This window comes from Pinus tabuliformis, chromosome 8 (assembly GCF_031772625.1).
Source record: "Pinus tabuliformis cultivar Carrire ecotype Pingquan chromosome 8, CPIR1, whole genome shotgun sequence".
In the NCBI taxonomy this organism is placed as follows: Eukaryota; Viridiplantae; Streptophyta; class Pinopsida; order Pinales; family Pinaceae; genus Pinus; species Pinus tabuliformis.
In genome coordinates this window covers 1,643,898,232-1,643,970,320 of record NC_142294.1, presented here as the reverse complement: position 1 = coordinate 1,643,970,320, position 72,089 = coordinate 1,643,898,232, and the positions used below count along the sequence as shown (strand labels likewise).

Below are 72,089 nucleotides of genomic sequence, written 5' to 3'. Positions count from 1 at the left end.
AATAAATAACTTGCATATGTTTGGTGAAATTTTCGTAATAATTTGACTCCTCAATCGATGATGGCTTGATTTTAACCATGTTTCAAGATGAAGTGTGTACCAGATTACCACCAAGAACAGTAGTGTAAAAAACTTTAATGCATCTGGAAAAACATACATTAACAACTGCTCGCTTGGAATTTGGACTAGAGATAGGTTTCCACTTACTGTCAAAAAAATAATTACAAAACAAGGCACAGTTGCAAAAAACTTTAATACATCTGGAAAAATATACATTAACAAGTGCTCACTTGTAATTTGGAGTAGATACAGGTTTCCACTACAGTCAAAAAATAATAATTACAAAACAAGGCACGGACATATTCCAGAGAGGGAAAAGTGTAAATCTAAGTAAAATACTAAAAATGTTTAAATTCTGAAGTTGGCGAGGTAAAAGGCAAAGGCATGCATACCATGCTTCACCAGACCTTCATGTCGGGCCTTGGTTTAAATGCCATAACAGAGCCAGCCCATATATCGTCGGCATTGTCCTATAAAGGACAGCTGTGAAGTCAACTCCATATCTTTTGAATTACACTGTAAACAGCCACCTCTAGCACCAGCCTACTTCCATAGACTATAAAGCACGCACAATCACCAACTGCGCAGCATATAATCGGGCATTCCGTAGTCTAACGAGGCCACAATTTTGCCCGAAAAGTTGTGGAAATTTCAGTAGGTTTTTGAGAAAATCCGATAAAAAAAAATTGGAAATTACACCAGAATTTTGGTTACCCAGAGGTTTGCACATAAAAACGATTCAAACACTCCCAGGATTGGATTTTTTTTAAATTCTTTCCCCTGGATTCGGGCGAGAATTTCACCGCACCCTCCGGGCAATATTGTGGCCTCGACAGACAACGTCAAAGACAAATCCCTGTTAACACCCACAGACAGACAACGTCAAAGACAAATCCCTGTTAACACCCACAGACAGACAACGTCAAAGACAAATCCCTGTTAACACCCACACACAGGGATGGAGGCATTCTAGCAATCTCCGTCCACACTGATGAAGAAAATGAGGAGTCTGCTTTTGTCTTATCAAACTCCCATATAATGAACTCCTGAAAAAGCTCCTCTTCGTCTTTGACTATCCCACCAGTAACTAGAACCCGCGATCCGCAGACGAGCAGGTAAAGGGAAATGCACTTTGCAACAGCGATCTTTGGTAAGGGTGCGGAAACATAAGTACCTTCTCTAATGTTGAAATCGATAATTCCCCAGAAAACCATATGCATTCCCCTCTTCGACCCTGTCCCTACTATGGTCACGTTTTCTGGCGGGTGCCCGACAATTCTCCATGATTTCTGAGTGCAATTGTAAATTATAACTATATGTCCTAATGGTGGACAAGCGAGGAAGTTGTAAGGACGTTCTTGTGAAAGGATTTCAAAAAGAATTGCATATGGACGAGGACACCTGACCAAGCAGAGGCCTGCCGACGATCATGGCACATAAGTGAATATGTTGGGTTTAAATCTTGCTCTAAGATGGAGGAAAGGGCCATGGAGGAGGGCTTCACCCAGGTCCGTGTGAAAAAACTGTAAGCTAGAGGATTGGGCATTTTGAGTTCGGGTTCATTGAAAATCTGCCAGTGTAGAACCAGGCATGGGTTTCGGTGGCATGTACCCATTGAGTTGTAATGGATTTGGTGGATAAAAGGAGGGCATTCCATTCCTTGCAAACACAGCGAAATCTGCACAGAGATTGAAGTGGCAGCCATGCCAGTATCTCGTGTGTCAGATAAGCAGGCATTTCCTAATGTACCAGGCAGTTGTTTCTGGGCTCCATCTCCCCTATTTTTCATAAACCCTAACGAGAGGGAAGAAAGAAAGAGATACACTAAAGGCTTCAATTCGAAATGTGCACCTGATTGCTGTATATAGAATATTAGATTGGGATTCATAAAAACAAGAAATGCAAGTTCCAGCACATGTTATTTCAGATGAATATGTATGTATTATACCTAACCATGTGTGTATGGTTATACCCAAATTCATTTTAAATTTAGATTTAGTACAACGATTAATAATTTCGATTTTAATTTTTAATTATTGATTTTATTTTATACATTAAAAATTTAATTAAACTTAAATTTACTAACCAATTTAAATTTTGAATTATTTAATTTTATTTTATATATTAAATTTTTTAATATTTGATAAATTTAAATTGATTTATTTTTTAAATTTTTTTTTTAATATATATTATAAATCAGCATTTCCTCGTACTAAATTATAAAATATTTCTTATTTATATTAAATAAAATTTATTTAAAAAAATAATATATATATATATATATAAAATTTAGATTTATATATATATTTTTTATTTAAACAAACTAAAATGGAATATGATAAAAATGAAATTATTGAAATATATCGTATTATTCTATTAAATGATGATATAATAAACTATAAAAATAACATTAAAATTTAATATTATTAGGTGTTTGGTTTTTTTGTTTTTTTTTTAACTTATTTTGTTTATTTTTAAATTAATGAAATAATTTTTTCCTCGGTGAAATTGGGATTTCAATTTCTTATTTTTGAAAATATGTTTTTAAATACATATATAAATTTTGATTTTGAAAAACACCAAAATTATATAAATTAAATAACTTAAATTTATAATTCTTTAAAAAATCTATTAAATTTTTATTTTTATTTTTTTTAAATAGTATAATTGATTAAGTAAACGTATTAAATGGATATTAAGCTTATATATTAAGTTTTTGGTTGTGTTATATTATGTAGATTTTAATTTTATGTTTGAGATTTTTTATTGAATCAAAAGGTATTTTAATTTAATATAGAAAACATTTGTAGTGTTCATACATGAATATCAACATTAATAATCAGTGTTGATTTAATAAGAGAAATGTTCTAGGGTTTTTAAAATGAAATATTAGATCAAAAAATTAATAATAGTAAAACATAATGTTAACTTAATAAAAAAAGTAATAAGGAATACTAAAAGTAATAAAGAATCATAAATCTATTTAATTCAATTTGTTATATTGTAATTTTGTTTTTATTACTAGAATTACAAATAATTTTTTCTAAGGAAAAAAATCATAATATGCATATCACATTCAAATAAATTTAAATAATAATAATTCATATTCGTAATTATGATATTTCACAACATATAATTAAAAAACATATAAAAACTTAATAAATTTAATTAATAAATATATAGTTTTAAAAATATATATAACATAGAAATGTGAAATATATATAATATAAATTATAGCTATGAATTAACATGAATTTGACCATATACTTAAAATAATGATTCATATTCATAACTATTAATTAATAAGCATATAAAAAAAATTGTAATGTTATATATATATCATCAATGTTATGCATATCACACTAAAAAAATAAATTAAAAAAACATGAAACATGTCAAAGAAAAATGCAACATATATGTGTAACTATATGTATTATGAGCTTTGTGAATTAAAAAATGATATTTTTTTATATAGAGATGTGAAATTTGTATAAATATAAATAATATTACGGGATCTACCAAAAATTGAGAGGAATCAAATCTTTTAGGTGCAAATATTTCCTCAAATTTTGCATTTAAAAAAAGGTTTGCATCTTGAGAGATTTGATCCCTCTTAGTGCTTGATAGATGGATATATATTAGTTTACATACCACTTTCCTTTTCATCCAAACACTTATAATGATCTTTAATTTTCTTAAAGGCAATAAATTAAAATAAAATTTGAAGATTTAGTGAAAACTAAATTATGCAATATATTAATCTATATATATTTGTCATTAGCTTTTATCTATATATGTGTGTGTTAAGTGGCCTAGAATCAAAGGACTCATAATTAGGGCCGATAGTTTACTTGATTTATCATTCACAAAATGTGGAGAAATACTCCATGTTTTCGTGATTTTTTTCTCATATATATATATATATATATATATATATATATACACGTACTTTCTTTCTCTCTTTTATATATATATATATATATAAAAGAGAGAAAGAAAGTACGTATGTATATATATATATATATATATACATACGTACTTTCTTTCTCTCTTTTATATATATATATATATAAGAGAGAAAGAAAGTACGTATATATATATATATATAAAAGAGAGAAAGGAAGTACGTGTATATATATATATATATATATATATATATATACATATATATGTAATTCTGAGGAAGAATGTAAGTTGAGAAAGAAAAGTGAAAGATTCTAACTCAAAGATTAATTTAGGGAGAAGTTAGTTTTAAAAAGGAGTTAGATTATTCTAATTTAAAGACTAATTTAGAAAAAAATTAGTTTTAAAAGACATTTATAATATTCAATAATAAAATAATGTTAACTTTAAAAGATATTTATGATATTCAGTATTAGTTTAGCAAAAACAATGATCTCATTAATAAGAACATTAGTGTATCAAAGTAATCTAAAAGCTTTTCAAAGGAAATATGATTGTGTATATTATCTATAACTATCAACATTAATATGATTTACATTAATGTAATTGACGTGATTGTAAAAGATGAATCAAACTATTTCTTACAACTCAAGTTTGATGACGTGATTGTAAAAGATGAATTAAACTATTTCTTACAACTCAGCTTTGACACTCCACCATTTTCCAACGAAGTATTTGATTTCATTATTTTCAAATACACCATCTTAAGTTCTAAGCATAATATTTTTTAATCAAAATCTCAATCTATATTCACTTACCTTAGAAAGAGTAATATTACCATCAAAACTAAATTTGAAAGGGCAAAATAGTAATGCCTCTCCTTAGTCATCCACAATTTACCACATGAGTATAATTAGCCTAGGAAGAGTGTACCTTCTCACATTTATCCTATTTAATTTTCCTTCTTTCTCTAGATCACTTACACAAATTGCTAATAGACTACTAATATCTCAATAAGAAATTACACTCTGATTGAAAGTAAGTCAAACTAAACTGAGAAATTACACTCTAATTGAAAGTGAGTCAAGCTAAAACTATCACAACTAATATTGTAATAAAATGAATCAATTCACTAAATATGTTTATAATTTCATTTCCACCGAATTTTCTTTTTCAAATTTTTTGTTTTATTCAAAACTTCTTTATTAAAAAAATATAAATTAATCCAACTTTAATTTTTTAAATCACCAAATTCTAACCCAATAAGAAAAGTTGCAATTATAATTCCTAAATCTTTAGGAAATGATTACTTTTGGGAGTAAGAACGGGTTGTTGGTCCTCGCTAAAAATAAAGACCCCAACGGAAATTGGCCATTGAGCCTCGTCATTTGCTATACATGTGCAAATGCAACTCTAACCAATGAATACAACTTGCAAGGCTAATAACAACTTTGGAGACCAGGAATTCGTGGTTAGCCTTCGTCGAAAATAAAGGCCGAACAGGATTTCAGCCATTGATCCTCATAGTTAACTATACATGTAAAATGGAACTGACCGTATAATTACTATATTACTACGTGATGACTTCATTCCTAATACTGGGACATAGAAGCTATTCCCACAATCATTCTCACCATTATTAGACAATCAGAATCGACAATCATTCTGGTTATGGTTATGGTTATGAATGGATGGAAAAAAAATTTGATTTGTGTTATTTAAATTAAATTTTTTTATTTTATATAAATTTAGTACTTTGAAAAATTTATATAGTAGAGAGTTTATAATTTAAACTTTTAATTCCACCAGATTCCAATTCAAATTTATCATTCCAACATATTTTTATCAACACATCAAAAAAACTCTCTTAAATTTCCAACCTAAACTAATCCATTTGAAAATACCTTATTGGAGCAAGAAAAAAGGACAAATTCCAATTCAAACTTGTCATTGCAACAAATCTTTATTAGCACATAAAAAAACTCCTCCAAACTTCTAAACTAAACTACTGCATTTGAAGGTACCCTACTGTGGCAGGGACAAGGGACAAGAAGTGTTCGTATAGACCTTCGCCCGCTGCTGGTTTTCACTGAAGAAATAACCCTTCATTCTTATAATATTTTCTAAAATCGCCGGGACAATGATTCTAATTGCCATAATATTTTCTAAAATCGCCGGGACAATGATTCTAATTGCCATAATATTTTCTAAAATCGCCGGGACAATGATTCTAATTGCCATTTTGATGTGGCGAATTTAAATACCGTATCATTCAAGTCACAAACCAAATCTAACGTAACCCAAGTTAAGAAGGGTTAATGAATCTTCTTTCAGTCAGGCATCAACCAGCTTCCAAATTTCATCCATGATAACATGGTTATTTTAGAATGCATAGGCTGTTTTCATTAAAAATCCATCCACGTCATTCATTCGAGGCGCGGTATTTATATATGGAGTCACTAAGTGGGGAGGGATGGTACACTATAACCAAAATCAGAAGAAAAACAGAGGTAAAATAAATTCTGTGATCGATTGAAAAGCATATTATATATGTTAAAAAATTCAGTGCATATTCTTCCAAAAAAAATCTAGCACCGTACCTATCCATCGACTGCTATATAAACATATGTATCTATTGCCTTTTTCAGGTTGGAAAAAGAAAAGCCCAAATCAGAAGTAAAATAAATTTTGTGATTGATTGAAAAACAATGTATGTATTTACAAAAATTCAGTGCATCTTCTCCCAAAAAAATTCTAGCACTGTGACTATCCATCGACTGTTACATAAACATATGCATCTATTGACTTTTTCATGTTCGAAAAAGAAAAACCCAATAAATTGCAAGTAGGATTAGTTGATAGACGTACCTACCTGAATCCGTAGAGGGCAATTCCTTCGAATTTTGATGTTGTCATGGTACCGCCGGAGCCATCGTCATTTCTCTACGCAGGACTTGATTGACTGCTTTGCTTCTGCAAAACGGATCTGAAAAAAATCAGAGAACCAAACAAAGGTAAAACAAAAAATAGCTTAGCATACATATCATTTAAATCTGCTTACAGGTGGTTGTCTACTGCTTCTCAGTTTACTCTCCGCATGGGATTGCTTTGCTTCTCTTGCATAAGCCCTTCCTTCCTGTAAAAATAAATTAATCTTCCAAATCAAAAAGCAATTGAGCATAATTTTTCTCCTTAAGTGACCGATTTGCAATAATCAAAGCAGGGCATGAAAACGAAACAAACTAACCTAAGCTATTATAATTATAATAATATGTCAATATACAACCAATAAAAATACAGATCTCCCTCGTCCCTTAATTGAAATTAAATTTACATTTGACAAAAGACTCCCATTACCACTGAGGCCGGTGGAGATCATCATCACATCTGCAGCTATTGCCACTCCTCTGATTGTGCTCATCCAAAGACTTCTTGGGCGAAAGGTATATCTGTCTTTGCCTCTCAGACTTGACAATGAATGTTCAAACAATAAAACAGAAAGACAAGAGAAACTACACATACATGAACAATCACAACACAGAGCCACAGATACTGATAAAAGAAACAAAACACAACAAACAAGGAGGAGCACTCCACAAAAGATTACCGCCTTGTCTGAGAGACAGAGAGCAGCAGAGCACAGAGAGTACATTGAATTGCAAGAAGAGGAAGAGAATAATGAAACTAAATAGGACATGGATTTGCTTTTGTGAACGGTAATTAGCTTTTGTGAATGATCCAATTCTATCCCACGTTTGATCCACGGATCCAGCAAGATCCTTCCTACCGTTAGAAAAGCTATCGCGCGCAATTCAAACTTAAATATTAGACAACACTACCACTCTCCCCTGTATCCACGTTTACGGATATTCAATGGGGTTCTTGGAAATTTAAAAATCTCTCAACTTCAATTTCCTAGGTCACGAGGTCGAACCGTGAGACGTGATGCTCTGCTCAATAGAGACCTATTATTATAGACAGGGATGGCAGAGCCTCATACGCGGAGCGTTCTCGTTTGAGTGATATTATTACACGCTGATATTCTTCATGCATGTTGTTTTTCAGGCATCAAAGTTCAACATTTTGCCAGTAGGCATTTAAATCGGAATAAGAAGATAATAATCAATTTTTATAAATCCAATTGACTAATAATTGAGATAGATATTCATACTTATTATATATTTTAAATTTAAATAATCAATATGTATTTTTACTTTAAAAACTTATAATTTTAACAAATTTTAATATTTAAAAAATATCGATTATCTCATTCAATTATTTTTAATATTAATATTTTAAAAATATCTAGCATCTCATCCAATTATATTATTTTTAAAGTTATTAAAATAATTGTTATATAAAAAGTAATTTATTTTTAATTTTATATATAAACATAATATTATAAATATTTATTTATTATATAAGAATTATTAAAATTCTTATAATATAAAATAAGTTTAAATGTTAACTTATATGATATGTTTATGTTATATTCGAAGGTCACTCATAGAGTATCCTTGAAGGAGCACAATTTCGAAGAGTTTTTTGGAAGCCTCGGTCTAGTGATTTTTTTGGAAGAATATCTAATTAAGTGTTTGTATTTTAGGGAAAATAGCTTATGTCTAGTTTTCTTGTAGGTGTTTTTTTAGTTCTCTTAGCAGTGGAAGAGAATTATTGTATTAAATGTTTAATTAAAATCTTTATCTATAATTTGTTGGTAAAAGGGAAGTTCTCAGTGTTTACATTAGAATTTAGGATAAGGGCTAGGAATTAGTGGAAAACAAGGTTTCACTAGTGATGCCTTTTGTGGAATTGTTGACATTCGCCATGTTGTTCAATGCCAAGAGCCTTTCATTGCACATAACTAAATATCAATATTTATACAAGGAAAATTCATACCTAGGTGGAAAATCAGAGTAACTTTATAGCAGTGATAATGTAAACTCTCCTATAACAAAAGAAGAAGCTTTGCATAATCGAGTATAGCCAACAACCCTCAATCAACTACCTCTAACTACAAAATATCCATTGGATGAAACACTGAGAAATAAATTGTTTATTAAATGCCCTAAGAAGTAGATATCAATGACATGGGCCAAGGACCCTAACCTTCTTGTTCATCGAACAAGAGAAAGCTAACCTTCTCCATTGTAACAAGAGAAAGCTTATAGCAAGCATGGCTTTACACAATTTTAAGTTTTCTTATATTTTTAAAAGTTGATTTTTTTGGAGTGCCTTTTCTAGGCTTTATACTAGCAGAATTCTTTAAGCCATCTCTACCGAGGATAGTATGATCTTTACTATTGTCTATTTATTTATTTTTTTAAAATTCATCTCTTCATGATAGGAATTGAAAATTACATAGCTTACAACTTTGGACTATTGGTCGGCCAGGCAGAGAACCTTGGAATTGCTAGTGTTTCTTCTCAGCAATTTAATAGACATACAAAAACCTTGAGTATTGACATACATAAACCCAGGAATAGAATTTAAGGAGCTCCTATTAACAGGATAAGTAGAGTTTCGTTGGTACCAGAATGAACCATTCATGTCCTAAACAGTGAAAGAAAGAAATTAAATAAGGACCTGAAAGCTTTGCAAAAAATCCCAATAGAGCGGGGGTCGAATCTACTTGGAGTCGTACACTGATAGAGAACCAATGGGTAATGCTAGAGAGGCCATGCATGAAAGCAGTTGAACCAGGCCATTCAGAGACTACATATTGTGGAGCAGAGGCATAGCATTGCTACCACTTCGCTTCCAACAGTCTGCTTAACCTGTCTCGAAGCGATATTTTCCTAGCCAAGTCCGCCACAGAGAGAGTTCAATTCTAGAGTCGGGAGGTTCCAGAAGAGCTGAGATTGTGCTAGTGACAGACTTCGTTGACCATACCCTGTTGTCCATATCCAAATACCACACACGGAGAGGAAATCTCCATATCTTGGCACCATAAGATGTGCACAGTGCATGGCGGAGTATATAAATTGACTAAAGGCACTGAATCCATTGTAGCAGTTGAGAGCACTGACAATTGTTCTGCTAAAACCCAGTCGTCAAATATGTGACTTTTCTTGATCTGAATTGCAAATACCTTACAACTGCTTGCTTACGACAATGAAGCCGAACACTCATTCTGATATATGCATGGCCACAATGAAGCGAAGGGGCCAGGAGAATGTCCACGACCCCCATGCAGACAGACGAGGGGGTAGAGTACGGAAGAAAATTATGATTTTGATCCACCACCCTCTCGAGGACAATGTAGACTGATGAAGGGAGCTATCAGGTAATGCAAAGAGATGAATAAGAGTGCAGGCATGACGAGGAGGAGACATAAGCTTAACTGCGTTTGAAGATACACATGTTTGAGCAGAGCCCCGGCTTGTTAATATCATAAGAGAAGCAAGCGAGGTAGCAATGACGTCGCGCTCACACAAGCTTGCCTCAAGCCACCATGAATGCTCATAATACTCTCCCGTGATTATATTGCAGATGACGCAGGAGGAATTGTACCAAAGCCAAACTCGAAAGGCGTACACATACTACAAAGTAATAAAGTCACTCATGCCAATAGGCACTTAACATTGAATTATCCAGATGGCTATTAGAGCTATGATGGTTTTGCATAATCATTCTAGAAGGCATGAATTTTCACCTGCGGTGGGGGAGTGATCTTGGTAAGCAATCGAAAGACAAGAAGATTTCAGTTGAGCGGGAATTGCATGGGGCTAGTTGAGATCAAGAGTGTTAGAATCAAAGTCCAGAGCGTAGTTGGCTAACTGATATGCAAGCTTGTTCCCAGTGGGTCGAATATGGGCCAACAAGGAGCAGAAATGCCCTGCAGAAGACCTGCAACTTTGGTTATGTGCGATTCAATCCGCCAACTGTTCAAGACTTTATGGAGGGAAGACCCACACTGAAGCTTCTTCAGGATTGAAATAATTATAAGCGAGTCTCCTTCAATGAGCAACTGTTGATAATTGTAACGCAAAGCGATGGTGAAGCCCTGTTCCAAATCCTAGAGTTTAGCCTCATTGTTGGTAGTAAAGCCTGATTTTCCAGCATAAACATGCATAATTTTCCCGAGCAATCCTTGCAACGTCCTCCATAGTTGGCAGGACCCGAATTACCCCAAGAGGCGCCATCAAAGTTAAGCTTGATGAAGCCTAGGGGAGGAGGAGACCAAGATGAAGGACTAGAAGGATGTAGAGAGGGCATAGGGGTTGGGGAAAGAGGGGGGCTTAGAGGTTGGATTCCAAGGAGGCTTAAAATTCCTTGTTCAGAAGGAGGTTAGTCCTAGTCCTCCGAGGACCAATTTGTAGCAATAATGGTCTCCTAGAGTTGAGAGAGGATGAGATGTTGAGGGAGGAAGAAGAGGATTTGGAAATCCTAGAATTTCTTTCTTTCCATATGTTCCAAGTGGTAATCCAAGAATTAAGAGCCATACACAATTCAAAATAGGACTATGGAAAGGAGTATTGGTCCATTGCTCAAGAGAGGAAGATATATAGTTTTTCCCAAGGTTAGATCTCTCAAAGACATGGGCAACCCATTCCCAAAGTGTAGAGGAGAAGGGACAAGTTAAAAATAGATGGTTATGGTCTTCAGAATGAGATAAGCTTAAGTTGCATATGGAAGGACCCATGAAACCTCTTTTTTGTAATTTGTCCCAAGTGAGATTCTTGTGTGCTAGTAGAAGCCAAAGGAATAAAGTGATTTTTGGCCAATGTTTCAATTTCCACAAGTGCCTCGAAATGCGATTTGGATCCATATGAGGTGTGTGAGAGAGGATACAACATGATTCCTTCATATTGAAGTGTCATGATGGTCCATAACCTCGAAGGATGTCATTGTCATGATACACTAGGATGTTTTTGGTGGCTAAGATTGGAGCAAGGATCTGATGCTCTTCTGCATGAGAGCTGGCATATTTAGGAGAGTGGACCTACCAAAAACGCCAGGGTGAATGTGTAGAGTGAGGACCCCAGTATTGAGAGACTAATGATATTCCTCGTTGATGCAAGCTATCCTTGAGTTGTTAAGAGTTAGTGAATGATGAAAGCTTGGGAAATTGATTCCACAGGTCCTCCCATAATAATGTTGTTAAACCATTTCGAACCTCCCAAAAGCTATGGTCTTGAATTAGAGCTTTATTTTTCCAGGTGGTGTCCCAGATATGTGATCCTTTGTTACTTCGTGTCATGCAAGACTAGTTGAGGGGAGTGATGACCTTGTGCGTACTTTTGGTCCACATTTGGCACCACAAGATTAAAGGATTTTTAAGCCACCACCATCAAATTTTGTCGTTCAAGGCTTGACTGAGAACTTGAGGATGTGCGAGGCCAAGTCCTTCTACATATTTGGGGAGACAGAGTTTATCCTAGGCTACTAAAGCCCACTTCTTTTTCAATAAAGCACCTCCTCATAGAACGTTGAAGGCTACGAAGCTTGTTGAGAACTGCTTTGGGTACTACAAGGGCCGAGAGCAGGTATGTTGGCATAACTTGCAGAAACAATTTTAAAAGGGTAAGTTGCTTAGCTAAGTTAAGGGCTCTAAAATTCGAACTGGATAGTTTGGCCTCAATGTTTAGTAGGAGCTCTTCTTAGACAAATTGGCGAAGACGATTGAAGGTCAGGGGAGCACCCGGTATTTGGACAGAAGGGAGCTCTTTTGAAAGCTTAAAATACGAGAAATGTTAATTTGAACAATAGTAGGGGTAATAAAGATAAGATTTGGGACTTACCTTTATTGATGTAAGTGCCATACGTTGGAACAAAATTGTCTATAATTTGCTTGAATGACATAGCTTCCTAAAGGGAAGGATGACCCATAAGTAAAGTGTCATCTACAAATTGTTGACGAGTTGTACGTTGATGAGTGGAGCCAAGCGGGAGGCCTCTTAGGAAATTATGAGTGAGAGCATGATAGATGGAACATCTTAGTCCTTTAGCTACCAATAAGATTATAGAGGGAGAGATGGGATCACCTTGCCTTATGCCTCGTGAGGGAGTGAGAATGGGGGAAGGAGAGCCATTGATCAAGATAGAGAAAAAAACCTTGGAGAGAAGAGCCATGACCCAAGCAATCCATTTTTCATGAAATCCAAAGGCTTTTAGGATATGATATAAGAATTTCTAGCTGATCTTATCAAAGGTGTAACACCCTCCTCCCACATTTACCCAAGCTATCCATCCATTGAGGTAAACATATGACAAGAGGCTACTATGATGTGATTAAACTCCCCATGTGCAGTTAGGGAAGTGGAACCGATGAAACTGAACCAAACTAACTTTCCACACATGCTTCACAACCTCTAAGGGCCAACCAACCATTCCAGGTGACCAACCCCTGAGGCGACTCAACTTTTCACTGATCTAACTTCGTAGTCACTCCCTTGACAAGGAAACAATGTGACTTAGACCCTCCAGTCACTCCCACAATGTTGTAGCAGCTACAACACCCTCCAAAATTTTGGTCTGCATCTAATTTCGAAGCCTTCCTTAGGTTTTTCCTTGATGTTTGAAGTACTTGGGCTCATCCCATGAGCTCATGTTGAGTCTTCGCAACCTCCTCGCTTGACCATTCACTGGACATCTTTTAGTATGTTGTTCACAATGTCATGCTTGCTATCATGTTCTAGCTATGATTCATGTATGTATTTGTGTGTACAAGTTGTATTCACTATGTAAGCATTTGTCACACTCACACACGAAGTTGTATGCTTGTCACGCAAGTGTCCCGCGGTCGTTCAACGATCTATCACAAGTGTCGCACTTGTCGCCCTTGTTGCCCGCACCCGTTGGTCAGTCACACTGAGCATGTTGTCTTGTTGATTCGAGGTGTTTTGTCATCGAGTCGCATTGAGTGTGTGTTCACAAGGTCGTGCATGCACAAGTTCACTTTCTCACACACTTAGTCATTTTGCTAAAACTCTATCAATCGGACCACCCTCCAACAACCGGACCTCCGTTGAGCTTCACTGCGCAGTCTCAGCCCTCAGTGATCATGTACTGCTGCCCAGAATTGCACAGAGCTTGACGCTGCCTCCCAAGCAATCTGCACTATGCAATCCTGGAGTCAACCCAACTGACTGTCACCCAGAACATCACAGAAGTTGCTCAGCAAGCCATCTCAATATGCGTTGCTTGCAAGCAAATCTATCAAGCCTCCAGCTAGTCAACTGGAGAGATTGACTAGGTAGTGACCCCGGGCTTCACTCCTCCAAAAAATTGCGCAGAAGCTACCAGCATGCTTGACTCTGCTAACTAAAGAAATTATGCAGACATGAAGGACAAGCACTCGGTGCGTATCACTCCACTGTCCTTGAAATTTGCGCAGTTCTGTCAGCCAGTCACCCTGCCAGCCGACCTGCTGCTCCTCCTGAAAATTGTGTTGTTTTCATGGGCTGTCCTCTAGCTACCCGACACCTCACTCAACCAAGAAACTACGCAGAGATGTCCTGCAGACTAGCCTCGTAGTTCTGCGCAGTTTTGGCCAACAAGCTCTTGTAGTGCGTTGCCAACCTCCCCGAGAATCTGTGCATTCTTCACTACTAGTGTCCTCCCTATTGCCTGCACTGCCTCCCTGGAAAATTTGCGCAAATCTTCTCTTCAGCCGAGCCAGATCCCACAGACAGTCATTGCTGATCCGGACTGCCCATCTCAACCTCCCAGTGACCTCTGCACAATTTTCCTTAGCAGTGCACAGATCCCGCATCCCAGCCTGAAATTTGCTCTCTGCAGTTTCAGAGCCTTGTCCTCTTTCCCGATCACCTGCACCCGAAAACGGAAGATGATGCATCATGGTAGACTAGGAGATTTTTGGATCTGTTATCATCTCGTCATGACTGATTATAGAAATAGGTACATGGAAGAGATATGGCACGATGGCGAACAGGATGAACAAGGAGTGCATGCTAGGAGACTTGTTTGCGAATAGATGAACACATGAAGCATGCCAAGTACAAGCGAAGGAGAGACATGCACGTGCAACATAAAGTGAACACCAAGACCATCGAAGACTCTACACACCTTGCCATGCAGAGGTGAAGCTATAATACATCAAGAACGCAATCATCACTCAACATCACTACAGCTCGACATGGACACCACCAGCAGCATGAACGTACCAGCTTTTTCGTGTTGATTCATGTCATGAGTCCTCTCGACCACATCACTATTGTGGGCCATACTGTTGTAATCAATGTAATGTAACGTGGAAGTCCAAGAAACCCACATGTAAAGTTGAAGAGTCATGTAAGTCAAACAATCATGAGGGAAGTCGAACAGTCACAAGGGTTAGTTTCACCCTTGGATATATATACCCCTCATTTGTACAAGCAAAATACTTTTCACCTTGGCTCCTCCCACATAGCCTTGAGAGTCTGGAGTATTTTCTTTGAGGAGCGAGCAGTGGCTCCAACAGCCCGTGATCGAGGTTAGTGATGTAATGGTCTATCGATGTGCCTTGGAATTTTCACTTAATTCAGAATCCAGATAATAGGCCAACACATTTTCACACAAGTATTTTATTCATTTGTAAGACTATTATTTGGACGTTTGTAATGCATGTTGCTTTAAACTGTATTAATAGAGTTGAACTATTTCGGTTGTTCAAATACATATGCTTTCAAAAATGTGTTGTATAAGTTGTTAATATTGTCTCGCCCATGTGGACTATTCCGCTAGACACTCGACAAAACCATTCTTGTAAACTTGTTATAATGACCGCCGCACTCATGTGGACTATTCCGCTGGGTGTTGTACGTGTTATTCGTTCATTATGTGCTTGTGACTGTCGCATCCGTGTGGACTACTCCACCGGAAACTGCGCATGTCCTTTTGTGTTGTGTGTCTCTAACAAAGTTGGGACTATTCCCTTTCGACTTGAGACTCACCTACACCCTCTCCCTATTCGGTGAAAGAACCTTGACACAAGTAACACTAAGCACTCACCAAGCACACGAACCTCACTATTCGAAGACAAAGAAAACCACTCTCTTGTGCTGAAAAGCAAGAGCTAAGGCAAACCTTTAAGATAATGGAAATTGGGCCATCATACCGGATGGGAATCCTACACCAAAGAGTGTAAGGTCTAGTTGGGACTTCATATTGGGGAGATCCCCTGAACGTTGGCGGGTCCAGTATCGTCAACATTTCTGGTGCTAGAAGGAGGGTCGCCAGTTGTTTATGGTTGAATGTCCTCTCACCCCCACTCATTAATCATCTGGATAAGGCAGTAACTTGCACTCCCTCTCACCTACGCGAACTCTGAAGTTGGTTACTCCTCACCTCCCAGGCGTGAACACAAAATTTTGTATCAACACCTTCACTCTATCCGTCTCATCACCCGTCAATTTTCCAAAGCAGTCAGACCGATCCCAGGAATACAAGATCTTCCATACGCATCAAGGAAACCAAAGACCACTCCCATAGGAGTTGTTGTATCATTGGTGGAAGAACTAGTTCTTGCCACACTCAAAGGTCTGGCATAAGCTGTTGAGAACGGAAAGGAACCTCCAGTATTCCAACAGGGAGAACGAGACACCCTCGTGATCTTGGGCTCAGATTCCGGTACAGGAGGTGGAGGGGAAGGCAGTAGAGGAGGCGGAGGCAGAGACGAACCAACAGACTCAGAGCCGGAATCGTAAGATTCTGAAGAAGAGGAGGAGGACGAAGAAGAAGAAGACATGGCTCACCAAAACTTGGAATGGATGACTCAGGGACCATTAGCTCTCTCGGGTGATTTGCACGAGATGCCAAAGCGTTCGAAGAGAATGCTCACAAAGTATGACCCTAACAGGTACGGTACGGTACGACGACGTTGCATGCAGATTGTTTTCGTGTACCTTGGATGGCCACGCAACAGTATGGTATCACAGCCTTCCTGTCAACTCGATCCATAACTGTCAAACGGATGTTCCTTGAAAAATTTGCTGATGAGAAGGCCCCAACCATGTTGCTCAAAGAGTTGGGTGGTCTGAAGATGGAGGCGAAAGAAAAGGTCAAAGATTTCAATCAGAGGTTTTTATGCATATTGAACAAGTTTGCAGTAGACACGAAATATCATGACTCCATCACTGTTGACTACTATATCTCCTCACTGCCAACCAGTATTGCACAGTTCCTCATGCGAGCTGTGAAACCAACGTTATTAGAAAACTACGATGAGGCAATCGTTGTGGAGAAAGACTTGTGTGCAATTGGAGTCATCAAGGATGATGAACTAGCAAAGGACTCCAGAAATGCGAGCAGGAACCCCTAGGTTGTGGCGAGTAAGGGTAAATACAAGGAAGCAAGTGATATTGAAACCCTTACTCGCCTTGTCAAGAACTTGACAATGAAGGTGTTTGAGTTGAAACAATGAACGATTGACACATCTGTGAGCAACCGGCCTCCCAGACAACGAAAAGGAAGCATGTCATCAAGCATCAACCGCTTCCCAGCTAAAACTGCACAAAGCTCCAACTTAGTGTTCTAGACGGAACTATGCATGAACGACGATTTTTTCTCATTCCATAAAGATGATCACCCGGAAGGGACTTGTTCGGAATGGAAACGAGTTGTAGACTCAGTATGTAATCGCACACTAAACGTAGTAAACAATGTGCAGTGCCAACTGAGAGACGTAGACGATGATGAAGATGTTGCACCTGATGAGGCACCAAGCACTGGGTAGGTGATCAACATGTCTTAGTGCTCGCAAGCAGCGCAGAAAACGAACACCGAGAAGCAACCCCAAAAGAAAAATGGTCGATAAAATCTTAGAAGTCAAGGGTCTCCCCCCACATTTAGGGAAATGTGAGAAAATCTTGAACTATTGAGGAGGGTTGATCCACTAGCCGTCCAAAAGTAGAAAGCAAAAAGCAAGCCCGGGAAGACAACAACGAACAAGAGTACGTCCATGAGCAGTAAACTGCAAAACACTCCGCCAGATAGTACAAACACGAGTCTGACCCAAGACATATTGGTGAGTCTATCTGCTCTTGACTACAACATTGTGGAAGACATGAAGAAAACTCGCGCAAACATCTTTTTGTTCGAGTTAGCTAAGATTCAAAGTCAGCAGGATATTCTATTGCGCGCAGTGGGGCAAACATCTATAGACAACGTAGCCTCTACTAGCAAGGGAGCAAGCACAACTCCCGGTCCACTCACAACTATGCTCAACACACTCCGGATGGAAGAAGCAAACTCTTTTTGCCCTCCATTCTTGCTTTCATTTGAAATCTTTAATTGCAATGTTCACAACTGTTTGGTTGATTTTGGCGCATCAACCAACATCATGCAACTCTCCATTGCCAAGAAGATCAATGCGTAATGGAGCAAGACATCTGCGCAGATCATCCAACTCAATCGAACATGCGTACTAGCAATTGGTGAGCTTCAGGATGTGATCATCTGATTATCTCATGACAGCCGAGTTCACCAATGCATCAACATCATCGTTGTGGACATACTGGAAGCATATGGATTACTACTCAATAGATACTGGGCCAGCAAGTTGAATGGATACTTTGCTACATACTAGTCACACTTGTGGCCTCCGTACCAGGGCAAAAGCAATCAGATCTAGGTGTTATCCGAGATATACATGAGACACAATATCACTCCCATCCATGGTGATAATGAACGTTGGCTTTCGAGAGCTCATGTTCGGCAACTGCTTCTTGGAAACAATGTTGGGGTGTTATCTCACACAACCAACTCCAACCCCACTAGACACGCAGTTGGTTCTCCTTCCTTACCCAACTGATGGAAATGAAACTTGTACAGTACATTGTAACACTAGTAGCAGTAGCAATAGTACAAGCACGTCAAACGGTCCGTGTACAAATGAGTTGTGGACCATGTATTTTGATAGATCTAAGACATAGGATGGCTCTAGAGCCGGGTGTGTCTTGATCGACCCAAGCACATAAAACATTTGATCTTGAGCCGCTTGGAGTTTGAGTGCGCAAACAACATTGCTGAATACGAAGCACTCATGTTGGGCTTGCAAAAGGCCATCAACCTCAACGTTGTTGCACTCAAAGTGGTAGGTGATTCAAAAATTGTGGTACGATAGGTATGTAACACCATACACTATTTATCACCTCATCTCAAAAGTTACCAGCAAGAGGTATGGCGACTAATCTCTAACTTCCAAGCATTCAATATCATTGTTGTGCCAAGAACGTGTAATGCAACTGCCAATGCTTTAGCAAACACAACTTCTAGGATGTCACCAGTTAGGGATAAATTTACTATTGAAATTTTGTACAAGCCTTGTATCCCTGGTAACATAACTAATTTACGTGTTTTTGACGATGATCAACAAATATTGCACTTCATGGCCAACGTTGATGTCTTCAAAGATGCAGTGATTGACGAAGACGAGAACAAGCAGTCTTTGTAAGCTGAGACTGATGACAAGAAAGGAAATCTCATCCCCAAGGGTGTGGTGTCTCTAGAAAAACTCTATGACTTGTAGAACCGCCTTCAGGGGCCAAGGAACAACAAAACCCACAGCTCCACCATGATGCACAAACAGATAAACTTGGGAACATAACAATATTCGAAGTTCGTCAATCTCGGTACATTTTGCACATGGCAGGAGCGGCAAGCCTTTTTCTCCTGCCGTGTGCAAAGACAAAGACAATTACCCCTTTGAACCCCTCATACAGAAAGAGCTGACCAAGTTGTTGGATGCACGGATCATATACATAGTAAATCATTCCACATGGGTTTCCAACCTTTCCTTTACGTAAGAAGTTTAGGGAGATCCACTTGTGTGTTGATTTTTGAAACTTGAACCGTGCCTTGGGCAAAGACAATTACCCTTTGCCGTTAATGGAGCATATTTTATAGACAATATCTGGGGCAGAGATGTTTTCCTTACTTGACGGGTTTTCAGGATATAACCAGGTTCTGGTAGCAGAACCTGATAGACTAAAAACTACCTTCCATACCAAGTGGGGTATGTTTGCATACAGACGAATGCCATTTGGGCTCGTGAATGTAGGCGCAACCTTTCAGCGCACCATGGACATCGCCTTCTGTGGACTCATCAGACAGAGCGTAGTGGTGTACCTTGATGACGTGACTGTGTTTTCCAAAAAACAGTCAGACCACATACGCCATCTGAAGAAGATATTTGAGCGATGCTGGAAATACGGGATTTCCTTGAATCCCAAAAAGAGCATATTTGCAATGTCTGAGGGGAACCTCCTTGGGCACATCATTGCCAGAAGTGGGATCAAGGTTGATCCAGAATGAGTCCAGACTATTACACAGATCCCTCACCCAACCAACAAGAAAGCAATGCAATCCTTCTTGGGAAAGATAAACTTCCTCCGGAAGTTCATCTCGGATTATGCGCAGATAGTGAAATCGATGCAAGACATGATCAAGAAGGATGCAATCTACAACTGGGGTAAGAGGGAAAATAATGCATTCACCCATATCAAGCAGGCTATAGCAGATGCGCCTGCACTTTACAACCCATATTTCAACAAATATTTCTTGCTATACACCTTCGCCTCCGACAACTTGCTTGCTGCAATACTCACTCAGAAGGATGAGATGAATAATGAACATCCCATCTCCTTCATGAGCGCAAGTATGTAGGGACCTAAACACAACTACCCCACCGTTGACAAACAAGAATATGCAATATACAAGGCGGTGAAACACTTCAGACCTTGCATGTTGAAGAACCATTGCATAGTCGATTTTCCTCACCCAACAACCCACTCCCTGCTTGTACAACAAGAGCTCGGTGAACGACGTGCGAACTAGATGACAAGCTTGCAAGAGTATGATCTTGACATCAAGCCAGTTCACACTGTCAAGGGTCATGGTCTCTGCAGACTCGCAGTTGAAGCAGTCCACGCACAGGAGGAAGAAGAAGAGCTCGTTGGTTGGGAGCAAGAAATTGAGATGTATGATGTTGATTGATCACCACCCACTGCATATGGAAAATCTTGATACGAAGATGTGTGCCAGTACCTTGAGCAAGGCACCATACCCTCTCACTTCTCCATGAGACAGAAGAGGGCACTACGCCTCAAATCTTTATCCTATCAGTTGGTGCACGGAGTGCTTTACAGAAAGCATAGTAACAGAATCTTTCTCAGGTTCCTGGAGGCACATGATTCAGAGAAGGTCTTACATGATCTACATGATGGACCAGTCGAGGGCCACTTCGAGGGAAATACCACTGCACACAAAGTTATGCGAGTTGGTTTTTACTGGCCCACATTGTTCAAGGATGCACACGCTTATGCCTGCAAGTGCTCAGTCTGTCAACGATGCGCCAACAAAACACAAAGGTCAGCAACCTTGCTACACCCTATTGCAGTGACTAAACCGTTCCAACAATGGGGCCTGGACATCATTGGGGAAATTTTCCCACATTCGTCAAAACAACACCACTTCACGCGATGGACAAAAGAATTTTCACTTAAGTGAATGACGAAGAAGTCATCAGCTTCCTCCAACAGAACATCATCTCACACTTTGGCGTTCCGGTATCACTTGTGTTTGACAATGCAACTTATTTTTCATCTTTGAAGCTTTATGATTTTGCATTGCAGTATGGTATTGTGCTTAAACACTCATCTAACTACTACCCGCAAGGAAATGGTCTCGCAGAATCCACAAATAAAAACCTTATCTGCATAATCAAGAAGACCATTTACTCTAAACAACATATCTAACACTCTGCCTTAATGAATGCCTTATGCGTTGACCACGTAACACCCAAACCCTCTCTGAACACTTCGCCATACTTCATGGTTTATGGGAAAGAGGACATCCTACCGCCAAACATCTACTTGTCTACACTCCAATTGTTCCAAGAACCCCAAGGCAAGCCTTGTCTACTAGTTCAGCGTAGGATGGATACACTTCACAAGTTGCAGGAAGATTGGATAAAAGCAAATTAAAAAATCACACTCCACCATAACTGTATCAAGAGATGGTTCGACAAGAAGTCCACAGGGAACGCTAACTTCGATGTGGGTGACTTAGTCTTGAAATGGGATAAACCCCATGAAGACAAAGACAAACATACGAAGTTCCAGTCCCTATGGATTGGTCTGTATACTGTCTATGAGAAGCTTAGCCCACACACATACCATCTGCAGTCACTTAACGGGAGAATTGACAACCTTCCTGTCAAAGGCCAAGATCTCAAACACTATTTTCAGTAAGTTGGGGTCGTGCCCCGCGCCATGTACATAGCCTGTTTACTGCTGGTTTTTTTCTTCGCTTTGCTTACTATTTTTGTTTTGTTTTGTTTTGTTTGTTTAATATCATTCTATTTTTGGTTTTGTAAATAAGTGTTGCCCTCTACTGAGTTATGGCTTTTGAATGAGCATGTGGCTGAGATCCAAAGAGCCTTGTGACACTGCAGCACTTGGCCAGTCCTATGTCTATCTTCTATGTGCTTGGTTATAAACTTCGACCGATGAAGTCTTGATAGAAAATATGAGCCGTTTGAAAGGGAAGCTTTGGTCCAACCATGAACCCGTGTCCACACTGGGAAACCCCATGCCTCTACTCAATCTTTTGCTCTGTGTATTCAAGCTCATTCAACTAGTAGAAACAGAGAAGGTAAAAATCTAAACAAGCAAACCTATGTCAGAGGTCTTACATGATTCTCTGAAGGAACAACCTCTTCTGCTCTCAATAAGTAGGGATCTCTCTTCTACCCAAAAAATAAATAAGTGCCTATGCACAGTCCTCTTTTAAAATTACAAAGGCGAAAGAAGAGAAAGGCTTCCTGCGTAGAGAGGTGAAGCATGCAACTCCACCGGGATACTAACCATGCTCGTTGGCAGTGGAGCAATGCGTGTGTTCCTGCATGACTCCATCGAGGTACTGTCCAGGCCTGCTAGCAGCGGAGCAACACCAGAGATGAAAACTTATACTCTGTTTTCAACTCACGAGCCAAACTACCCTTCCCGATTTCGAAACACTGTGATCAAGCTGAAACTTGTTGTTGTCTTTGATTGAGTTGACGAAAGATGAACCATGCCTATCCATGGCATAAGTGGAGAAACCGAAGTAACCCGTACAACGATTCAATACTCCCTGATAGACCAAGGCCCTGTGTTGTCAATGGACCAAAACAGAGAAGTTGGTATTCAACCAGTGTGTCGTTAAGTGTTGTAGCGGCTGCAACACCCTCCAAAATTTTGGCCTGCATCTAATTTTGGAGCCTCTATTGGGTTTTTCCTTGATGTTTGCAAGTACTCGGGCTCATCCCATGAGATGGTGTTGAGTCTTCGCAACCTCCTCTCTTGACCGTTCAATAGACATCTTTTAGTATGTTGGTCACAATGTCATGCTTGCAGTCATGTTCTGGTTATGATTCACGTCTGTCTTTGTGTGTATAAGTTGTATTTGCTATGTAAGCATCTGTCACACTCACACACAAAGTTGTATGAATGTTGCGCATGTGTCGTCGTGGTCATTCAACGATCTATCACAAGTGTCGTGCTTGTTGTCCGCCCTGTTGGTTAGTCACACTTAGCATGTTGTCTTGTTGGTTCAAAGTGTTTTGTTTTCAAGTCGTGTTGAGTGTGTGTTCACAAGGTCGTGCATGAACACGTTCACTCGCTCACACACTTAGTCATTTTGCTAAAACTCTATCGACCAGACCACCCCCAACAGTCGGATCTTCGTTGAGCTGCATTATGCAATCTCAGCCCTCAGTGATCATGTACTACTACCGAGAATTGCGCAGAGCTTGAGGCTGCCTCCCAGGTAGTCTGCACTATGCAATCCTTGAGTCGACTCCACTGACTATCACCTAGAACAACGTAGAAGTTTCTCAACAATCCATCTCAATCTGCGCTACCTACAAGCAAATCTATCAAGCCTCCAACTGGTCAACTGGAGAGTTTGATCGGGAAATGACCCCATGCTTCACTCCTCCAAAAAATTGCGCAGAAGTTGCCAGCATGGCCGACTCCGCTGACTAAAGAAATTGCACAGACATGAAGGACAGACACTCGGTGCCTGTCACCACATTGTCCTCGAAATTTGCACAGTTCAGTCACCCTGTCATCCAGCCTGTTGTTCCTCTTGAAAATTGCGCAATTTTCATGGGTTGTCCTCCAGTGACTCGACACCCCGCTCAACCCAGAAATTGCGTAGAGATGTCCTGCAGGCCAGCCTCTCAATTTTACACAGTTTTGGCCAGCAAGCTCCCGCAGCCCGCTGCTAGCCTCCCCAGAGAATCTGCGCAGTTTTCACTACTAGTGTCCTCCCTGTTGCCTACACTGCCTCCCTGGAAAATTTGCGTAGATCTTGCAGACAGTCACTGTTGATCTGAACTGCCCATCTCAGCGTCTCAGTGACCTCTGCACAATTTTCCTTGACAGTGCCCGGAGCTTGCATCCCGGCCTGAAATGTGCTCTATGCAGTTTCAGAGCCTTGTCCTATCTCCCGGTCACCTGCACCCGAAAATGAAAGATGATGCATCATGGTAGACTAGGAGATTTATGGATTTGATGTCATATCGTCATGAGTGATTGCAGATATAGGTACATGGATGAGACATGGTGCGACGACGAACGAGATGAACAAGGAGTGCATGCTAGGAGACTTGTTCACGAACGAATGAACACATGAAGCATGCCAAGTACAAGTGAAGGAGAGACATGCACATGTAACATCAAGCGAACACCAAGACCATCGAAGACTTTGCACACCTTGCCATGCGAAGGCGAAGCTATGATACACCAAGAACACATTCATCACTCAACAACACTGCAGCTCAACATGGACACCAACAACAACATGAACATACCAGCTCTGTCGTGTCAAGTCATGTCACGAGTCATCTCGGCCACATCACTATTGTGGGTCATACTGTTGTAATCAACGTAATGTAATGTGGAAGTCCAAGAGACCCACATGTAAAGTTGAAGAGTCATTTAAGTCAAAGAGTCATGAGGGAAGTCAAATGGTCACAAGGGTCATTTTCACCCTTGGATATATATACCCCTCATTTGTACAAGCAAAATACTTTTCACCTTGGCTCCTCCCAGATAGCCTTGAGAGTCTGTAGTCTTTTCTTTGAGAAGCGAGCAATGGCTCCAACGCCCCGCTATCAGGGTTAGTGATGTAATGTTGTACCAATGTGTCTTGGAACTTTCGCTTAATTCAAAAGCCTGATAACATGCCAACACGTTTTCACACATGTATTGTATTCATTTGTAAGACTATTCTTTGGATGCTTGTAATGCATGTTTCTTTAACCTGTATTAAGACAATTGAACTATTTCGGTTGTTCTAATACATATGCTTTTGAAAATGTGTTGTATAAGTTGTTAACGTTGTCTTACCCGTGTGGACTATTCCGTCGAACACTCCACATAACCATTCTCGTAAACTTGTTATAACGACCATTGCACTAGTGTGGACTATTCCGCTGGGTGTTGTATGTGCTATCCATTCATTATGTGTTTGTGATTGCCGCATCCATGTGGAATACTTTGCCAGAAGCTGCGCATGTCCTGTTGTGTTGTGTGTCTCTAACATAGTTGGGACTATTCCCTTTCAACTTGAGACTCACCTGCACCCTCTCCCTCTAGGGTGAAAGAACCGTGACACAAGTAACACTAAGCACTCACTAGGCACACAAACCTCGTTGTTCGAAGACAAAACAAACCACTCTCATGTGCTGACAAGCAAGAGCTAAGGAAAACCTTTAAGATAATGGCAACCAAGCCATCGTACCGTATGGGACTCCTACACCAAACAGTGTGTGGTCTGGTTGGGACTTCATATCGGGGAGATCCCTTGAATGTTGGCGGGTCCAGCACCATCAACACACAGTAAGGCCATGCCAATGACTATGCTTTTTTCAGGTAGTTTTGTGCCAGCGACGTCGATTCTGTGCCACTTTTTAAGGTCCAGGACTTAGGCCATTGCCCAAAACTCCATGGGACTTTTAAAAAATTTAAATTAAACCAATATTATAATTTTAAAATCACATCGACACCATCCTCTATCGCACGATCGAATGCAGAAAGTATATCTGAATCAAAACAACCAGACTGCCAGCATACCTTGTATGTCGCCAACCGAGCTTTCGGCGCCATCCCTTTCGCAATCCCACTGGCATAACCGAGCATATTGGCTTTGTAAACATGCCTCCCAGTAGCAATCGATGCAGTGTGTGACCCATGGCCATCTGTGTCTCTGGGAGACCTGGATTCCCGAGAAGTGTTCATAGCCCCAACCATGGCTTCATACCCTTTTGGGAAAAACCTTGCACCCACCAATTTCTTATTACATAAATTCTTAGAAAACCCACTCCCCTCCTCGCATTCACCCTTCCAGTTCCTAGGAACCGGTCCTAGCCCATGGTCACTGAAGCTCTTTCTCTCAGGCCATATTCCAGTGTCCAAAAGTCCCACCACCAAATCAGAACCATAGTCTGACTCGGGCCATAATCCTCCACTAGGCCTCAGACCTAAAAACTGGGGGGACCTCGTTGTATGCAACTGCCTGACCCTATCAGGAAGCACTGCCAACACTCCATGTGACGTATCAAGCTTCTCAGCTTGCTCCGGAGTGAGCTTGGCTGAGAATCCATGGAACACTGTCTTATAGACATGAATCAAGATATCACCTTTAACAGCAGCAAGGTTTTTTTCATCCGTAATCAGGCCCTTCACTGCAGCCACCTTGGCCATATACCAATGCTCATGGGAGGGAAATATTGATGGCTTTGAATCGATATCTACTCTGACTATATAGGTCCTCGAACACTCAACTCTCCACAGTAACACAAACACAGCAACAAATCCAAATATGTTTCTACAAAAACCCATGGCTGGATTCAATCAAACCCTCACTAAAACACTGGTTCTCTGTGGCCTTCTATGGTTTCTAGCCCAACCCAGCAAAACCCACTTCACATATGCTAAACTAACCAAAACCCACTTCACATCGACTCAATCCACAAAGACCCATTTCACAACCACAGCTAAGTTTCTACAAAAATGAACTGCAGAATTCAATCAAACCCTCCCAGAATACTGGTTTCTCTGGTTTCTAGCTCAACCCAGCAAAACCCACTTCACATCACCTCAACTCACAAAGACCCGTTTGTAACCCATTTACATGCTACTCATTTATAACTAAAGAATTCATCAATACCACATTTGAAAACTCACTATCTGTACAGCTCTCATCATAAACCATTATAAGTTTTAAAAAATTTAAATTAAACCAATATTATAATTTTATTTTATGTAAACATTGTTGAGAAAAAAGAGCATTTATCAAAATAAATGGCATTCCAATTCAAAAAATACAAAATATTTATCTATATCACGAAGAACGTTTAGAAATAGAAAGTTTACACTAAATTATGATGGTTTGGTTTTAACATGAATTTGAATTTGTAAAACTGAATTGAACTGCACTGTTGGAAGAGGAAATTTATTCTTTCATTAAGGCCTACTCAACTCAGTCACTGTGAACGAAACCAGGAAACTATTTTATCTGACTGCACACCACACAACGACTGAACTCATCTTCCTACTTTCAAAATGTTGGAGCTGTCGTCACCCCAGTCCATTATGGGGCAGGCCTGCAACTCTTTACTTTCAATAACAATGACCCCTGGAGTTGAAATAGAAGCCTTGTTCTCCTGCAGTTTGCTAGCCTGTTTCAGCTCCCCTACCACCTCACTCGCGCTGGGCCTAGAAGACGGCTCAGCACGAACACATCTAATCGCCACTTCTGCAACACGAGTGATGGATTCCATCTGATAATTTCCTTGCAACTTTCTGTAATGATTTCTGCCATCACGCCGCGAAAATTTGCAGCTGAAACGGTGTCCCCTGTCAATATAAATATGCCAGTTATTGTTATGAAGCAGAAGATGCATTACAATACTCTTAAGAATATTTCAGATTGTTCAATTGTTCAGATTTAAGAATATTTCCCAAATCTGTAAGTTCTGCTGCATGCTTAGAATTTTGGATCAGAGGCATTCCCCGGTTAATGAGGTTTACTTCCTGTACATGTAAATCTATGGGTTTTCGAACACATTATTTTCAATAAAACCACACCAAAACTTTACTCATCACTTTTTCTCCATCTACATTTGTGTGTTGAAATACTCACCAAATGAAACTGCTATGTGGTAATTAATTGCATTCCAATGTTGCAAAGAGAGTGCATATACTCTGGATCCAGGTATCCTGCCTTTCCCTTCACAGTAGTTGTGACATGAGAATCCTCCCAATCTATTGTCATTCTTGACAGACAAATATTGGCCAATTTTCCTTTCATATTGCTGTCCAAAACGATGTTGGAGGTCTTGACATCTCTGTGAATTATCCTTGGTCTGCAACCCTGATGCAGGTAGTCCAGTCCTTCAAATAGAAATATGTTTAGCCATAATTTGTCTTTTGTAAGACATAAGTAGATATTTAGTTGTTTTTACGGCAAGAAGTTTATACTATTTTGACTCTTGTTTCTTGCTGAGCCCTGCACTAGAACCTGATAAAGAAAATAAGAACCAAATGGGTGTTGGTTACTTTCTTTATTCCATTAACGATTCCAACAAATGATCTCTGTTAGATATATTTTACCATAGAGGTGTCCATAGATAAGCATAAGTTCTCTGGATTCCTTACAGTATCCCAGTAAAGATACCAAGTTCCTATGGTTGACTCTGGAAAGAAGATCAACCTGTTTATCAAAGTGATTATGTTAGTGTTATATATGAAGAAGTATAACAGTGTCATAATAATGAAATGGGCTTACATTAAATTCAAATTAAATGATTTGAAAACCTTAAAATTACCTCGTTTAAAATCTCTAGAGCTCCTTGCTTGGAGAACAATGAAAGCAATTTAACCGCTATATCCTTTCCTTCAGGTAATTTACCAAAGAACACTGATTCAAATCCCCCTTCTCGAATCTTCTCACTAAAGTTTTCTGTGGCTACCTTCAGCTCATATAGAGTGAACGCACGAGGCTTTGATACTTTCAGCACTATTGTCATCAAGTAGTCTGCAAGCCAATCATTTCACGTAATAAACACATAGTCTCATGAAGAAGATTAAAAAAGAAAATGATAATGACATTATTCACAGGAATAGGCATTATATAACAGACAGTACTTATCTTTTGTCTAAATCAATGGATGAGAATCCTTGGTAATTAGCAATTGATGAGAGTCCTTAGTAATTAATAAAAAATATATGTCAATGTATTTCAAAAATTCACTCTATTGAGTGAGCTTAGTCTACCAGATGTTTTGCTTTGCTTTCATACCACTGCTTCTAGCTACCACACCTGCTTCCCTTCTGAATTTTTTTGTGATAGATACTTAGCGTCATTAGAATTCCATTTAATATTTTTTTGTTTTTACTGTTAAGGGGTGAAACCACTTATAAGAATTTGAACTAATAGCAATGCACCTATTCACCATTAATCTAAAACCTAGTCATCCAATTCCACCCATATTACTCCAAAGACAACACTCATTTTGTTTTTATTTGAATTTGGCAGGATGCATTCCCCTTATGCATACATAGGTAGGGATTCCCATAGCGGCTGCAACACACCAAAGAAAGCGCCCTTCCATTATGATTACTACTAGGCTTCGTATTTTTGTAAATGGAAATCCTAGTATACAGCGCGCAATATAAAAACATATATTTAATTTCAAAATTTCAAAATAAATTGAAGCAATATGAAATAGGATGTGATTACGTGAGTTTTAATGAACGCTTGCAGAGAAGTTGCCCGGCAATTACGCCACTGAAATTATTGTTCTGTGCGTAAGATATTAAAAAACACCGATCTACGCTGGAACACTGCCGCTTAATTTCAGTTCAGATAACCAGTCTGGAACACTGCCAATTAGGCTGTTGTTATGCAGATGTCTGCGCAAGAAAGCAAAGTAAATGGCTGCTAAATTTGGGGCAAAGTGACGATGCATCATGAATCAGCTCAATATTACAAAACATGTAAATTTTTATGTTTGAGGAAAAACTTACACTCTCTCCAACATGGTTAAACTGGAGAAATTTGGTGATTATTCTCAAGAAATTACCTGTCAATTTCAACCGGAATTGGTTAATGCAGCCATAGTGGAATTTTCTAAAACAGATGATTTTCCTTTTATAAACCGCACCATCCATTTCGATAACAAATTAATAATTGTGCTGGAGAGTTATGGTCTTCAACATTTTGAACCATCTTCATATCAAAGTAAACAAAACTATATGAAAAAATTATTTATAGTGAATTTATTGGAGTAATTTGGATAAGCCCTAGATTCTAAAAATAGTGTTATTCTTCTGGCCTGGATCAAAGATCCCAAAGATTTATGACAATATCATAATGGGTTAAATATCCCAGAGATTTATGACAATGGATAAAAAATCCCAAAATTTACCTTTTCTTGAAACTTTATCAGCATTGTTCCTGGCTTAGCCTCTGCATACATAAAGGGATCTCCGAGGGCCTCAACTCGATCACATTGATAAAGGGATCATCAGTCTCCGAGGTTCTGATCAAGCAAATACACAGCAATGCCCCAGAACTAACCAAGATTCCTTCAAAATTATCTCGAGAATATCGATTTGTGGTTGTTAAGTTTTGCGTATGCAACATACCCAGTGTCTCAATAGAGTAAGAAAAGCTTGGCAATTGTTGGAATCCATTGTAATTTCCAGGAAAAGACCAGGCGATAGGAACCTCATAACAAGACTTGTCGAGAGGCTTTGGGAAAAGCCTGAGATTATTCAAGTAAGAACCGAACCTTTGTTCAGCTGCGTTCCCTTTCTCTACTGTCTGCCCGACGTCTATGTAATTAGCATCATTGACCCATGTTATATTGTTGTCGCCTCTGTGTTTTGCTTTCCCTCCGCAATTGATGTTCTAAAATCCACCTACAATTCCAGGAATGAAGAGGTTAATTTATTTAGGAATGAAGAGGTTAATTTATTTAGGAATGAAGGGAAAAATACAAAAATATGCTTCTTTACCTAGTTGAGTGGTAACATCGACCAATAAAATCATCCCGAACAACAACAGGACGACAATCCAAATGGTCCGTTTACCAAAGCCTATTTTGTCCATGGCTGCCTGAAAAGTTCCTCTGAACAATAGATCTGAAGCAGAGATGCCACTTACATATGAAAGTGGATCCCGTCTGAAGCGCTTCTATCCTTTTGGGTCTCTCTATCGCCATTTATACACTTCTACTCAGCACTGGTGCGTTCAGAAAACGGCAAAGGCCCTGTGCTCTAGCGCTGCTGGACGTTCGAAAAGCGGCAAAGACCTGTACTCAAGCGTTTAAAAGACGGCAAAATATTTAATTTAATTTTTTATTACTTTTAAAAAATAAATATGTTTTTATTTTCTATTACTCGTAAAAATTAAGTATGTTGGTGATTTTTACTGCCTATTAAAAAATAAAAATTGATTAAAATGTGCAAAATAAAAATTATCATAATCTTTTTCTTTAAAATATCATTGTGTTTTTGAGTTATACAGTAAATTGCGATGGATTTGGTTGAGCCTAAATTCATATATTTATATAAATTAAAGTCACAAAGAGGAAAGTGAGAACACCCTAAAGGGCTTGGATATGTTCCCTCTTTGTCCTCATCCCCTTGTCAATGCACACTTTGATTATCACACTCTTTGTCAACATTTTCTCCAACATTCACAAATGATTCTAGATCGATTCGAAGGAATGTGGAGGCTTCAAGATCATACTAACATGCAAAATGATGAAATTGATTCTCTCCATAGCCAATTGGTTGACCTTTCTTCCTCGCGACATGCAACAAGTCAGCATAGCTCTAGAAGAAATTCAGGTGAAAATCAGTCTGAAGTAATGTCAATAGACTCCCCTATTGAATGACAATGTTTTGTAAAGTTGTTCTCCTTTGTGGCCTAATTTTGTCAGCGATATAGTTACAAGTTTGTTGGTAGTATGTATGTGACTGGTAGTCAGTATATAGAAGATTATGGTTCTCCTATTTTGTTTACTTTTGAGGAAGAACCAGCTCTCAGAACTGATCGTAAATCTCTCAGGCTTTTGGTTGCGTTATAGGCACAGATTTTATAAAATACTACTCATCACTATCAAGAAATAAAAATATACCTTTAATGGAGATCATTTACTTTAATTTTATATAAAATATTAAAACCTCACCCTTGCCTTTCTTCTATTATTTAATAAATGTATCAACTTTAGTGAAAATAATCTACTTTAATTCTATGTAGAAAAATAAAACCAAACCTCACTTTGCTGGTAGGAATTGTTTCATTATAACATTTATCATATTACAACCTTTCTAACTCTTTTGACACTAAATATGTAAAGTTAGTGTTACATATTTGGGTAGTTGTCAAACCTTTCACACTTGTCACACTTGTTTATTTCACCTTTCTTGAGAGGGTATCTTGGTCATTCCATATTGGTGTCCCAAGTTAATTTACTGTTAGCTTTCTATGTATTTTTTTCCTCGAGGAAAAATCACAATTTTCTATTAATTGAGAAAATTACATGTTGTAGATGCCTAACAGGCATATGCAGAAAGTTAGGTCGTAGCCTTCAAAATATAAATATTTCTGTACAATATTACCCAAAGGGGTTTACAGTAGTTGTTCATAAAATAGATATATACAATGATATATAGAGCATAAAGTTATGATAGTATCTGCAAAAAATATAACTGCAATTAGGGCCTATCAACCCTCTGTATATTATGTTCTATATATGGCCGGTGGTAATACTGGTAATGTTCTGCCTCTCGTTTCTCTTGAATTAGCCAAAGACCCCTGGGCTAGACCGCGACCTCCTTGGATAAATGGTCGGCAATCTGATTACGTTCCCTGTAAATGTGGTGACAAGAAATATAATCAAAATGTGATTTTAATAGCATGGCTTCGTCCAATATATTGTTGAGTGAGTGTACATGACATGTAGATGTATTATTAAACCAGTTTATAATGATTTTGGAATCCCCATATAACTGTAGGTGTCTGCAATCATGTGCCAATGCAAAATGAAGTAAATGTCTAAGGGCGATTCCAGTTATGAAGTCTTTTTTCCACCTTGGACACAAGCCAAATCCAATCCGGAATTTGTAGCTATGAGGTTTGATGTGGAAACCAAGGTATTTAATGCCATCTTCCAGTTGATGTCTCTAAAAAGGGAATTTCTGAAGGGCGATCCGAATTTCCTGTGGGGATCATGCTGAGAAGGAGATTGTGGATTTTAGCCGATTAGATTCCATGTCGGTTGCAGTGGAGAAAAGCAGCAAGATATCATAAAAAAAACAGTGAAAACATGAATACCCCCATTGAGGAAGATGAGGACATCATCAACAAATAGTAGATGCGATATGATGCAGTGATTTGTTATCTTAAGACCGAGTGGTCGCCCATCTCTTCCTTCCTGAAATATTAATCTTCTCAGACCTTCCATAACAAGGAGAAAGAGGAAATCCCTGTTTGAGGCCACACTCAGCATGAAAGAAATTAGAGGTTGAACCATTAATAAGAACGTTGAAGGACACAATAGTAATGTAGAACATAATCCAATGAATGAAAGTGAGGGGAAGCCTAGATGAGTGAGGAGAATTCTTAGGTATAACCAGCTAACACGATCAAATGCCTTGGGGAGGTCGATCTTGAGGATGGCTCATTTTAATTGCCTCATCTTAATGGAGTGGAGTACCTCCTGTGCAGTACCAATGGCCTCATGTATTTGTCGCTTATGCAGAAAAGAAAATTGCTGGGAAAAAATGTGGGCAGATAGGATGGGATTTAATCTGTTGGTAATGATTTTGGCAATAATCTTGTAGAGACAGTAGAAGAGGGAGATAGGCCTGAAATCATTGAAAGAAATTAGGGAGTCCACTTTGGGGATGAGTGCAATAAAGGTGGAGTTTATGCCTCATACACAAGACCATATGTCCTACAATCCTCCACAACTTGAAGAAGGTCCTGACTAATGGTCTCAAAAAATGCCAAATAAAATTCAACAGACCATCCATCTGGGCCAAGGCTTTTATCCCTTTTGAACCATTTAAGTGTACTTTCCAGTTCCCCCATGGATACAGGCTTAAGAAGGTCTGCAGCTGCATCTTGGTCTACAAATCGAGGGAAAAGTTTGACAATTCGAACAATTTCAGCAAGTGTGGCCCTAGGAGGAGCCTTGAATAGCTGTTGGAAGTTAGTCGTACCGAGATGAACTAGTTGGTGGAAGGTATATGCAGGTTGTCCATCCTCATTAGGCATCTGCTAGATAGTGTTACTAGCTCATCTCCCTTTCGCATAATTGTGGAAAAATCTGGTATTGTCATCCCCAGCTTGTAACCAGAAATCCCTACTCCAAAGGTGCCATGTCTCCTCACGTTCTTTAAGAATTTTGGTCCATTGAGCCTCTACGCCAGTGAGAATATTTTTAGCTTCATCAGTGGAAACACCCCTCCCCTGCTAGTCCAAAAGTTCAGCCAGCTTGTCTTCGATGAGTCTAAGAGTCTCTTCGTCCCGGTATCGTTTGTTGTTTACCCATTGAATAGATAAACTCTTAAGTTCAATAAGGTTGTGACAAAAGACTTATGATATGGACCTCCATTGTGTAGGTGGATTTGCTCACCAGTAATCATTAACCAAAGTGTTATACTCAGGATCCATCAGCCAAATGGAATTGAATTTAAATGGAGCTCTTGGTTTCAGAAAGAGCCCCGACAACTCCAGGAATATAAGAGAGTGGTCAGATATACCACCAAATCCCACCCACTGATGGTAATTTGTCAAGGACCTAACCAAATGCTCCTTGATTAAGAATCGATACAGTCGTCTAGCCAGTGATGCAACTCCAGTCCTTTTGTTTCGCCAAGTTGGTTGCATCTTATTCATAGGGATATCTATCATATGGTGTTGCTCCAGAAGTTGCTCCATGGTGTCTGAGAGGGGGTCAATTGAGCATTGTGTCTCCCACATGTCCAATATAGAAATTCAGGTCCCCTCCCAGAATAAGATTGTCGAAGTTAGTGAGGGATAGGCTGAGTAGATGATTCCAGTAATCGACCCTGTTAAGACAGGGGGCATAAACATTGATAATTCTAAAATTCAGACCCAGCTCCAAGGAGTAAATATCCATACCAATAAATCCTGCACCCCCTCAGGATGTGATAAGATTTATATTGTGAGGATTAATGCCAAGTTAAACTCCCCTAGATCATCCATTAACATCCAGAGCATGTAAATTCCATCTCGGCTTCAGGGATTGCAATACAGTGGTGACCTGCTCGGCCATCCCAAGAGTTTCTTGTAAATAGATAATATCGAGCATCTCAGAATCCAGTAGTCTTCTGAGGGCTAATTTTTTTGCAGGTCTAGCGAACCCTCTGCAGTTAAAAGAGATCCACTTCATGGATGAGACCTGGAGAGGGTTTCTGATGCTCTAAGAACCCTATCAAGTGTAGATTTCTTGCCCTGGACCACATCCACCCCAGCTTGGATAATGGCTTTAGAAATATAGGAATGTCGACCCCTTGGAAGCTTGGTGATTTTAGGAGGGGAAATTGGGCCAATCCTAGAAGGCTCAGGTGGGTGTTTCCCCGAGAACGTAGGTTTTAGGAGTGGGAGTGGCCGGAGGAGGTCGATAGACGAGGAGATGGAGGTGAAACGGATAACCCAGGAAAGGAAGGCGGGGTGGTAGAATAGGATGGGGGGGGGGATCTAAAGGGAAAGTGAGAGGGGTGGAGGAAATGCTTGCAATGGATACAAATGAAATATGCAATTGTTGTGCATAAATAGATAAAGATAAAGATGTTGCAGAGAAAAGAGGAGGAGGAATACCCACAGAGAGGGCGGTCGCAGCAGCAGCCCGAGATCTCGTCATGGGAGGAGAAGGAGGTTGAGGAGAGGCTGATGAAGTCATCGATGCAGAGCAGCAACCCAGAGGCTTCAGACGAGTAGGCTGAGAAGACTATCCATCCGCAGGTGCTTGTGCCCCAGAACCGACGTCAACCGAAACATTGGAGGGAGAGAAGGCGGTAGTAATCAGAGAGCATTCCTTGTAGAGATGTCCAACCTTGTGACACCTTCTGCATCTGAATGGTACCCCTTCATAATCCAGTATTTGGATGCGAGTGAGTCTTTTCCACTGTAATGTGATTTGTTCCTCCAATCCTTCTCTAGTATCCAAGTACACCAGAATGTGTGCCATCGATTTGTTTCCTGAGGTAATATATGATTTATCATAATCTAGGAAAGTACCCAATGCATTCCCAATACGAGTGAAGATATCCTCAAACCATTAGTGCAAGGGAAGTCCTGGAAGTCAAAGCCAAAGCAGTCCAACGCCCAATTGTTCTTGCTTGGGATCAAACAGTGGACTCCATCTCTTGAGAAGCACAGGAACCAGCTCAATGTGCCAGTACCAAGAGAGAACCCATGAGGTGTAATCCTCCCTTTGAAAACTGAGGGTGAACCAACCCCGAGCCAGAGTGGTAACAGACGGGAGCTCCCTGAGTATATTCCCCCAAATCTCTATAACCTAGAGATGAAGTCGAGCGGTCGAGTATGTTCTACCTCTAACTCTTCCCACCAAGACCTTGTTCGCAGTGTCCACAACATCACCCATTTTCACTCTTTCACTGAAGCAAAGAGATAGGTCCTTGCGAGAGGCTTTGACACACTTGGGTTTTTTAGCTTTGCCAGAGCGAGAGGCCTTCGAGTGGTCCTGAAGGGGGTCTTGGGTACCCAAGTTGGCCTCCTAAGAATTAGGGTTACAAGACCTAAGGTTTAAAACCAGAACATTGAAAAAAACGAATGGAAGGGATGTCTATCCAGGTTTGGCGAGAGTTGTCGGGAAGGAAGATGATTCCGGGACGTGGGGGAAGGGTTTTGCTCCAAATGCTATACCCGCGGACAAGGGGAGGGTGGATGTGGACGACAGATGGGGAGGATCTAGTGGCGAAAATTTGACTGATGGTGATGGAGAAATACAAGAGGCAAGCAAAGGAAGGGTGGCCGGAGAAAGGGGAGGGAAATCGAGACCCGAAGAGGAAATAGAGAGTGCAGAAAATGACAGATAGGGCACGGAGGGGCTGGGATCAGATCGGACATGTGGCGGTCCTGACCACGAAGGAATAGGTTACCCCAGGGACTCAGAAACCGACACATCTGGCAGGGAGCAAGGGTAAGTCCAGATGGGTTCGTAGGGAAACGACTCCTCTGAATAATCAACAGTGTCAACCTCCATCGCCAACAAGTACTACAGTCAGAATGGGAATGAGAGAAAACAGGTCGTAGAAGCGTTGACTACGAAGACATAGGATAGAACGATAGACCATCACAGTGAGCACTCCACGCAGTTGGGGGAACACGAAAAACTGCAGCAGCATCAGCAGTGATAAGGATGCGCTATACAAAACCCTATCCAAATTCCTTCACAGTCGCTTTCTATGTATTATATATAACCTCATCCCATTTCTTGTACCCCCATTTTATATTTACTACGAAGTTTTCTAATTATGTTTTTGGGGAATTTTATTCCAAAGCTTCTCTAACAAGTTGAGGACGAGAATCACTTTTGGGGGAATTAAAGTGTTCCAAGCTTGACCGAGCTTTGCACATTCCTAGTAATAGCATCCCGCTGGTGGACAGATGGTTCTTCCAACCAACATTGGGGTTGGCCCCAACCTAGGCTAAATAATAAAATAAAAATAAATAATACATAAAAATTAATCTCCATCTTAAACTAATTTTTGGAAAAGACATTCACAGACTTTTCTCCTCTTTCTTTATGCCCCACCCACTATGATGCAGGAGCATCTAGGGGTATCTTCAAAAAAGGAAATTTAAGAAAGTCTTGTAAATATCTAGAACATTGGTAAAGCATGAAAGTCTCTAGAACTTATAAACTCGGAAATCTCTAGGGTTTCTAAATTATGTAAAATCTCAAGAAAAACAATGTAATTGTGAATATAGTTAGTTGAGATAAGATCTATTTTGAAGGGATAAGGATTATCTCTTGGGATCTCTAGAGTTTTCTATTCTAGAGAACAAATAGAGATGTATATGCATGTTTAGAAATATAGAAGTAGAGATAGATGATGAGTATGGCCAAAGGAATGCAAATCTGGCCAAGAGAAGAATGAAAGAGTTTTTGGGTGAAGATAGATGCATATACAAATTTTGAGATTGAAATGAATTTTCATATTTTTTGTTATGAATTGTTTGTGTATATGATTATAGGAAGAATTCCAGCATGTATGAAACATGAAATTAATTGAACTTCAGTCTATGTGAAATGTGGAACTAATTTGAATATTCAGTCATTTAATGGACGTGTATATATGTTGTTGATTGCGAGACAATTTCATTGTATGATTGGTTATATTTGTGTGGTTTAATGCAAGCATATGAGCAATTAGAAAATACAAATGTGTGGGTTCATAAATTATAAGTCAAAATTTAATTTTGGCATGCATCATTAGAAAATGAAAATCTGTGGGTTCATAAATCACAAGGAGAGCGGAGCGAAGCCACCGCCTGCATCGTGTCGTTCTTATGAATCATACTACTTCCATGCGTCCCCGTCAACCAATGTCGAACTGCGACGAGTAAACTCTCCTCAACGCCATCTTTTACCCGTCTTCGCGAGAGCCAGACACGTATAGTTTCATGCGGTAAGTGGGTGAAAAGGCTACACAAGCTTTTAATCTCATTCTCTGCCTGTGTTATGCTTTTGGACTGGTTTTCTCGCTTTTGTTGTTTTGCTCATGGTCTGAGCGGTGAGCCCAGTATTTCTCGCCACCTTTTCCTTGCGACAGCCAGCCGTTTAACTATCTTTCCCCACCTCCTACAATACTGGCTCCTTGGCATGCGCTGTGCTTTTCTTCCCCAATGATTTCCTACAGAACTCCTACTCCACCTAACCAGAAAGTTTGTATTATCCTTTGTTTTTCACTGGTTGGATGATGGAAGTATGGTTTTCATGGAGTGAACGTGCTGGGCGCTCTGGCTTCGTCTCCAGGTTAGTATATTCACAATCTCATCTCAACTCTGTTGTTTTTTAATGCGAAGCACATATCATCTCTTTCGCTACTTATTCTGGTTTCTGGAATTCAAGGATGTATATTCATATTATCAAGTTTTGAAGTTTTAATCTGTTATTAAAATCAATGGAGTCTGAATAGTGTAGAAAGCTCCACAGCTTTAGCATATCCTGTTTACAGGTCCAACTGTAGTGTCCTCAGGATGATTAAATCCTTTTTCCACAAACTCAGGAATATAATTGTCATTTACAAACCTTGCAATGATGTAAGGTTCAAGATAGGCTACTGGTGGTGCATTGTTAAAGTTTACTGCTGCTGTTTGCTATGTGATGAACCTTCTGCACAACCATAGAGTCTCCCTCAGAGGTCCTGTTTTCAAATTCCGGCAAGTTCGGGGTTTCCATTTTCCATTAGCTGGCCTGAGTTACGTCATCAGATTATTCAAATTTCATCAAGCATTAAGGAGGATGTGAAATTGGCCTAAATTTCGGTACGTTGCCTTACATCCAGATCCTGGAACATATCTGTTTTGGGATTTTGGTAGGTATGGGCGCTGCCTTTTAAGCTCATTTGCAGAAGCTTCTGCCATAATTTGTACTTGCTTCGACGTCCTTCGTCCTTTATCCTATCTTCATATGCTTTGACCATTTATATCCTGGCAGATATCCCTGACAATGATTGATCTCATTTTCTACCTCCTATGTCCTTTCTTCTCTCTTCATATGCTTTCCATTTATATCCCATAGGGTGATCAGTAAAGGTGGTAGATCAAGTTTGATATTCTGGTCCGTATCTGTGTCTCGGATCTTTCTGGAATTCTATCTCTTCCCGAGATCTCCTCCTTCGGCGGTGCATGGAAGGGGTCTACGACTCCATTGCATCGGAGGACCTTGTCAACGCTGCCGTGGATGCTGAACATGCTTGGTCAGCTGCCACTCTGGCCACACTGGAGGATTTGGTAATCAAACCATCCACGTCAAGGGACGGCCCCACCAAAATGGAAAAGGACCGTAAATATAACAAACAGCATAAGCCGGCCAAAATATCCCACCCTCCGCAGGCTTTAAGAATTGACATTGCACAGCTTGATGAAAGAATAGATAGTCTTCAGCACAAGGCTCTCATCGGGAAATGGCATTTCCCAGAAATGTCTGATAGCGACATGAGGAAATGGCTAGCTAACTTTTGGAAACCAGTTATTGGTTATGTTCCGGTAATCTCCAGCCTCATGAAAGACTGGTACTGCTTCAATTTCTTAGATGTTGCTGATGCAGAAGCCATCCAGAGTCGACCTTGGGTATTCAAGAGGAGTTTTCTTGCCCTGTATAGATGGTACATAGGCTTCAACCCGCTGAATAACACTCCAGTAAACAATTTAATTTGGGTAAAATGCCCGAATTTGCCCTTGGAACTTTGGTCTAATGAATCTTTGGAGATGATTGGTAATGCTATTGGTCGTTTTGTCTACGTCGACCCCTGGTGTCTGGGTGAAAGAGACAAACATATAGCTTGGATTCTCATTCAAAGGCCTTTCAGGGGGGGCTATCCTGACCATATTGAAATCAGCTGGAAGAATCAGGTCATTAACCAAAGGCTGGATTTTTGGGGTATACCTTTTAGGTGTGCTGCTTGCAGGAGAACTGGTCATCTGGTTAAAAACTGTCCTAGTGCAAAATTATTTGCAAACAGACGGCTAATCAAAAAATCATTCATCAATGGCAGTCAATCCTCTCCAATTTCGTCGCCTTTTCCGCCCCACAGTCCTTGTAATCCAGGGCCACATCAAGATCATCGTATCCACATGGATGACCCTTCTGAGCGCATGCAATCAGTCCCTGGGTGCCCATTATCCGCCAATAGCCCTATCTCCTGCATGAAGTCTGATCTCCATAGGTCCCCCTTTACAGAACCCAGGGAGGATAGCCCTGTTCCTCCCCCACCTCCCATGCAACAAGAGGACTTCAATCCGATCTCTCTTCCTGGGCCGTCGAAGGGGGCAAACTTTTCTGTGGGTTCTATTCCCATATCCATTTCCTCCTCATCTCCGGAACTTGCTGGTCGGCTTGATAACAAGGGGAAAAACAAATGCGGAGGCCCGACTCCTTTAAATTCCCCGACATCGTCTCCTGTAAACCTTTTTGATAGTGACTTGGACCATATGCTTAACAGGGATTCTCTTGAATTAGAACCGCTCACGATCCATAAGCCTGATCCTTGTTCCATGCCCATCATAAGCCCGGACTCATCTAGAAACATTACGGTCCGGAAGAAATGTAAAGGCGGGAGCAGTCATTTTAGAGTTAGACCTTTAGCTTCAAATGAAGGTATCCGAAACTTGTCTCTGATCGAAGTTCCTATCCTTGAAGTTTCTGAATCACAGCCCCTTAGAGCGAGCTTGGCTGCTGAATCATCCAAATGATCCCAATCATTTCTTTCAATATTCGGGGTCTTGGCGTTGACCCCAAATACATAACGCTAAAAGACTTCTTTTTTCATTCCAGGGCTGCTATCATCCTTATTCAGGAAACAATGCACAAGAAGGAGGACACATTATCATACTTCAGAAAAATGCTTCCTAACTGGTTCATGGTTGCCACAGAGGCAAATGGATTGTCTGGCGGTATGGCTACCCTATGGGATCCTACTCGGGTAAAAGCAAAGGCATATAAATGCTATGCTGGGATAATAATTTCGGCTTCAATCAGAGGGTGCGACTTTCCAGTTAATGTTCTTAATCTATATGCTCCATACAAATCTCGCATATCATTCTGGAATAGATTATTTGATTCAGAGCTGCTTGATATCAACAATCTCCTTATCGCTGGTGATATGAACGTGGTCCTGAAATCAAATGAGGTATGGGGACAGGGAAAGATAAACAATGGCCTCGCGGATTTCATAAATTCTGAGATGCTCAATAGGAACATGATCGACATAATTCCAGCTGTTATGAGACCGACATGGTCAAACGGCAGAGTGGGCGACGCTTACATAGCTAAAAGACTTGATCGGGTTTTTGTCCATTTTGGCCTCATCGATAAGATTGGTATGCCTCGGCTATCTGTGGAAAATGTCTTGATCTCGGATCATAATCCTATTCTCCTATCCTGGCCTGCTAAGCTCTTTAGAAGAGGATATTCCTTCAAGTTTGACCGAGGCCTTCTTCAGGATCCCGCCTTCAATGAATATATTCAGAATGCATGGAACAGGATAAAGGACAGAGATAAAGATTTTATTTTCTCCTCCTTCAGAGAAAAATTGGTCGAGATAAGGGGTCTGGTGAAAAAATGGCAATTTCAAAAACATCAGAAGGATAAAAAAGACCTTCAAAGGATCCAACAGGAATTGGACCGGGTTCTGGCATCTACAGACTACTCCACATGCTCTTTTGAGATGAAATGCCGCATTAGGAATCTGGAAAAGGAGAAATACTCTTTGCTGAAATAGGAGGAAGCCAAATGGAGGCTCAAAAGCAGAGCACTATGGATGAAGAATGGGGATAAAAACACGAAATTTTTTCATAAATATGCAAATGCAAGGAGAGCAAGGAACTTCATATGGAGAATAAAGGACGACCAGGGCAATTTAGCTGTCTCACAGGAGGATATTACTAAGCAGGCTATGGGCTTCTTCAAAAAACAATACGGCAGGAATGGTGAGATTGCCTTCAACGACATAAGATGGGGCATAGATTTGATGCCAGAGATGTTTGACCAAGCGAAAAATGAAGCCCTGTTCTGCCCAGTTTCTGAAAAGGAACTCCTTGAGGTTATGAAATCATTCAAGAAGGATAAATCTCCTGGCCCTGATGGATGGTCAATTGACTTCTTCATTCATTTCTTTGACCTATTCAAAAAGGACCTGCTCAGCATGGTGGAAGCATCCAGACTTTTGGGCAGCATTCATTCGCACACCTCATCCACTTACATCGCTCTTATTCCTAAGAAGGAAGAGCCTGAATCTTTTCTGGACTTTAGGCCCATATCTCTTTGCAACATAACTTTCAAGATTATTTCTAAGATTATTGCAGAGAGAATTAAAGGGACTCTGGCATCTTCTCTCTCTCCAAACCAACATGCTTTCTTAAAGGGCCGTAATATTCTTGATGCAGTTGCCAGTACACAAGAATGCATTCACTCTATGTCTGTGCACAAAACAAATGCAGCTATCATGAAAATTGACCTTCAGAGAGCATACGATGTTCTGGATTGGGGATATCTGCAAAGTCTCCTTGCAAAAATCGGCTTAGAGCAGGGCCCGATTCGATGGATTATGGCCTGTTTTGAAAATGTTAACTATGCTGTTTTGGTTAACGGTTTTCCCTCTCCTTTCTTTCAGGCGGAAAGGGGCCTGCGACAGGGATGCCCACTGTCGCCTCTTCTTTTCATCTTGGCTATTAATCCTCTGAGCTTGCATATCAACCGCGCAGTGGAGGCAAATGATTATGTTCCGATCAGAATCTGCAAGCATATACATATATCTCATAACCTCTTCGTAGACGATGTTCTGCTTTTCGCTATGCTCTCTAAAGTCTCCTGGATTTGCATCAAGTCTATTCTTGACCGGTTTCAAAAGGCCTCTGGGCTTGCTATCAACAAGTCAAAATCGGTCCTCTTTCACAATGAAACAGATGAGGCCTTCATAATTTGGATTTGCCAGCTCTTTGGGATTATCTCCAGGCCGTTGTCCGATGGAATCAAGTATCTGGGTTTTCGCCTTAAACCAAAGGCATATTCAAAGGATGATTGGAGGTGGCTTATTGATCGTTTTCATAGCAAGATATCGTTATGGGAATTCAGATCCTTATCTCTGGGTGGAAGGGTCGTTCTTGCCCAATCAGTATTGATGCAGCTGTCGGTCTACTGGGCCCACCTCTTTCTTCTTCCGGCCAGCATTATTCAGGCCATGAACAGAATCTCTGCCAATTTTATCTGGGGGGCAAAAGCGGAAAGAGGCAAATTCCATCTTTCAAAACTGGACTTCTTATCTCTGCCAAAAAAATTGGGTGGTTGGGGTCTGAAGGATATAAGGATTTTTGGAAAAGCCCTTCTCTGCAAATCCTTATGGAGAGGCATTTTTGACACAAATCCATGGAGTGCAATTATCCGCCAAAAATATCAAAAAGGTAGAAGCTTGGAGTTCTGGTTCAGGTTTGGCTCTCTTGGTATCAAACAGGGGTCTGCTATCTGGCTGAGTTTCAGGAGAATTGAGCAGTACTTTCTTGACAACCTTAAATGGAGAATTTTTTCTGGTAGGAAGATCTTCATTGGTCTCGACTCTTTTGCTGGTTTCAATGGAAATCTTCAGGTTCCAGATCCTCTTCTTTTTCACCTCCACAGGTCTGGTATTTTCACTTGGAACAGAATTATTGATAGATGGAGAGGACCCTATCCTATGCTCAAGAATGTTGCTGATCTTGGTATCTCTCAGGCATTGTCTTCCCTCTGGGAAAACCTCAAATTATCCATTGATCAAGCAGGTCTGAAGCAGGCCGGGATTGATGACCATCTGGTATGGTCGTTATCTCTCTCAAACTCTCAAGCTACTGTCAAGGTCATCTACTTGGATCTCATTTCAAAGAAAATTATGCCGGCTAGAAAGATTTTCCCAGTGTTATGGTGGAAGCTCGCCTGCCCCCTCAAAGTGATCATTTTCTCTTGGCTTGTCTTTTACAACAAGAATTTATCTTGGGAAAATTTGAGGAAGCGATCCTGGCAGGGCCCCAGCAGATGCGTGTTTTGCAAAATGGAGGAGGAAACGAATTTCCATATGTTCTTCAATTGCATGGTCTCTCTACAAATCTGGTATGATCTTGCTTCGTTTTTTTCCTTTCAGCTCCCTAACTTCTCTTCTGTTGATGCAGCCTTTGCCTGGTGGGGAGGACAGGATGCTATCAAACGCCCAATCCTCCCCACAACAATCTGGTGCCTCTGGAAATGGAGAAATTTAAAAATTTTTGAGGACTCAAACATTTCCTCCAAATATGTGCTGTCTTCTGTCTCGGCACTCTATCCTCCTTTCTCATGACTGCTGCACGTCTGAAGGGTATAGAGTTTATATTTTTTATCCTGAAGGTTGTAATCAGATGTGCTGTGGGTTTCTTTTCCTATTCCTGATGCACAATGAGTCAATAGTGGTGATGACTTTTTCCTCAAAGTTTTCAATATGTTTCTATGTGATGCTACAACTATGATGCTATGCTGTTTTCTCCTAAAACAATGCTCTCTCTGTCGCGGTCTTGTTTTCTTAAGACCCATCAGAATTATGATGTATATATTACCTTAAAAGAAATATAATGCTTTTCTTTCTTAAAAAAGAAGAAGAAGAAAGTCAAAGATTAATTTTAGCATGGATTGTTGTTACTAACACCTGCATTTGTGAATAGGTCCTCTTGGGATTACTTCGGCCGAGAAAATATATTTAGAAGATGTGCAATAATCATTGTGTGGTAGAAGCACCATATTAGAATTGTGTTGAGGTAACGGATTGTTGTAGTGTTTATTCATTCAAATTTGAGAGTTCTTGCCAACACGTTAGATTCTTTTTAATTTCTTTCATGAAATCAATCCTCCCATGATTAAATAAAATACGTATACGTATACGTATGTCATTAAACATATAAGGCATATATTCCATGTAGTAAATTAATGGAATAAAAAACAGTACATGGTTAAATAGAATACGTATATCATTAAGGATATAAGGCATACACTCCATGTAACAAAGGAGAGAGGATTAATGGAATTAAATACCGTACTAGTGAAGAGCGGAGAGTAGTGTTATTTTATTAAGAATAATTATTCAACGTGTTTAATGGAAAAAGAGATGAGGAGCATTTATAAATTATATGTTTATATTGAGTGTGAATAGGGAATGCTTCCTGAAATGTTGTCAATTAAATATAATTGCATAAATATATAATATATATGAAGTGGACCCATGAAATTGGTGTTTGGATATATTTGGTGACATTTGCATTACAATAGTTGTAGTTTAATGATTATGTTTTTTTGGCTTAAAAATTATGGAAATTCTGGATGTATTTTAAAAAAATTTGGTTAGGATTTTTGTAAATCTAAGTAAAAGCCTATTAAAATTTATAATTTTAGTGGCTTTTGATACTTTTATGGTACTAAATCTATTTTCACTATAGAAAATATGATTCAAACAATGGCTCTATCAGATTTTTGTTTATTTTTGTTTTTTTTAAGCCAAAATTCAAACTACTTTTAACCATCACAACAATTCCTAGGCCTCCCTAACTACAATATAGCAATTTCACTCTCATGAAATTGGTGTCGGGATATATTTGGTGACATCGGCATTACAATATAGCAATTTCACTTTTCTCAATCACCGTGTTTAACAAGACATTTCATAAATTCTACACGAATTTGTATTTAGTGAAGAATTTTCTCAGGTTTCAATTTCAGTTTCTACACCGTCTTTAACGCGGCATTTTATGAGAATTTGTCTCAATGGAAGAATTTGATCGGCTTTCTTCATCTCTACACCGCAGTCATTATGGCCATTTCCCTTTTCCATTTTGGAGATCAGCCTGCATTTCATAAATTCTAAACAGGACTCTGTAAGATAGCTGCTGTGAGAATTTGTCGTAATGAAGAATTGGAGCATTACCAAATAGATGTAGCATTCCCAAAAAAAATCCCCTTTCTTCCTCGCTAGGTTGCATACAACACGGCGACTTCCCTTTCCTTATTCCCTTTCAATTCTGTTAGTTATTTGGCATCTCTTGAATTCTTCACCACACTCCATGTGACCACTGCTGTAAGAATTTGTCTTTATCTGGGAATTTCTCTCAGCTTTCTCCATCTCTATGCTGTTTCTTTTTTTTTCAGAGGGAAAATCAACACATGGCCGAGGCCAGCCAGCAGATTTTTTACAATATATGACCGAAGCCAGCAGAATTTCAGAACATATGGCCGAAGCCAGCAGAATTTCAGAACAAATCGCTCATAAGGCAAGCCAGCACCAAAGCACGGGGTCCAAACAGCGCCCGCAGGATTCGATCCCGGCTGGGAGGTGCAAAAGCCATCCGCCCCAGCCGTCAAGTCATGCACGTCGCGTGCTCTATGCTGTTTCTTTATCGTCTTTCACTTTTTCTGATTACTGAGCATCTCATGAATTCTACCACCATAAGAGTTTTGTCTTTATTGAAGACTTTGCCTCAGCTTTTTCCACCTCTGCCGTTGCGTTATACTCTTCCAATTTTCCAGATCAGTGGGCATCTCATTAATTCTGCCCACTACTCTCTGGACCGGAGGTGTAACAGTATGTCTTTGAACTAGCTTTATGCGGCACTAATTTCAAGATTTCCCTTTCATCAAGTCTTTCAAATTTCCATATTACTCGGCGTTTCATGGATTCCGCAGAGGCGTGTGAAATACAAAAAGTTTGAATCCAGTTGATATGTATCAATCAGTTTTACCATGATTGTCGGAGGCTCTATGTTATAAGGACAGATATTTTTTTATAGGTAACTTTCGCTATCAACTTCGCCTCTTCTCCCATTGCATGAAATTTCAATTAGTTGAAACGAACGAAATACCACATGCAGTTTTTGGTTCATTGGTGGGATTTTAATGTGTCTGGCTTGTGACAATCAAATTTTGTGATAGACTTATGTTGGATTTAGAGACGTCTAATTGCAATAATTAAGTTGGACATATAGTGCATCATGATTATAATGTCAATTATTGTCAATAAGATTACATTCATATGCGAAATAATGTGATTAATTAAGTCATGGCATTAAACGTATTTAAAAATAAGGATTTGGATTCAAATACATGTAGATTAATGTTAATCAATTATGATTGTTAATGGACCGATTATAGTTGATTAAAATAAATAGCAATATTAAATTTGTGCTGAATAAGGAAATCAAAATCTGATTGATTGATTGATTGATTTCAATCAATCTGAAATTTCAGACAGACTTGTTTCAGCTAAATTTTAGGCTGCCCTAGGATTGGGGTTTTGCAGTGCTATAAAAGGGCTGAGTCTCCAAGGCTTGCAATCAACTCATAAAGATTGTCTGCTCCATTGAAGACTGGAAGGATTGCAAGCTCTTGGAAGGATTCAAGAGCCAACAACTCAAGCAAAGACCAGGAGCATTTGAACATGGAAAGTAAGTTCCGCTGTGCATTATTTTTAATTTCTTACAAAGGAGTAGATCTTGGTTAAGAGTTTAAAGTAATTAGGAAAACTCAGAAATTAAAATCTTACAATTGGTATCGGAGCTCCCTTATGTAAGAATCCGTGCTTAATTTTTGGAGATTGACTGACTTTGTTTCGTATGTGAAGTTGTGAACTCTCATAACAATTTTAATCCAAATGATCACGCAAAAGAGGATCGAATATGCAGACATATAACTCCAGAAATTAGATATTAGATGGTTTATGTTTCAGCTCTTATTTCTCCTTTCACTTATGGTTTTCGATTCCTTCTCTACCTTTGTTAATATAAATATATTCACTGTTTCATAAAACCATCTAATCTCACGCCAATTGAAATGTGTAGCATTACACATATCATGTCTGACTTCCCAGATCTGCTCACAACTTTTGAAACTTGAACATATGGCGTGTGAGAACAACCCAAGTAGAACGATTTATATGCCTTTTTTTATGATAACGGTTTATATGCCATTTTCTGCTAATAATACATTGAGAATTTATATATAGATGTCACCTGCACTGATGTTCTCATTATATTATTTTGGTTTGACCATCCTTTCACCGTACACGTATTCTTTTTAGAAAATATGGCGAGGGATATGTACTTTTTATGAGTAATGCTACTTATGTTTGACTTTTGGTTTTCGATTCCTTCTCTACCCTTGTTAATTGCAGGTTAATTTCAAATCCCCCTTCATTTAAAGAGAATTTGGTTCAACAGTTTGTGTTTCGGTTGAGATGTATTGTAAATTTACAGTGGTTGGGATTGACCATTTTTTGGTTTCTCCGAACTATAATTTTTGTTAATAATTTTACCAATACAAATATATTGTTGAAAATCAGTCTCCCAAACAATGAAACTAATTTAAGCAATCTGTTGTATAAAATGTTGCCTTCTGGTTGGTAGTCAGTTGGAAGAAATAGAAAAATAGTCACGGGATTGTTTTAAAGATGAGCTAGGGAATGGCATGAAAAACATGTTATGTCTAATTTTTTGAACAGTTAATAAGCAACTTTATGATTTTGATTCTAAGTTGGTATGGTTCCGCATTCAAAGGAAACCCTCCAGAATTGCTGTAGATGCCTGTTGCTCTAACTTGGCTCGGGGCGTCTTTGCTAGCAGCCAAGGTTCTAATAACGTGTGGAGTCTTTAAATTGCTGTCAATCACATTTATCTAATTTAGTACATGTATGTCTATCAGTGTTTACAAACAATAAAAACCCACCAGCGCCCTGTAAGGTTGGCTCTATCCATATGTGCATCAACTCTGGCCATTTTCATGTCTGAATTTTATTCAAATAGAATGTACATGTATATTTCTGTTTATTGGAATAAATTCTTATCATCAAGAAGAGTAATTGTAAGTAATTGTAAGTGATTGTAATTTAGGTTATAATTACTATAATTACTATATGCTATATTTAGGATGATTATTAGGATTTAGATATTATTTAAAATTGGTATTAACACCAATTAAAGGGTATAATACTGAATTCTAAATTGATCACAATAATGCTAATTATGGCATAAAAATTTGTATTAACGTTAATTACTGATATAATACCAAATTTGGATTTTATCACAATAATGCTAATTATGGCATAAAATTTGTATTAACGTTAATTATTGATATAATACTAAATTCGGATTTGATCACAATGATGCTAATCATGGCAACCATAAAATTATTTAGTATTCTCTAAATAAATTATTGAAGCATTTCTAAAAGGTAATCATTGTAGAAACTGCTAAAGTTTTACTAAAACCTAATAATTATTTTGATGAATATAGTTGACATATTAAATTTAAAAGAGTTATGAGATACTTTATTCTATATAGGATGAGTAGATTCTATAGGTACGTCCTAGATTAGGTTTTAGACATAATTTTGGAATCTAACTAAAGACGGTGTTTGGTATACATGTGTTGTTTTCGCATGAGTCAAGCATTGATGTTCGCAAACGAACCACTCTCTGTAAGACGATTGCAAGGATGACTCATGACAAGTTGAAGTAACGTACTGGCAATGGACGTGGGCGTTAGCTTTCCCAAAGGAGGGTTGGCGCCTGCTAAGTTGTTTGGTGCATAAGGGTTGCCTGAAGGTAATGATTGCACCCAAAGGTGTTTCATTACTGAATGGTGTTTTGGCTAAAGTTTTAATTGAGCAAATAGTTTTACACATGCCTTTAGATAGATTTTAGAATTATGATTAAATCGTGATGCATCGTATCTAAATTATTTTCTTGTTCTTGAATTTTTCAGATCCAAACATAATGTTAAGTCTAAGTCAGATTAAGCCCCTCATGGGGAACAATTTCAAACAGTGGGAGGAAAAGCTGAAATTAGTCTTAGGGATCATGCAATTGGACACAGCACTGAGATTTGATCGCCCCAAGCCTAATAAAGAGAGTGAGGTAACTCCTCAAGAGAAGGCTGATATTGCTAGATGGGAGCATTCAGATCGCATGTGCATAATGGTGATGAAGCAAACGATCCATGAGACTTTTCGAGGCATCATACCTGATACAGAGACAGGCGCTATTGAATACCTTAAGGCCCTTGAAGAAAAATTCACAAAGAGTAAAAAGACTGATGTTAGTACACTCTTTGTGAAGTTGGCAACAATAAAATACAAAGGAAAAGAAGGGGTTAGAGAGCATGTTATTGAGATGACAAGACTGCAACGTGCCTTGAAAGGGCATAATTATGACATCTCTGATGAGGTTCTCATTGAGTTCATTTTTCTGTCTCTCCCGTCTAACTTTAGTCAATTCAAGATGACTTATAATTGTCAAAAAGAGACGTGGACACTACCTGAGTTTGAGGCTCGGTTGGTGCAGGAGGAAGAGAGACAGAAAATGACTAAGGGAGAAAGTGCTCATGTAGTAACATCTAATCCTAAGGGTAAAGGCAAGAAGCGCAAGTTTACTGCCAAGGAAAAGGGACCTACCAAGGTAGCTGCAAACAATGCCGCGCAGAAAAGCAAGAAGGAAGATACTTCTGCGAAAGCAGGAGAAAGGAACTGTTTTTTCTGCAAAGCGCCAGGACATACAAAGAAATTCTGCACCAACTATCATGCATGGTTGGCAAAGAAAGGTATGTCTCTTGCTTTGGTTTGTTCTGAAGTTAATTTAAGTTCTGTATCTAGATATACTTGGTGGATAGATTCAGGTGCAACGACTAACATCAGTATGTCGATGCAGGGTTGCCTAAGCCATCGCAAGCCAAGTGAGGCAGAGCGCTACGTTTACGTAGGAAATGGCAATAAAGTAGAAGTGGAAAGCATAGGAAAATTTAGATTATTATGTAAGACAAGATTTTATTTAAATTTTGATGCTTTAGTGGTTCCATCTTTGAGAAGGAACCTAATTTCTATATCTTATTTGGACAAAAATGGTTATGTGTGTTCATTTGGTAATGGAAATTTCAGTTTGTGTCGAGATTCTAAGCTTCTTGCTTCTGGTATCCTGTCTTCTTATGATAATCTTTATTTTCTAGATATAGACACTTCACATTCAGAGGCACTGCATATAGATAATAGAAAACGTAAATTAACTTGTGAGAAATCTGCAACATTATGGCACAAGCGATTAGGACATATCTCTATGAAAAGGATAGAACGTCTTGTGTCTAATGATATTCTCCAACCTTTAAATTTTACAAACTTAAATGACTGTGTAAATTGTATAAAGGGAAAACAAACTAATAAACGTAAGTATGATGCAAAAAGGTGTAATGATGTCTTAGAATTAATTCATACGGATATCTGTGGTCCTTTTCCAAAGGCTACAAGAAATGGTGACCGTTACTTTATCACATTCATAGATGATTATTCAAGATATGGTCATATTTACTTAATAAAAGAAAAGGCGGAAGCATTAGACGTATTCATAAAGTTCAAAACGGAAGTTGAGTTACAACTTAACAAACGTATAAAGTCCATTCGTTCTGATCGTGGTGGTGAATACTACGGTCGTTATGATGGATCAGGAGAACAGCGTCAAGGTCCCTTTGCAAAATACTTAGAGGAATGCGGAATTGTGCCTCAGTATACGTTGCCAGGTTCGCCTGCAATGAATGGTGTTGCTGAGCGACGAAATCGCACCCTTAAAGACATGGTGAGAAGTATGATTGCTCGTACAACTCTACCTGAGAATTTGTGGGGAGAAGCCTTAAAGACTGCAGCATACATACTTAACAGAGTGCCTACTAAAGCAGCTAACAAGACCCCTTACGAGTTATGGGTTGGGCGCAAGCCTAGCTTGAATCATTTGAGAGTTTGGGGATGTCCATGTGAAGCTAGGCCCTATAAGCCAAGCAAAAAGAAACTGGACGAAAGAACCGTTAGTTGTTACTTTATAGGCTATTCTGAACGATCTAGGGGGTTCAAATTCTACAATCCAACAGAACATACAGTTTTCGAGTCAGGAAGTGCAAAATTTTTTGAGGATAATGAGTTTGTGGGGGGAGATATGACAAAAGATAGTATTTTTGAAGAAGAAGAGACGAATGCGAATGAGACTATGGACCAAAGTCCTAGTTTTGTTCAAATTCCGATTGTGTTTAGAAATACATCTTTTGACAATGTGCAATCTTCATCATCCCAAACAACTCAGTTAGAAACTCAACATGGAATAGAGAACACAAATGGACCTGAACCCAACCCAAACCCGCACATTGACATGACAAATGTTGATGGCCTAGGGCCTGTGGGAGAGTCAGAAGTTGGTAATGATGTTCTTCCTCCTGTTGAAGATCAAGTTGTAAATGAACCTCAAGAAAATCTAGAGCCTGTGCCAATTAGGAGATCTACTAGAGAGAAAAGATCTACACAATCAAAGGATTATGCATATCTTCAAGAACATGAGTTTGACATTGGCATGTTTGAAAATGATCCTGTTAATATCAAACAAGCTGTGGAAAGCTCTAACTCTCAAATGTGGATTAATGCCATGAATGAAGAGATGAAATCTATGTATGACAATGACGTTTGGGATATCGTTCCGTTGCCTAAAGACAAGAAACCCGTTGGTTGCAAATGGATATTTAAGACTAAGCGGGATTCTAAAGGCAATGTTGAAAAATACAAGGCACGTCTTGTTGCGAAAGGTTTCACACAGAAAGAAGGCATTGATTATAAAGAGACTTTCTCTCCAGTTTCATCGAAAGACTCTTTAAGGATTATATTGGCGCTTGTAGCACATTATGATTTAGAACTTCATCAGATGGATGTAAAGACGGCGTTTCTCAATGGTGACATTGATGAAACGATCTATATGAAGCAGCCAGAAAACTTTGTATCAGGTGATGCAGGGTCTATGGTTTGCAGACTTAAGAAATCTATCTATGGGCTAAAACAAGCATCTCGACAATGGTATTATAAATTTCACCAAGTTATTAGCTCATTTGGTTTTGAGTCTAACATAGTAGATGAATGTATATACCTTAAGTTCTGTGGGAGTAAATTTATTTTCTTGGTTTTATATGTAGATGACATATTGCTTGCCAGTAACGATAAAGACATGTTGCATCAAACTAAGAATTTTTTATTTAAGAACTTTGAAATGAAAGATCTTGGTGATGCATCATTTGTTCTAGGGATTGAAATACTTAGAGATAGATCTCAAGGTATTCTGAGGTTATCCCAGAGGAACTATATCGATAAGATTCTAACAAGATTTGGCATGCAAAACAGCAAACCAGGAGATACCCCTATATCAAAAGGAGATAAGTTTAGTCTGAAACAATGTCCCCAAACTGACTTAGATAAAAACCTCATGAAAGATATTCCCTATGCCTCAGCCGTGGGTAGCATCATGTATGCACAAGTATGCACGCATCCGGATATTGCGTTCATTACCGGAATGCTAGGGAGATATTTGAGTAACCCAGGTATGGAACACTGGAAGGCAGCCAAGCGAGTGTTGAGATACCTAAAGAGAACAAGGGACTATATGCTCACGTATCGGAGATCGGAACAGCTCGAGGTCATTGGATACACCGATTCTGATTTTGGAGGATGTGTCGACAGCATGAAATCAACATCAGGATACATCTTCATGATGGCAGGTGGTGCTGTGTCATGGAAGAGCGCTAAACAGTCATTGGTAGCCTCCTCCACTATGGCAGCTGAATTTGTTGCATGTTTTGAAGCATCTAATCATGGCGTATGGCTGAAGAACTTCGTCACAAGTCTGAAAATTGTGGATTCTATTCAGAAACCACTCAAATTATTATGTGACAACAATTCAGCAGTGTTATACGCATCCAACAACCGAAGTTCGTCAAAGTCGAAGTACATTGACATTAAGTTTTTGGTTGTAAAAGAGAGAGTGCAGAATAATGAATTATGTATAAAACACATAGGTACAGACTCCATGATTGCGGATCCTCTTACTAAAGGATTACCACCCAAGAAATTTCACCAACATGTTGCTTGTATGGGTGTAATATCTGTTTAGGATAATTAAAAAAAAAAAAAAAAATGTGGGAGTCTGAATATGTTTTAAGTTCTGTTTTTTTGATGTTCTATGTAATGCAATTGTAAACAATTTTGATGATATATACAAGTTGCATTCAGTTTCAGTTTCATTATTTCTTTCTTTAAAGTTTAAGTTTTTGGCCTCATACAGTAAAGTAAAGGTGACTCAATTAGAAATAGGCACGTCTAATCACACTTGCGTGTAATTTCTAAACTATATGTCCAAATCAGATTCATGTCATTCAGTTATGTTGGCAGCGTGATTTATGTCAGTTTAGTTGCGAATAAATGTGACAAATGCCGCTTAAGTCCTTTGTTAGCATAATTGATGGACGGAATTGTTTAAGAAATACGATAAGTAAAGACAGAAAAGTTGCATGCAATAAAGTTAAGGACATATAATCAAAAGGTTGCACTTGTCCATGTGGGAGATTGTTGGATTTAGAGACGTCTAATTGCAATAATTAAGTTGGACATATAGTGCATCATGATTATAATGTCAATTACTGTCAATAAGATTACATTCATATGCCAAATAATGTGATTAATTAAGTCATGGCATTAAACGTATTTAAAAATAAGGATTTGGATTCAAATACATGTAGATTAATGTTAATCAATTATGATTGTTAATGGACCGATTATAGTTGATTAAAATAAATAGCAATATTAAATTTGAGCTGAATAAGGAAATCAAAATCTGATTGATTGATTGATTGATTTCAATCAATCTGAAATTTCAGACAGACTTGTTTCAGCTAAATTTTAGGCTGCCCTAGGATTGGGGTTTTGCAGTGCTATAAAAGGGCTGAGTCTCCAAGGCTTGCAATCAACTCATAAAGATTGTCTGCTCCATTGAAGACTGGAAGGATTCAAGAGCCAACAACTCAAGCAAAGACCAGGAGCATTTGAACATGGAAAGTAAGTTCCGCTGTGCATTATTTTTAATTTCTTACAAAGGAGTAGATCTTGGTTAAGAGTTTAAAGTAATTAGGAAAACTCAGAAATTAAAATCTTACAACTTATGGACAAGTGGTGGTTAGGGGACTTCAATAATATATGCATAAAACAAATTTCAACAAACTTTGTGACATATAATTTTAATTCTGGGACAAGTAGAACCACATGTAGTTTTTGGTTCATTAGTGGGATTTTAATGTGTCTAGTTTTTGACAATCAAACTTTGTGATAGATAATCTTGACTCTTGGACAAGTGGTGGTTAGCTCATTAGTGGGATTTTAATGTGTGTGGCTTTTGACAATCAAACTTTGTGATAGATAATCTTGACTAGACTTGGACAAGTGTGTCAAGAGTAATACAGGGAAGACATGAAATGACAAACCAACACAAGAGGAACTCACAGTTGCGGATCACCATGAGCTACTTCAAGCAAAACACCACACAAGCTTCACATTAATCTTCAATATTAAATAGATACAATTTGTTAGGGACAACAAATCATATCCAAGAGAATAGGAACTGAATAACTATAGAAATTAAAATTCACAACTACCTAACAACAATACCCTATTCTCCATTAATTCTAACACTCCCCCTTAATGGAGAAGGGGTTCTTAAACACACTTAATATGTCCCTAAACAATTCAAACTTCAGTCTTCCCAGAGGCTTAGTAAATATATCAGTCATATTATCACAAGAATTACAATATTCAACATCAATATTTTTGGGTTGCACCTTTTCCCTAACAAAATGAAATTGAGTGTCTATGTGCTAAGTGTTTTTATGAAACACGGGATTGTAAGCCAGTTTGATGGAATTTTGATTATCACAATTGATAACCGTAGCTTTTGTCTGTTTTTCCCCTGTATCTTGGAGAAGTATGCGCAACCAAACTGCGTCACATGTTGCTGCACACATAGCTTGATATTCTACGGCTACTAAGGATAATGCTACATTATGTTGCTTCTTGCTGCACCAAGAGATGACCCCGGATCCAATGCTAAAAGCGTAACCTGTAATTGATCTTCTTTCATCTAAATTTCCCACCTCATCAGAGTCTATATAACCTGTCAAGCTAACATCAAATGAGTCAGAATACAAAATACCAAAGTCTGAAGTTCCTTGCAGATACCTCAGTACTCATTTCGCTGCAAGCCAATGGTTCTCATGAGGTTGAGTCATGAACTGACTCAAAACACTTACTGCATAAGCTAGATCTGGTCTTGTTGTAGTCAAATAAATAAGACTGCCAACCAACTATCTGTTCAATGTTGCATATGCATATTTCGAACCATCATTCACCTGAAGTTTGATGTTCTGCTGTAAAGGCAAAAATGCAATGTTGCACTCATCCATTTTAAATTTAGTCAACAAACTCTTAGAATACTTACCCTGGGACAAGAAAGTTTGGGTTGAATCTCTCCAAACTTCTAGACCCAAACAGTAATGCATTTCTCCAAGGTCCTTCATCTCAAATTTATGTGATAACTACTCCTTGATTTCTTCAATGAGGTTGTCTGCACTCCCTGTCATGATTAGATCATCTACATATAAAGAAATCAACACTATCTGCCCCTCATCATTAAACACAATATACAAATTAGGATCATTTTTGCTCCATTTATAACCATGCATGAGGAAAAATAAATCAATTTTGTTGTACCAAGATCTAGGAGCCTGTTTTAAACCATATAAATTTTTCTTTAGTCTACAGACTAAATGCTCTTCTCCCTTCTTAACAAACCCCTTAGGCTGCACTAAGTATACTTCTTCTTTTAAATCACCATTTAAGAAAGCAGATTTAACATCTAATTGATGTATTTTCCAATGATGCTTAGTGGCTAAAGCAATAATCATTCTAATAGTATTTAATTTTGCAACAAGGGCAAATTTTTCCTCCAAGTCAATACCTTATTTCTGGGAATACCCCTTTGCAACCAACCTTGCTTTGTACTTATCAATAGATCCATCTGCTTTAAATTTCAACTTAAATGACCATATGCAACCTATGGGTTGTTTGCCATGAGGAAGCTTTACTAGATCCCAATTATTATTCTTAATAATAGATTCATATTCCTCCTTCATTGCTTCCATCCATTCACAACTCTTACTAGCTTCATGAAAATTATAAGGTTCTGCAATGTTTAACATACCAGTCATGAGTGCACAATCCCTATACCGAGTTGGTAACTATTTCGGCCTGCTAGAGCTCCTGAGTGGTGGGGTGTCAACTATTATGCTTTGTTCTTCTCTTTGTGGAAAGAACTCAATTTCCTCCTCTTTATCTTGCTGCTGTTTTTGTTGTTGATGTTGATTGATCCCTGTTTCAACATCCTCATCTGAAAGTAAGGGTACATGCCATTCTTCATTATCTTGAACGGGATTTCCATCATCAACCTGTTCATGGAATGCTACGTCTCTACTAACAAACACCTTGTGAGTAGAAGGATCAAGCAATTTATAAGCCTTATACTCACTGCAGTATCCAATGAAGGTACATTTAATGACCTTTGAATCTAACTTCTTCCTTTTTTCTTTGCGAACATGCACAAAAGCTATACAACCAAATACTCTAAGGTGACTTACAATAGGCTTGAAGCCAAACAACACTTCAAAAGGAGTTTTATAATCAAGACTTTTAGTGGGACTCCTATTCTTCAAATATATTGCAGTATTGACAGCTTCTGTCCAAAAACCATTCGTTAGATTCTTACCTTTAAACATACTGTGAGCACACTCCGCCAGTGTTATGTTTTTCCTCTTAGCTACTCCATTCTGCTGAGGAGTGTAAGGTGTTGTAAACTCTTTGTATTATTTGATGAAATCCCCTTTCTTGAATTCTTCGCCTTGATCTGATCGAAGAAACCTGATGAACTTTCCTATCTGATTTTCGATCATGTTCCTGAACTGCTTGAAATACTCAAAGACATGACTCTTCAGTCTAAGAAAATACACCCACGTGAATCTTGTACAATCATCAACAAATATTAGAAAATAGTAGGCCCCACCTAACGATCTTGTCTGCATAGGCCCACATATCAATGTGTACAAGTTCGAGTGTACCCCTCTGTTTCCTATCTTTAACAGTAGGAAATTCATCTTTATGTTGTTTACTGAATGCACATGCTTCACAATCAATATGCAACTTTTTCAAAACAGGAAGACCATTCACCATACCTCTGTTTCGCAATGTGTCCAAGTCGTTGATGCCACAAGTTTTCAGCAGACTTATCCAATGACATCAATGCTTGCAGTGGTGTACTCTTCACATCCAGTTTGTAAATTCCTCCTATACGAACCCCTGTAGCAATAGGCTTCATCTGGTCCAACAAGTCTTTAATGATACAATAAGATTTAAAGAATTCTACCTTGAGATCCTGATCTGTAATCTTTGATACATAAATCATGTTCTTCTTAATACCAGGCACATACCACACATTAGATATGTTCCTGATGTTTCCATCAGGCAGAGTGACAAGGACATCTCCATGTCCCTTGATCTAGTAACCTCTATCATCTCCAAGGTATACTTTTACTCAAGTGTTGGATTCTCTAAAATTTCTGAACCATTGCTTTTTACCTGTCATATGTGAGGAGGCTCTAGAATCTACGAACCAAATATCTTATTCATCCTCCTCAGTGGCTAGTGCAGTCTCAGCCATAAATAATCTGACATCCTGGTTCTGATCTACATCAGCCAAATGACCTGCATGTCTTCTCTACTTGTACCTCTCCCCATCTGCCTTTTTCTTATGGCAAAATTTAGCAATATGGCCTATCTTACCACAATAAAAGCATTTAGGAGCAGAGTCATGTTTATGCGAGGTCATACCTTGTGGTGTCCTTTTTCGTGATATGTTTTCTTTCCTATGATCAACCACTGCTTTCCCCTTCGGCTTGAACTTGGTCATCAATGCAAGATCTGGATTTTGAGGTTTGAGGGACAACCTCCTTTCTTCTTCTTGTAGCAAGATCCCGGTAAGCTCTTCAAAGCCTGGAGGCTTTTCTCTTGCATTCAATCCCGTTATAAACATATGATAATCATTTTTCATTCCATTGATGGTAATCATCACCAGATCATCATTCACCATAGTCTGACCGATATCAGTTAGTTTATCTTTAACCTCCTTTATCCAGGATATGAATGAAGAAACAGACTCATTCTCCTCCATCTTGATGGAGAGAATCTTCTTCCTGAGGTACAAAGTTCGACTGGTGTTCTTGATCTTGTACATTTCTTTGAGAATTGTCCATATGTTATTCGTTGTCTTTAATCAGTAACTAACACTTTTAGCAATTTTTTATGATAAGCATTTAGATACACTCAAACAACACATGGGATACCATCATTCATACATATTGGAACACAATGACTTATGTCGAAACCCTTCCATGAAAAAAAACCACAAAAGCTTCTTTCTATTATGATGATAATCAAGGCACCAACTTTCATTACGTCATGAGTTTGTGAGCACCCACTCACAAGAGGCCTCGACCCCCTTCAAATAAAAAAGCCACAACTTGCCTAAAGGCACCAACCTCCTATAATTGCAAGCTCCTATTTGCTTCAACCAACTATCCTATTTTTCATATAATTTTCAAACTAAGAAGAATGACCTACTTCTATTACATAAATTAAACTGACCTAATTTGTTTTCATCTACAACTCCTTCAACATTTCTCATCACACATAATCTCAGGTGCCCTTCACTCTGATTCTTTAGGTATGTTTCTCCCTCTGCTCTTCTCTACGCACTCTCAGCATTAGCATAGAACTATTCAACCACAACTCACAAGTGCACACAAGTCCACAACACTCACTCACTCTCTCTTGTGATATCCCCTCGCTTGATATTTTTATGTAATTAAATGTGCATATGTGTATTTCTGGTTAAGTGTGTTAGTCTAAAAGACATCTGAAAATTTTAATTATCAATAATTTATTATTGATAATAATTGATTGTAAATTTGTAATTATAATGTTTTGTTTTTGTAAATAAAGAAAATCTAGAGAATTAGTTTTTAAGTGTACATATGGCTGAAAGAGATGAGGCTACAAATTATTGTGGAATATTTTACATATCAATAATTCTCAGGCATCTAATTTGAATGATTAGATTTATTATGGAATTATGATATTAGTCAATTAATTGTTTCCTAAAAGAGAGGGAGTTATCTTTAGAAGTGGGAAACAGAAGCCCATTAATGAGTTGATAACTATCTACCACCTGCTGGTGAGGTGGAGGCAGTTATTAACTACCGAAAGAGTGGTAGAGGAGATTTGGATAAAAATATTTTTTCCTACTTGCTTTTGTCTCATTCCGAGAAGAGAAGAGATTGAAGAGAAGCAAGAAAACGGAAACAAAAATAAATTTGCAAACTTGTTATGCTCAGGGGGATATTGGTTGTTTTGCAATGTCAAGGTTAGGAGGATCCAACTACTTGAAAAATAAAAAGAGAATTATTATAATTTTTCACTGTTATGTTTTATTTTGTTATTTTGTACTATGTAAAAACAAGTAGTGGAAAAGGTTTGGCAAAACAAAAAGCCAATATTTTTACTTCTATTTGAAACCTTCCACAACAATATAAAGAAAAATGAAAGAGAAACAATTTGTACATTAGAGTCCTAAATAGTAGAGTAAAAACTCTATGTCTGGTAATAGTTAGAAATAAATTTATTAGACCAAAAAAAAAAAATCCTCAGTAAACCCTTTACTATGAGAGAGAGGAAAATTGAAATATGTATGCGACAAAGCTTTATTAGCACTGTAACTCCTAATTTTATATTGCATATTAATTAGAATATCATAGGCATGCAGTGAACGAAAATTCAAAGTTATATCAATAAAAATAACACAATTGTATAAAAAAAGAGAATATATGTACAGGTATTGTGTTTCCAAAAGAATTATACAGAGTCCTTTTACAATTCGAAAATATCACTCTATGGAGAAGAATTTAGAAAGAGGTATGTTCGAACTCAAAAGAAACTATATTAAACAAATAGGAACATATTAAATAGTTATGATGAAATAATATTTTTGATACAAAGAGGCTCACGACCTTTTATAAATAATTTAGTTCCGGGGGAACTATTTGCCTCAAATGACATTAAACAAAACAAAAAATATATAACTCCAGAAGTTAACAGTTTGGAGGTTCATCCTCATACAAAGAAATCAAGCCCATGCAAAAGGGAAACAAAAGGTTGGGGACCTCTAACCTGGAATATAAGTCGAGTGAGTTGGAATAGAACCACATCAAACTTGAGAACATTAAAATGGTAATACAATGACTGAGTGTGAAACAATACCTGTAATAAACATAAACGAGATTAGCGAATGAGATGAGAACTGTATAAAAATCATGAAAGGGAGTTTAGTATTTAAAATTAATATATACAAGAAGGGTTATAAAAAAAATATACTTGAGAATAAGTTATAGAATCCCAAATGCCTTCCTTACCTATATAGGGGTAAATATAAAATTAGCCATTGTACATAGAATGAGGGTTACGACCTGTAGACAAATAACAGTGTTTCATGTGTAAGCAATTTAAGATTGAACCCAACACAATAAGAAATGGGTAGCTATGTAAACCTAGAAAAGGGTTATAAACAAATGTCAAACAAGTAATCAATTTTTAAAGAAATAAGTTTGTAAACAAGTAAACACTACAAATGAGTGAAACTCTATCCGAAAATTGAAGATAATAATTGATGACTAGGATTTGAGAAACCCCAAATTTAGAATAAAAACCAAAAAATACGAAAGGACAGTGTTCGAAAATAATTAAGGAGACTAAATTCAAATGGGTCACTGAGAAAATTAAGAAATAACTAGAGAGAATAGATAGAGAGGTTTAATGAACCCTTTATAAAGATACTATAATATTAAATGAACTTTTCAGTTATGTTGTAGAACAAAATCATCATGAAATTACAGAGAAAAAATGGAACAGATGTATATTCTGGAGTAGGGTTTCAGTACTGAAACCATACAAAATAAATGTGTATATTAAAAAGGCGCATACACTATGAAGACTATAATGAAGACCTTTAGGCTCTCATATCAGATACATCTGGTCTAACTTCAAAATAATTTCACTCTTCCTGGTTTTCCTAATCTCAACTTTGCTGGCAACAAATATCTTCATATGTTAGTATAGTTCTATTGAATTTAGGAACTTTGTATTTATGCTTCTAGATAAGCTTGGGTGTAGGAGACAAGGTGATATTTCCTCTTCCAATTGTTCATTGAGTGTCCTCCCACTCTTTTCCTTCATTGTGTACTCTCCTAAACTCCCTTTTTTTATCTTAGAGAAAAAATCATCATATCTCTTTAGTGCTTCTATCGCAAAGTCTTTTACCTTGATCATCAATGGACTTGATCCTTTATGTGTATTCCCCTTGCGTTTTTGTGGGCACCCATAGATGAGTTCCCATTTCCTTGCTATTGTACTAGCCATTCTTTTAGAATTATGCACGATTGTCCTTTAGCTATGGCATTGATTATGGTTCTCCAAACTTTGTAATTATTTACTTCATGTTGTCATTGTGTTTGTTGCATTTTATTTTGTGATATATTATCATTTGATCAAGGTCAATATTTTTCTCATGTTAGATATGTGACATCGTTACAATTATCTCAATGTGATTGTGGTTGTCCCAAAGCTGGACAAGGCTTCATTTTGGGCATATCCCAGGTGTTTAACTTCAGTATGCCTCCTATCTATTAACAGATCGTCGGTAAGTTTTATTGATTCATTTCAGCATTGGGTATTGCATGGCATTAATTACTTGTGGGGGTGGTTTATCCTTCATGTTTCCTTTTGCAAAAATTAATCTTTAATTTTATGTGAATAGTGAATTTGAAGACATTTTTGATGTGGATTAGTTTATCACATCTCTCAGAGGCAAGTTTCAGATAGTAAAGAAGCTTCCTTCAAAGCTGAAGGCAAAGGCAGAAGATGGGAGGCAAAGACAAAAGATGGGGCAGTCTTCACCATGCCTCCTGTGAGTTGGTCAAACATGTCCTATTACCTGCATCAAGTTGAGTATCAAAGACTATCATTTAATACTTTTGGCTTTGCACAGAAGGATACTAACAAAGTTTCCTACCATGATACAAATCCTTCCCGTTATAAGAAAGCACAAAGTTTTGCATTTGAATGAGACATATGCACATCCAGAAAATAATAGTTTGCCACTTGAGGTTTAAAAGTTATGTTTCCATGTGAATTACAACACTCTGCTTTTCAATTCAAAAATTGATGAATTGGGTCAATTTTTTTTAAAATATTGAATAAGCATGGTCCTTCTGTGGCTCTTCATCTTTGTTATGAAATGGATATATTAGTTTTTTCTGGTTGCACTCTTTGCTGTACTGATGAATAAGTTGAGGAACTTACCAGACTGAGGTATATTACATGTTTGGAAATCATAATATTTTCCTGGTCAAGTCAAAATCTTTATTGTTAACAATGTTTATCCTATTATCTTGTATTTCTTTCATAGGCATGCCTACCCTTGGTGAAAGGAGGTCATAATTTCTTAAATGAAGAGAAAGGATAGACTGTGTCCTGTAACACCAAAGGAGATTCCATTAGTACTGAAAGCTTTTGATTTTGATAGAAATATTCAGATATATATTGTTGCTAAAGAAATATATGGGGGAGAAAGAAGGATGCCTTCCCTCTATTCAACTTATCCAAATATTGTAAGTTGACCGATTCACTCACTTCAACTCATTTTCCTTTGAAGTTGGATTTTCTTATGTCATGCACTGATGCTGATCAACAAGAATCTGCAGTTGAGGAAGGAGACTCTTCTTATTCATATGGATTTATAACCATTCCAAAATCATTCATCTGAAATGGTTGCACTGGATTACATGGTGTCTTTGGCCAACGATGTGTTTATTCCTACATATGATGACAACATGGAAAAAGTTATGGAAGGGCATTGCAGGTAATCTTATATTGTTTTGCATATATTTGGCAGAGAGGATATAGTGGTTACCTGGTGGTATGAGTTGTAGTGGTGACAAATTTAGTTCTCTTAGAACAGACCTTTGTAAGTAGCGTTAAGAAGCCTTGGGAATCAGGTCACAAGTATTATTAGTAATTTTCTAGTCAGTTGTCTACATTATTTATTATATGTTGCCTTTTTCTTTCTTGATTTTGTTGGATACTTTCTTGATTGAGTTTCAGTTCAATGTAAATTGTGGAAACACTTTGGATGTGTTAATCTTGTTATCCTAGTGATGCATCAACATTTGAGAATTATTGTTATGTTAATATTTTAGAATAAATATCCCTAGTTGTGAAATCCTTAAATGAACCTCTTAGAAGCCCATTTCTAATCAACCCTGAACGACCTCAATTTTAGATTTAAAAGTCACTCTGAGTTGGAATTATTTTTTGAAGTGTGACAAATGCCTTGGAGATTGATTGAGGGCTCTCTTATAAAGCCTTTGAGTGTCCATGTCAAAAATCCTTGGAAGCGAAGTTGCATGGTATTGGGAAAGGGGTACATGCTGGAAACATGATCCCTGCCTCATCCCCCATAAAAAAAAAGTAAAAAGACAAAAAAAGTGAAATAGGGAAACAATATATGTCTGTCTATCTATAAATATAAAATAGCACAAGAAGAAAGAATAATTGAGTAAGAAAATTTAAATGTAGCCTTCAATAATATCCATGTTGTCCAAAATGCACATAGCATGCTTGTTGCAGTTGTAGAAAACACTTTTGCCTAAAATTTGTTGAAGAAAATGTGAAGAAATGAAGTGTGGAATAATGTTGTTTCTCACAACTATCTTCTAGTTGTGGCTACAAAACCAGATCACAATGCTTCACACACAACAGAAGTGCTTCTTGTTTGTGTAGGAGATACCTTTTCTCAAATAGTCTGGAAGAAAGTGTGAGGAAATAATAAGTGGTAAATTGTATTTAGAACAAAGACAGGGTGTAAGGGTTTTCTAGAAGCTTATTCAATGTGAAATTAGTGTCAAAATTTATGTCAATGCCAATTTAAAGCACTTGGGTAGGTTCCTATGGTCAATTTCCCTGTCAAAACACAGTTAAACCAGATTAAGACGTGCCCATTTTGCCTTGAAATGCCACTTTCCATTTTAGATGGCATTTCATAATTGTGAAACATTATTTGAAATGTTTTATGGCATTTCAAAGGCATAACTTCTTGAGATTTGTGCTAACAACTGAAAAAGGTTATAGTCATCCTTATATCTAGGGCATTCCTTAAAAAACTCCAATCATATATTAATATTAAATTACCCTTGTATCCCTTAGGCATGGAGCACTTTACTTCTTATTGACTCTTTGACCTTGGAGAATATGCCAGTTGCCTTGTATCTGATCCAGGTGGATATTGGTGGCCACCTGCCAAGTCCACCTGGACCCCCACCATTGTCTTTCTCAGCATTTTCAGTTTCCTTAATTGTAGCACAACTTACTATTTTTAGTAGTTTTTCGGGTCCTGAACTTCCGGAGCCGTTTTGAGGCCCTAAACGACGTTTTTTGGGGAATCCAGGTGCAACATGGGTCCATGGAATGGACCGATGCTGCCCGTTCCAACAATGATAGTGCTCGGATAGATCTTTCTAATGAGCTATTGTACGCGTCAAACGAAGATCATATGCTAAAGTTACGACCCCGGGAAGTTGATGTACCAATTTACCCCCAAACGGTGCCCACAGTTTGGCATTTCATCTCCTAGGGTTAGGTTTTAGAATGTTAAGGGTTTTCCATTGTTTCTCAACAATAAATAGGCCTTCGAGCCTCATTGTAACACAGTTCAGAGGCATGTAGCCACCACATCTCTTCTCAGAGATAAGCTACCATCGCCCTAGCTGGTTTATTTCCATTTCTGGTTGTAAGCATATTTCAGTATTTTCCATTAATGAAATGAAGTATTATTTCCGCTGCATCTTTGTGTATATGGTTATCTCTATAATTTGTTGTGTTCCTGTTTAAATCCGGATCAGTGGTATCAGAGCGGTCTGCTTTTTCTCTGTTTTTCTTTGCATGTCCCCAACAAGGTCGGGATATAAGGAGTTAGGGCTTGAACTGGTTGAACCTTTGCAAGACCAGCCTCGCAAATCCCGACGGCCTCCCATGGCGGACGAGAAGAAAGACGAGGGGGCAGGAGATCCCATCAAAATCTTGCTCGAAGAAGACCTCGAGCGACAACGGAACGCGATGATGGACAGCTTTGCCCAGATCCTTCAGCGGCTACCCAGAAGCAACGCATCGGCTTCCAGCAGCTACTCTGGAAACGCCACACCCTTTAAGGTACAAGTTAATTTTGAAATCCCCATATTCGAGGGTCAGATAGACGCAGATGTCGTAGATAAATGGTTAAATCTGCTAGAGGGTTATTTTTCTGTTCATGAATTTTCGAGTCGGGAAAAGATTGTTTTTGCTCTTCTCAAAGCAGCCCCCCACGTCAAGGACTGGTGGGAAACCTACTGCGAGCAGAAGGATGAAAGTACTGGCTCACTATTTTCGGCCGCACCCACCTGGGATTCGTTCCGGGATGCCATCAAGGAGCAGTACTACCCTGTCGGAAGCTATGAGGATGAATACATAAAGTGGACCACGCTGCGGCAGGGAAGGGACCAAGATGTGCCGGAGTTCACCAATCTTTTCCATACCCTTCGCACAAAGTTGGGTATCAAGGATTCAGAGCAACATTTGATACTCAAATATCGTGGCTGCCTGCACAAGTACATCCAGGAAGAAATACAATTCCTAAACATCCCCTCGCTCGGCGCAGCATACCGATATGCCGTCAAGGTCGAGCAGAAGTTTAAACAAAAGAAGCGAGACTTTGGATCTGCGAATCCAAAGCAGGGGAAAGGTGCCCCTAAACCACAGAACAAAGGACAAAGCCAAGGCGGGACAGCCCAAGACAACCAGCTGAAGCCGCAAGCAAAGAACAGCGCCGCGAAGCCGAGAAAGGACACTGGAAAATGGTGCGAGTTCCATAAGAGCTCCACTCACAACACAAGTGAGTGTCGGGCCAAGCAGTCACTGGTGGCTGAGCTAAAGGTTTCAGAATCAGATGCATGTTCCGACTCTGAGTCAGAACCCGATAAGGGGTATGAAAAAGGGAAGCAGATCATTGATGCGGATCCCAGCGCCACTGTTGCTACCGCAAAGATCCAAAAAAATGAACCCGAAGATCCAGAGGAGGAGGAGCGTCTCTTCCACTCCCAGATGTGGGTAAAGGGCTCCCCGATACAGTTCATTGTTGATAGCGGGAGTCAAAAGAACCTCATTTCGGCAGAGGTCGTGAAGCGGTTGGGCTTACCGACCACAGCACATCCACAACCATACACCATTGGGTGGCTTCACCAAGGACGAGATCTTCGCGTGAGCCAGCAGTGTCGCCTTCCATACAACATCAAGCCCTTCACGGATGAGGTATTGTGTGACATTGCTCCCCTTGAAGTTTGTGATGTATTACTAGGACAACCATACTTGTGGAAGCGACATGCTGTGTATGAATCAAGGCCCCGTGCTGTTATTATTACATTGGGAAATAAGTTGTTCAGGATACCAGAGGTAGCACCACCTGCCGCCATCTCTTTGATTACTGCAAAACAATGCAGTAAGATCATTTCCAAAACCAGGAAATTTGTTTTCCTGATGATACGCCCTCAAGGAAAGAAGAAGACAGTGGCCGCGGCCTCCAAACGGGGTCCCTCTGCACGACAACTACAGATGGACAAGATTGTGGAGGAGTACGAGGACATCTTCACCTCCCCGGCAGGGGTTCCTCTGCACTGTCAAGTCAAGCACTCCATCGATCTGACCCCAGGTGCGCCGCTACCCAATGGACCAATTTATCGGCGCTCCGTTCTGGAGAACAATGAAATCAAGAGGCAGATTCAGGAGCTCCTGCAGAAAGGTCACATCCGTCCGAGTTCATCGCCCTGTGGGAGCCCGATCGTGTTGGTACAGAAGAAGGATGGGACGTGGAGACTCTGTATTGACTATCGGGCGCTGAACAAGATCACTGTCCGTAATAGGTACCCGATCCCGCGGATTGATGACCTCCTAGACCAACTAAAGGGGGCGAAATATTTCAGCAAGATCGATCTGAAGTCAGGATATCACCAGGTACCAATCGAACCCTCCGATGTGTGGAAGACTGCCTTCAAATCCAAGGAGGGCCTCTTCGAATGGTTGGTCATGCCTTTCGGATTGACGAATGCTCCTGCAACCTTTATGAGGCTAATGGATGACATCTTGCGGCCATTCACCAACTCCTTTGTAGTAGTATACTTGGATGACATTCTGATCTTCAGCCAGAGTTGGGAAGAGCACCTCCACCACATCCGACAGGTTCTCCAAACACTGCGGCAACACAAGCTATGTGCCAATTTGGAGAAATGCACTTTTGGCATGACCTAGGTTCAGTATCTGGGATACATCATTGATGAACAGGGGGTGCATGTCGATCCACCAAGATCCAAGTCATTCGGGATTGGCCCTCTCCAACCACTCTAACAGAGCTCCGCAGCTTTCTAGGTCTTGCCAACTTCTACCGCAGGTTTGTGTTGGGGTTTTCTCATATTTCTTGGCCCTTGAGTCAAGTCACCAAGGGCGGGGCGAAAGCAAAATTCTTTTGGTCTGAATCTCAACAGAAGGCATTCAGGGAATTGAAGGATCGCCTCTGCACGGCACCAGTGCTCGCGTTACCAGATTTACAACAACCATTTGAGGTCGAGACAGATGCCTCTGACTATGCTATTGGGGCAGTCCTTACTCAACATGGACATCCAGTGGCATATCACAGTGAAACACTTTCAGACACAGTCCGGAAGTACCCCACTTATGATAAAGAGATGTATTCCATTGTACAGGCCTGCCGACAATGGAAGCATTACATTTTGGGGAAGGAAACGGTCATCCACACAGACCACCGACCTCTGCAGTTCATACAGACCCAAGGGAAATTGCAGAATGATCGCCATCAGAAGTGGTCTACATACCTGCAACAGTTTCACTTGAATATCAAGTATAAAAAGGGCAGCACCAATAATGTTGCAGATTGCCTCAGTCGACCACCGATCATGGCGCTAACCACCGTGCTCAACTCTTGTGGGCACGAGACTTCTGATTGGCCACTTCTCTACAAAAGCGACCCAGAATTCGGCCACACATACCAGACACTCTTGGAGGGTCGGCATGTTGCAGATTTTCACCTCCAGGATGCCCTATTATGCCACCTCGGTCACCTTTGTGTTCCTTCAAGCGAGCGTGCCAAGATGATTTGGGAAGCACACTACAGTCGGGCTGCTGGGCATTTCGGGGTCGAGAAAACAGTGGCAGTACTGCAAAATTATTTCTATTGGCCGAATCTTCGACAGGATGTTGGGAAGTACATCCGATCATGTACTGCCTGTGCCATTGCCAAACCGACCATTAAGAAGCACGGCCTCTATACCCCGTTGCCTACCCCTAGTCGACCTTGGGAATCCATCTCCATGGATTACATGTCAGGCCTTCCTTCCACTAAGCATGGAAATGACTGTGTTTTTGTGGTCGTCGACAGGTTCTCGAAGATGGCCATTATGATGGCCTGCAAGAAGAATATCACAGCAGAAGCCACTGCTAAACTCTTCTTTGAACGAGTGTGGGTGCACTTTGGGATCCCACAGTCTATCATCTCAGATCGGGACAGTCGGTTTCTCAGCACATTTTGGTCCAGTCTCTGGTCAATGCTGGACACCAAACTCACGAAGTCCACAGCCTTCCATCCTCAAACTGATGGCCAGACAGAGGTTGTCAATAGGATGATTGTGCACATTCTGCGCATGTATAACTCAAAGCATCCACGCACATGGGACGAGAGCCTCCCCTATGTTCAGCACAGCTACAACCGAGCTCTTCACAGCTCCACTGGCCATAGCCCTTTTCAGGTGGGTTTGGGATTCCAGCCACTATGCCCCATTGATGTGGCCATGCCACTTGCAGCTACTCACATGAATTCAGCTCATGTCCAGTCCGAAACAGATAAGGCCACCAGCTTCATTGAGCGCATCCAACATATTCGCCAGCAGGTCCATGACATTCTTGAGAAATCAAATGCCAAGTACAAGCAGCGACATGATCAACACCGGGTGCCACACAAGTTTCAGGTGGGCGACAAAGTCTGGTTGCATTTGCAAAAGGAACGCCTTACTGGAGCCTATCGGAAATTGAGACCACTCTGATATGGTCCTTACACCATTACTAAGGCTATGGGAGACAATGCATTTGAGCTCAGCATTCCCCCATTCCTTGGCCTGCACCCAGTGTTCAATGTGGACCGCCTTCGGCCATACTTTCCACCATTGCTAGACACATCCGACATTGCAGAACAGCTCAAACCCACAGAATTAAATCCAGATTGCATGGAACAAGCTGCAACTGATCGGATCATGGACACACAGATCAAGAACACTCGCCAACAGAATATCCAACTGTATCGAGTTGTCAAAGCAGGCCAACTCCTTCAGCAGGGCAAGTGGCTCACCAGGGAACAAGTTCAGCAGAAGTTTCCTCATCTCATGGAGGAGCTCAACGCAATGGGGACCATTGCTTCCTAAGGGGGGAGGAATGATCCAGGTGGATATTGGTGGCCACCTGCCAAGTCCACCTGGACCCCCACCATTGTCTTTCTCAGCATTTTCAGTTTCCTTAATTGTAGCACAACTTACTATTTTTAGCAATTTTTCGGGTCCTGAACTTCCGGAGCCGTTTTGAGGCCCTAAATGACGTTCCAACAATGATAGTGCTCGGATAGATCTTTCTAATGAGCTATTGTACGCGTCAAACGGAGATCATATGCCAAAGTTACGACCCCGGGAAGTTGATGTACCAATTTACCCCCAAACGGGGCCCACAGTTTGGCGTTTCATCTCCTAGGGTTAGGTTTTGGAATGTTAAGGGTTTTCCATTGTTTCTCAACAATAAATAGGCCTTCGAGCCTCATTGTAACACAGTTCAGAGGCATGTAGCCACCACATCTCTTCTCAGAGATAAGCTACCATCGCCCTAGCTGGTTTATTTCCATTTCTGGTTGTAAGCATATTTCAGTATTTTCCATTAATGAAATGAAGTATTATTTCCGCTGCATCTTTGTGTATATGGTTATCTCTGTAATTTGTTGCGTTCCTGTTTAAATCCGGATCAGTATCCCTTAAAGCTTGGGTATTCTTCTTCATGTTAACCAACTCCTCATAAAAAGGATCTCAAGTGCAAGCTACAACTTCCTCAAAATGTGGCCACCTCCAGGCTCCAAAAGAGGTGCATTAAAGTAGTGATCCATGTGCACGGGATGGAGTTCTCCTCTAATGTGGTCCTTCAGGGTTTTTAACCAACCAACCTTCAAAAATAAGAAACT

At 39.1% G+C, this 72,089-nt stretch overlaps 1 protein-coding gene and 1 pseudogene across 1 annotated transcript; both read right to left on the bottom strand.

The window, feature by feature from the left end:
• Window positions 1-25,934: 25,934 nt before the first annotated feature.
• LOC149242467 (subtilisin-like protease SBT1.6 pseudogene) lies at window positions 25,935-26,795 on the bottom strand (annotated as a pseudogene).
• Window positions 26,796-27,390: 595 nt separating this feature from the next.
• LOC149242466 (cysteine-rich receptor-like protein kinase 43) lies at window positions 27,391-31,236 on the bottom strand. Its single transcript, XM_089367692.1, has 8 exons — window positions 30,978-31,236; window positions 30,386-30,881; window positions 29,985-30,040; window positions 29,698-29,870; window positions 28,784-28,992; window positions 28,569-28,668; window positions 28,099-28,476; window positions 27,391-27,812 (listed from the first exon to the last, which is right to left on the bottom strand). Exons 5-7 carry the CDS (start codon window positions 28,982-28,984, stop codon window positions 28,436-28,438), a joined length of 342 nt encoding a protein of 113 aa, XP_089223818.1. The 5' UTR covers window positions 28,985-28,992; window positions 29,698-29,870; window positions 29,985-30,040; window positions 30,386-30,881; window positions 30,978-31,236; the 3' UTR covers window positions 27,391-27,812; window positions 28,099-28,435.
• Window positions 31,237-72,089: the final 40,853 nt, after the last annotated feature.

Bases quoted from the DNA above. Each gene is read 5' to 3' on its own strand.
- LOC149242466 (XM_089367692.1), bottom strand. From the start codon at position 28,984: ATGACAATAGTGCTGAAAGTATCAAAGCCTCGTGCGTTCACTCTATAT. The intron at 28,669-28,783 runs GTAATTTTAAGG...TTTGATAAACAG, and splicing joins CTCTAGAGATTTTAAACGAG to GTTGATCTTCTTTCCAGAGT. The intron at 28,477-28,568 runs GTAAAATATATC...TTTCTTTATCAG, and splicing joins TATCTATGGACACCTCTATG to GTTCTAGTGCAGGGCTCAGC.